Source organism: Xenopus tropicalis, chromosome 4 (assembly GCF_000004195.4).
Source record: "Xenopus tropicalis strain Nigerian chromosome 4, UCB_Xtro_10.0, whole genome shotgun sequence".
Classification (NCBI taxonomy): domain Eukaryota; kingdom Metazoa; phylum Chordata; class Amphibia; order Anura; family Pipidae; genus Xenopus; species Xenopus tropicalis.
Genome location: NC_030680.2, coordinates 46699974 through 46772062, shown reverse-complemented (window position 1 = coordinate 46772062; position 72089 = coordinate 46699974). Strand labels below are relative to the sequence as shown.

Sequence of the window (72089 nt, the reverse complement as noted above, 5' to 3'; positions counted from 1 at the left end):
TTCCGGATTTGGGAGCGGAGGAGCGGCTTTTCAAGCTGCTCCTTCACTCCCTGCTCATTCCCCAGCCCCTAGGCAACGAGCAGAGGCGGGAAACAAGTGGCCCCTGGGGCGCGATTGCCCAGGGGCCCCATAGGAAAATTCGGGCACGCTGTTTGTGCGGGGTCCTGGGTCCTTCCTCCCACCTCCAGTTGATCTTTGTGCCTGCTTGTCCCAGGTAAGTGTTAAAAAACACACATACACATATAATACACTAATACAAAATTATACTCACACTTACACACACATACATTTTTGGGGGGATTGGGGGGTTGCACACATTCACAGCACTTACAGCACTCACAATTACTTGTACACGCGCACACACATGCACACAAAACACATTTTACCTAATGTACACATGTATATTTTTTTTATCGCATCGTTTTTATTCTTGCCTAAAAAAATGTTTTATTGCCATTGCGGATAGCGTATTCGCTAACCGCACTGCGCAATACCTTTTGTGTATTATTTTGGTGTTTCTACTACATTTTCTGTGATTTTGGTGCATTTTTGGGTATTTGATTGCATTTTTAGCCATTTCATTGCATTTTCAGTTATGCATAGTTGTTGTTCACTTGACTTTGTCTGTAAAACTTATTTGCCCAAGCCAAAATACTCAAACTGTTATTCTGACCGCAGATATTATTAGGCAAAAAAGAAAATTTATTTTAGTGATTTTTTTTATTTTTATCAATTTTATTGCATTTCTCATTGTTCTTTGTTACTATTCTTTGCAAATGGACATTTTGTCTGCTGTATTTCAATTTGGCATCCGCTGTACCCCACATAGTTTGGTAAATCTATGCATATTGGGATTCAAACTGTTCAGTAGACCCCTGGCGTTCATATTTAGAGTGTTTTATGTTGGTACGTTACCAAATATGGGGTACATAATGGGGCAGCATGCAAGCTTTGTGACGATTTTCAGAAATGTTACAAAAACCGTTCTGTTTAGCAGTAGAAAGTTGTATTTACCCATTTTTGTTTTGTCAGAATGTGTACTTTCGGAAAATATATGGTTTTCTAGGGTCTCCGTACTGTTAGGGGGTCTTATGGCACATAATACACATTCCGGGTGCAAAAACTGCATGAGCTGAAGCGTCTTATGTGAGTATTCATATGCACTATTTTTACTTGGGTGCCCCTGTAGACCACATAGTTTGGTAAATCTATGCATATAGGGCATCAAACTGTTCAGTAGACCCCTGGCGTTCATATGTAGATTGTTTTATGTTGATACATTACAAAATGTGGGGGTACATAATGTGGTAAAATGCAAGTTTTGTGACGATTTTCAGAAATGTCATAAAAAACGTTCTGTTTAGCATAGCATTGTAGTCTGGTAGTTTGCAGTAGAAAGATGTATTTACCCATTTTTGTTTTGTCAGAATGTGTACTTTCGGAAAATGTATAGTTTTCTAGGGTCTCTGTACTGTTAGGTGGTGTTATGGCACATAATGCACATGCCGGTAGCTTATATTGCAGCGTATACACTTTGTATGCACTAACTTCCTTTTGGGGTCTGTACATGCCAGATACATTGGTGATCCTATGCACAATGGGCATCAAACTATTCAGTGGACCCTTGGCTTTCATATTTAGGATGTGTTTTCTTGGTACCTAATGTTATGTGGGAGATAAGGTGCTTGATATTGGAAGGTTTGATGCGATTTTCAGGTATTTCATCAAAACCGGCAATTTTGGGAAAGCATTGCTACTCTGTAGTTTGGAGTAGAAAGACATGGGTGCCCATTTTGAATTCGCCCGAATGTGTGCTTTCCGAAAATATATGGTTTTGGGGGGGTCAATGTATTTTTTTTGTTTTTACACCACAAAAATGCAGTTAATTTGTTCAATTTTCAGTAGCTAATATATTATTCAAATTGCAAGCAGGTAGTTGCTTGCCAAAGTCAATCACACATTCTTAAAAAAGGAGATGATTAATTGAATGTATTTAAAACTGTCACACAAATTAAAGTGCACTTAAATATGGAGTGTGAGGGCTGTGTGAACAGAAACCAAGTCTGGGGATACTAAGCAGAGTACTTCATTTATTGCCCACTGGTCGACAAACTCAGTTAACTGACCAGCAGACACCGCCTGGGTGTACTCCACTCATGCGGGAACGCACCAGCCCCCGAAACATTACCTCTGCTGACAGAAGGTTGCCACCTTCCAAATGCTGCTTCCTGGACTTATAAATGGCTAGTTTGGCCAAAGCCAGGAGCAAATTGGAGAGAAGGTTTTTTTCTCGATTGTCCCGGGACACATGAGGGGAAAAGTGTAACTGCAGGTGGAGTTTCCTCAAAAGAGCTAAAAGAGGTTGCAGTCTGGCACATGAAAAGTAAATATGAAACAGGGACTCCCCTTTGCCACAGAATGTACAAGCAGCCGGGGAGTCTGTAAAATGAGCCAAGTACTCTCCTGTGCTCAGTGCACCATGGAGCACTCTCCAACACATGTCTCCAGTGGGTCTGGGCACCAAGCTGGGATAAAGGGCTCGCCACTGGGGTCTCTCACCCTCTTTGAGCACCCGCCTCCAGATGGTATCATAGCGGGAGACGAGGGCAAGGAAGTGTACAGTGTGAAGCATGAGAGACTACAGTAGTTTTCTTGGCATGTCACAAGAGCGTGTCAAGGTAAAATTCTCCAACTGGCTCAGGTTGGGAGAAGGAGCAGCCTGAGGGGAATGACGGATCTTAGGTGCTATTTTTATGGCTGGAGGTGGGGCATTCCAAGGGGAATCTGGCTCTCCAGCATGTAAAACCTCATTAATAAAGGTGTGAGAGCCAGAGGAGATGGTGTCCTTGATCTCCTTGATTAAACGGTTTGGAACTCTGGTGGTGCGCAATTCCATGCGCTGCATAACTTCCTGAGTTTGCACCCAATCTATTCTCTCAAAATCCAGGAGATCCCCAACTCTAGTTAACTAAGCCCGGCAAAGGCGGCGGCGGATGCAGGTGGATTCTAACATCCTAGTCTTTAAAGACGGATTGTAAAGTAAGGGCTCAGTTAGAATGTCCTCGCCTTGAATAACTCCTTCCCTTAACACGGAGACCATGCTCCAGGTTTTAAGAGTCTCTTGGTAGTATGCTGGTAATAGTGAGAGGTTTTTTAAGAACCCTTCAGGTTCAATGACAAATAATTTTCGGTCATACCCCATGTTGCGTACCTTGTGATAAAAGCTGGATGCCAGAGTACATCACTGTGGAGCAGGGTCTGCATAAAGGTACCTTTGTATCTGTTGGAGACGGAAAGTGTGCACTTGGGAGCGTATGCACACAACTCCCTGCCCACCCTCTCTCAAAGGAAGGCTTGAAACACCTGCAGATACTCAGTGCTTTTCCAACCAGAGAAAGTCCAGTAACCTTCTCTGGATCTTAGCAATGAATTCTTGAGTTGGGCTAAGGCACACCAGCCGGTACCAGAGTTGAGAGACCACAAGCTGGTTGATCACCAATGCCCTCCCCCTCAAAGAAAGCACTTTAGCCAAGACCCTTCCATTTTCCAAGACGGATGATGACACGCTCCTCTAGTTCACTGAAATTCAGAGAGACAGGGCACTCCTCAGCTGACAGGTAGACTCCTAAATATTTGATGACCTTGGTCTCCAATGGGATGTCTTGAAAAATGTCTTCAGAAGGCCTGAACTTTTGGACCAGTTGATCCGAGCAGATGAGGCAGCAGCGTAGATCTCTTGGCACTCTTGTGCCCGCTTAAGATCAGATAGGTCTTGGGCCACAAGGATTACATCATCTGCATAGGCTGAGAGAACTACTTTCATATCTGTTTTTTTGAGCACCAACCCCGTTAGTCTTTTCCTTAGGAGACACAGGAAGGGTTCAATGGCCAGTGCATATTGTCAGGACGACGAGGTGCAGTTAGAGACCAATTGATTTTTACCAGACACTCTGCAGAGGTGTACAGCGTTTCAGGTAGCCTACAAAATGTGGACCAAAGCCATAGGCTTGCAGAGTACCTAAGAGGTATTGATGATCCACCCTGTCAAAATGCCTTCTCTTGATCTAGGGAGAGAAAGGCAAGGGATAGACCAGCCCTCCGAGCAAAATGCAACAAATCTTGGACCAGAAAAACATTATCAAAAATTGTCCGGCAGGGGACTGTGTAGGACTGGTCTGGATGAATCACCTCTGCCAGAACAGACTTGAGTCTGAGTGAGATCGCTTTGGCTACAATCTTATAGTCTGTGCTGAGCAAGGAGACTGGACGCCAGTTCTTAATAAAACGGAGATCCCCCTTCTTAGGTAGCAGTGACAACACTGCCCGACAGCATGAAAGGGGCATCTCACCTGTCTCAAGGGCTTCAGACCTTTGGAAATCAGGTCCCAGAGTATCCCATCTAGCCCCGGAGATTTATTGTGGGGCATTGAACTGAGTGCTTAAGAGAGCTCATCTAGAGTGATAGGTTTCTCCAATCTCTCTCTTCTCCTCTTGCTGACTACTGGAAGCCCTTCCCATAGTTCCTTGCAGGCATCTGGAGAGATAGGATCCAGAGAAAAAAGGTTTTGATAGAAGGACCAAGCTCTGTCCCGGATGGCCTCTGGGTCCTCAAGGGGGGTGCCATCTTCATCAAGGAGGCATGTGATTTGTTTTTGGTTCCCCTTCTTTCTTCTCCAGAGCATAGAAGAAGCACGAGCCACATCTAAGTCACAGAGTAACTGCATGCGGCTTCGTACAGGTATTCCCACTGCAGGTTTTGGTCTTCACATCCCGACAGCTTTTGCACAAGATCAAGCACCTCCTCATTCAATGCCTCAGTCTCCACATTGCACTGCCTGCTCACACTCTTGGTATACTCTTGACACAAGAGTTTTAGGTGAACCTTGCATACGTCCCACCACTGACTCAAAGTGGCAAATTCATCCTGAAAACCCCTCCAGTCCATCCATATTTCTCGGACCGACTCAAACCCCTCATCCTCCAATAAACTGTTATTAAAGTGCCAATAAGCAGCTTTGGCCAGTGATGGTGCATCTGCCACTATCACAGAGGCACAGTTGTGGTCTGTAAATGGAGCCAACCTAATGAGACCTGGCTCGTGACATGAGATGGCCCGATATATATATCCTATCAATCCGGGACTGAGAAACATGACCATTTCTCACCCTGACATATGTGAAGGTATTTGTGTCTGGGTGCTGCTCTCTCCAGATGTCAACCAATGAGAAGCGGGCAATGAGTTCCCGCAGTGCTGACTCCGATGAGTCCTTTTTCTGGGGCACATTGCGGTCTTGAGCATCCAGGGTGTGATGGAAATCACCCACATAATCAAGGCTTCATCTGAGTCAATTTTTCTCCACGTATGTTGACAAACTTTCAAAGAACCGTGTTCTCTCTGGTCCGGTAGTTGGGGCATATATGTTTATAAGGTTGTATGTGCTATTCGAGTCCTGGACCCGGAAATGTAACACACGGCCTGGGATGACAGATTTAGCACTCAGCACCTCAGGCTGGAATGATTCAGAGAATAGGGTCATCACCCCAGATGAAGTCCATGTGAGGGGGTTAAAAAGGACCCTACCCTTCCACTCCAGATGCCAGGTTGCTTCAAGCTCTGGAGTGGTATGGGTCTCTTGAAGAAAACTTACAGAGTATCTTCCTTGGTTAAGAAAGGAGAGTACCTGAAACATGCGGAAAGGCTCTCGACAGCCATTTGTAGTTAGTGTGCTTATACTCAATGCCATTATTGTGTATTAGGAAGTGCTTTAGCCCTCACAGAGGCCTGGTGAGACAAACACTTTTTGTGGAACTTAATGATACAGAGATATTCTGCTGTACCTCAATACTATCTTGACCCCGAGGAAGAAGCAGTTAAACCTGCCGTTTAAAAGAGAGGACATGTTTCAGTCTGCTCTCTTTGCATCCTAAGGGAATTTTAGAAATTTGATTTTAATTCCCCAAGGGCTTGCAGATGGGGACACAATATGGGGTCTTGTAGGAAAGGGGGCACATTGGATAAGACTACCCTAGTGCCCAACCCTTCTAGAGGTTCTACAGGGACATAACTCCCCCCCACTGTGATACCTCTATGCACCAAAGTGTGTACTGCAGCTAGTGTACGGACAAATATTATTGCTTTCCCTTACATTTTGCTGGCTGCCACTATTGCAGAGGGGCCCACTACTTCAGCTGCAGCTTTTATATAAGCCTCTATGCCATGAGCTCCTGACATTAGACATTGGACCCCATGTTTCCGTGTAAGTTGCTCTGCCCCAGTGGTGACTTGGTTTGGGCTGCTGCCAGCAGCTACCACCTGTGCAAATGTTTTAGCAGGGGTCACGTTGGCTGAAGCAGCAGATGTAGAAGCACTGGGGTTTTTTGACACAAGCTCTGACTGCTGCTTAGCTGCAGAGCTGTAGCCGGGTCTTTCAGGTCTTTTGCCTTTAGTACCCTGAGGCATTTTTTTTTATCATTTTTGTTTTTATTCCCTCCCATTTTTTTACAAAATACCCCACAAAAAAGGAAGCTTAATTCTATTAACCAACAAAAAGTAGATATAAAGGAGAGAGGCTCTGGCAAGGAGAGGGTTAATGTGAGCAGGTGCCTGGGAGTTGCACTGCTGCTGAGAAAAGATTTTAAATCCCCAAACCCTTCTCCCTTTAGCTTTCTCTCATTACAAAACTAAAAAAGCAACATGAAAATAAAAATACCCAAACAATCTGAGAAAAAAGTAATTGATTTTAGCTGAAACAGAATGAAAATGCAAATGAAACTGACACCCAGGTGTGGGGGAGGGGTAGGGGATCTATCAGTGAGTTTGTAGCCCAAAGGAAGTGATGGGAAATGGGCTAGCAATCACTCACCTTCTGGGTGAAACTAAAATTCGATTTTAAAGGAGAATGCAAGTCAAAATGTAAAAAGCATACTGCCCAATAGTCCTCCTATTGTTTAGTAAAACCGCCACACTTTTGGCTCACCTAATCAAATATTTACTCAGTCACACTTACTTCACATTTTCTAGAACAGGCAGCCATCTCTAAAAAGGTATTCTCCCTTCCTTTCCCTCCTTGCTTCATACTGCACATGTGTTTCATTCCCTCCCCCCCTCCCCTCTGCCAGATCCGCTTCTGATTGGCTGGTGGGCATGTGTAGCTCAGAACAGGAGACAGGATCAAGTTACACACATGCTCAGAGAATAGGAAGGCTGCCGCTGGCAGCCTACAGGAAGGACAGAGAGATTTCAGTGACGTCACTGTAGTCTTCACACTGCTGTAGGCTGCCAGCACCATATCTCAGAGAAGCAAGCAAGGATCTGGGAATTTAGATATGCAGTAAGTACTTACAAAGAATGCCTTTAGACTTACTTTTAATTTATATTAACCTTTCATTGTCCTTTAAATAAATTAAATCAACTCAAAGCTTCTCAAAATTCAACCAACAAATGGCCAACACCTTCACACATCAAATGAAAACAAAAAAAATCTTCCCTTAGACAGGGATTTCTCTGCTTAATTTGAGCTTAAACAGAAAGCTTGCTTTTTTGTGGCTTTACACCTTCAGTAGCTAAAGCGATCTTTGGGCAATTTGTATGCACTAACTTCCTTATGGGGTCTCTAAATGCCAGATACATTGGTGATCCTATGCACAATGGGCATCAAACTGTTCAGTGGACCCTTGGCTTTCATACTTAGGATGTATTTTCTTGGTGCCTAATGTTATGTGGAAGATATGATGCTTGAAAATGGAAGATTTGAGGCGATTTTTTTGAATTTTCATAATTTTTGATAGAAACTGCTAAATTCAGTAAAGCATTGCCGTTTGGTACTTAGGAGTTGGAAGACATAGTTACCCATTTCGGAATCGTCAGAATGTGTACTTTTCAAAAATAAATGGTTTCCTGGGGTAAACCTAATGTTCCAGGATTTTTGGCTTTGGAATCTAAAGTCTAATGCCGTATTCTGCTGTAATGCTTTGAAAATTTAGTAATTTACTGCTGGGAGTTTTTGATCTACAGAAGTCAGAAATCTCCATAAAACTATACATCAGGTATTGGCACGTTCAGGAGACATGAGGCTTTCAAAACCAGTTGAATTTTTGTCCATAAAATAAAATATGTTTCTGGTATAAATCCCTATATCATGAAAAATAGCATTTTTTCTTTTTTTTTGTATTTCAAGCTCTAAATCTTGTTTCAGAAGTGGAAACAAAAACTCATATTTGGAAAGCTCAGGTTTTCCTGAAAAAAACAATATACAGTTTGCCTTCCTAAACTTAACCCTTCCTCCATTAAAAGCCCCTAAATTGAGAGAGCACAGAATGTTTACAAAACGTCTGGCACCGAAATGTCAAATTCTGCTGGCACTTAAAGGGTTAAATGAGCTTAGCCCTGTGATTGCCAAGCCTCTTCACTTAATTTTTCTGGATTCCTTGAGGTCTGGCATGGTGCAGAGAGACTGGAGAATTGCGGGGGTGCCGTTATTTAAAAAGGGATCCCATTCTCAGCCTGAAAACTATAGGCCTGTTAGTCTGACATCAGTAGTAGGAAAGCTTTTGGAAGGGGTAATAAGGGATAGGGTACTTGAATACATTGCAGTTCTCAACACTATAAGTTTGTGTCAGCATGGTTTTATGCATAAGAGATCTTGCGAGACTAATTTAGTTGCCTTTTATGAGGAGCTAAGAAGGAACCGCGATGCTGGAATGGCAGTTGATGTCATCTACTTGGACTTTGCTAAAGCATTTGATACAGTACCTCACAGAAGGTTAATGATCAAATTGAGGAATATTGGCCTAGAACATAATATTTGTAATTGGATAGAGAACTGGCTGAAGAATAGACTACAAATAGTGGTGGTAAATGGAACTTTTTCTAATTGGACCAGTGTTGTTAGTGGAGTACCGCAGGGGTCAGTCCTTGGTCCTTTGCTTTTTAACTTCTTTATTAATGACCTGGAGGTGGGCATAGAGAGTACTGTTTTTATTTTTGCTGACGACACTATATTGTGCAAAACTATAAGTTCCATGCAGGATGCTGGCGCTTTGCAGAGTGATTTGACATAATTGGAAAACTGGGCAGCAAACTGGAAAATGAGGTTCAATGTGGACAAGTGCAAAGTTATGCACTTTGGTAGAAATAATATAAACGCGAACTATCTACTCAATGGTAGTTTGTTGGGGGTATCCTTAATGGAGAAGGATCTAGGGGTTTTTGTAGATAACAAGTTGTCTAATTCCAGGCAGTGTCATTCTGTGGCTACTAAAGCTACTAAAGCTATTAAAGTGCTGTCTTGTCTAAAAAAGGGCATTGATTCAAGGGATGAAAACATAATTTTGCCTCTTTATAGGTCCCTGTAAGGCCTCACCTTGAGTATGCGGTGCAGATTTGGGCTCTAGTCCTTAAGAAGGATATTAATGAGCTGGAGAGAGTGCAGAGATGTGCAACTAAACTGGTAAAGGGGATGGAAGATTTATGAGGTTAGATTGTCGAGGTTGGGGTTGTTTTCTCTGGAAAAGAGGCGCTTGCGAGGGGACATGATTACTCTGTACAAGTACATTAGAGGGGATTATAGGCAGATAGGGGGTGTTGTGTTTTCCCATAAAAGCGGTCAACGCACCAGAGGCCACCCTTTAGATTAGAGGAACAGAGCTTCCATTTGAAGCAGTGTAGGTGGTTTTTTTACGGTGAGGGCAGTGAGGTTGTGGAATACCCTTTCTAGTGATGTGGTAATGGCAGAATCTGTTGATGACTTTAAGAGGGGCCTAGATGAGTTCTTGAACAAGCATAGCATCAAAGGCTATTGTGATATTAATATCTACAGTTACTATTAGTGGTTGTATATAGTTGTAGTTGTGTTGCGTTGAAAACCCCAACATACTGTTCTTCAACTTTGGCTTATTCTTCCGCTTCTTCTTCATAGTAACATAGTAAGTTGGGTTGAAAAAAGACATACGTCCATCACGTTCAACCATAATGCCTATATATAACCTGCCTAACTACTAGTTGATCCAGAGGAAGGCAAAAAACCCCATCTGAAGCCTCTCTAATTTGCCGCAGAGGGGAAAAAATTCCTGACTCAAAGATGGCAATCGGACCAGTCCCTGGATTAACTTGTGGAAGATTTATGAGGTTAGATTGTCGAGGTTGGAGTTGTTTTCTCTGGAAAAGAGGCGCTTGCGAGCGGACATGATTACTCTGTGAGGGACACTTGCTAAGAAGCCATCCAGCCCCTTCTTAAAGTTATATAATGTATCAGCCAGCACAACTGATTCGGGGAGGGAATTCCATAACTTCACAGCTCTCACAGTAAAAAATTCCTTTCCGAATATTTAAACGGAACCTCCCTTCTTCTAAACAGAGTGGGTGCCCTCGTGTCCGTTGGAAAGACCTACTGGTAAATAAAACATTAGAAAGGTTATTATATGATCCCCTTATATATTTATACATAATTATCATGTCACCTCTTAAGCGCCTCTTCTCCAGTGTAAACAGACCCAACTTGGCCTGTCTTTCTTCATAACTGAGACTTTCCATACCCTTTACCAACTTAGTTGCCCTTCTCTGGACCCTCTCTAACTCAATCAAGTCCCGTTTGAGCACTGGAGACCAGAACTGAACAGCATATTCTAGATGGGGCCTTACCAGCGCTCTGTAAAGGGGAAGAATAACCCCCTCCTCCCGTGAATTTATACTCCTTTTAATACAGCTCAAAACCTTGTTTGCCCTTGCAGCTGCTGCCTGGCATTGCTTGCTACAGCCAAGTTTATTATCTACAAGGACTCCAAGGTCCTTCTCCATTATGGATTTGCCTAGTGCAGTCCCATTAAGGGTATAAGTGGCTTGCATATTTTTACATCCCAGGTGCATGACCTTACATTTATCCACATTAAATCTCATCTGCTACTTAGCCGCCCAGATTGCCAGCTGGTCAAGATCCTGCTGCAAGGATGCCACATCCTGGATAGAATTGACTGGTCTGCAGAGTTTTGTCTCATCTGCAAACACTGATACATTACTTGTAATACCCTCCCCTAAGTCATTTATGAACAAGTTAAACAAAAGTGGACCCAGTACAGAACCCTAAGGGACCCCACTGAGAACCTTATTCCAAGTAGAGAATGTACCATTAACAACCACCCTCTCTACCTGATCCTGTAGCCAGTTTTCTATCCATGTGCAAACGACTTCACTAAGACCAATAGACCTTAGTTTAGAAAGCAGTCGTTTGTGGGGAATGGTATCAAATGCTTTGGCAAAATCCAAATAGATTATATCTACTGCATCCCCACTGTCCAGTTTCTTACTTACCTCATCATAAAAAGCAATTAAATTGGTCTGACATGACCTGTCCTTCATAAAGCCATGCTGATTACTGCTCATAATGGCATTCTCCAGTACATAATTTTGTATGTGATCCCTTAACAAGCTTTCAAATAACTTGCCCACCATGGATGTCAAACTTACAGGCCTATAATTGCCAGGCTGAGATCTTACTCCCTTTTTAAATATAGGAATGACATTCGCCTTCTTCCAATCCATAGGTACCATACCTGATGAAAGCGAGTCTGAGAATATCAGAAACAAGGGCCACTGTAAATCTGACCCTAGCTCTCTCAGTACCCGAGGGTGTATTCCATCTGGCCCAGGTGCCTTGTTTACATTTATCTTGTGTAACCCTTTAAGCACCATATCCTGTGTCAACCACTGTGTAGTTGGAGCTGAGGCAACAGTGCAGCTATTGGGTGGGACTTGGCACTCTGGCTCCTCTACTGTATACACAGAAGAAAAGAACTGGTTAAGCACATCTGCCTTTTCTGTATCCGCTGTAACCATATTGTTACTATAACTCAGTGGGGCCACACCCTCAACCTGCATCTTTTTACTATTAATATACTTAAAAAACTTTTTGGGGTTAGTCTTGGCCTCTGCCGCGATGCGCTCCTCATTATCCTATCTTTGCCTTCCAGATTGCTGTTTTACAACACTTGTTATAGTGTTTATATTCATTAAACGCAGCTTGTTTTAACAGACTCAGAGCAGTTTACACTCACTGCATCAGTCACACCTGCTAGGGACACATTTACATTGGGGGGCACCCCTACTCCCTTTACCTCAGGCATTACAGTAGTAGATTTTTTACTTAAGAAATCCTCTTGCAGATACTCCTCTGCTTTCAGGTGTTTCCCAATGTGAATTACCTCATTCACACTCTCTAGGGGAACATTAATACCAGGGGTCACCCCTAAACTTTGTACCATGGGTGTTACCTCCCACCCCACAGTCACACTTTTCACATTTGGACATTTTTCAGCAAAATTACAATTAACATTTTGCATAGAACAAACAGTATTAATCCACTGGTTTGATTGCTCCTCAACCAAAACTTTGTCATTCCCCCATAACTCCCAGAATAGGGGAAAGTCTGTTTCCAGAACCAACTCCTCATTACGGTTACTGGAAACCACAAGGGAGTGACTAACTGTCCCTTGTGTGGTTTCAAAAGTCAGACATACAGTTCTCTTCTTGCAGTCCTCTTGCATCTCGGGGACCTCCTGCTGTGAAAGAACATAAAGCAGCAGTTCTTGCCACACCACAGACACAGTGAAGTTGGCATCCAGTGTAACCCACAATGGAATCCCATTCACTTTAACTTCCACCAATTTTTCAACCGTCCCTTTAAGAGACACAGTGCACTCTGGCCATGCACTTAACTCTTGCTGTACCTCAGCTCTCAGGACCTTGCCTTTAATTAAAGAGTCCCATTCTTTTACCCCACTAGCATTCTGTTCCCTTTCCACCACCCCTTTAAGAACAGTCTTACCATTCCTGTAGGGTATAGACTCTGAAACTGCTGTGGATAAACTCTGGCCAACCTTTGCAGACCAGACTGTGAAACCAGCACTGCCTTTCTCCTTGGCATGCTGCACTTGCTCCAACTCCATGGGCTCCAACCTTGGGGCACCATCTCTTTGGCCTTTTCCAAAACCTCTTTGGAATGCTTTTCCTGGCTTGCATCCAGATGAAGCGACCACCTTTGCCACTCGCGAAGTCTCTGTCACTTCCTTTGCTGTCTGTTGCAAGTCCACACACCGCTGTTGCAGAAACTTGGCATTAAACTGCTGCTGCCAGTCTCGCAGCTCCTGTAGCACTCTGCTGCGCTCACTTTTTGGCTGTGGGTGTCTCAACACACTTCCCCACATACTTTTGCCTTCAGCAAACCAGTCACTCACTGGCGCCATTTTGTCTCAGTCTCTTAGGGAAATGCTCACTAGCCCTTTAAACGTGTATGTCTCTTTAACAGCTCCTTAGTGCCCGCATTCTCCACCATATGTGACATGCTGACTGCCTGTACACGCAATTTTGGGGGAATTAGCAATGGTAGGCAGGCAGGCAGGCATGCAGAGGATCTGGAGCATAGAGACAGGGACACCACGTCTTCAGGCAAATTCTTCCCAACAGAAACATAAGACAGTTCATCAACATACAGTTCAGGGTTGTGATTTGTCCCTTCTTCAGGGTTCTCACCTTTAGGGTTAGTTCCACACTCTGGAACACTCAGGCTTCACATTAAGCCTTGCTGAGCCCTCTCAGCACTCATCCGTCTGGTCATAACTCCCTCTGCTCCCTGCAGTGGCAGGTGGCACCCCCAGCTCCTCTGGGAGTTCCTGACACAGACAGCCCTCCTGCTCTGTGCCCTGCTCTGAGAGTGACCTTCACTCAGTTAAGGTTCCAACCTCCAAGTCTCTCTCTGTGTAAAACATACAGCCCTTTTATTTGCTGCTTACCTGCAGCCTAATCAGGCAGCTCCCTACAGCTGGCCAAATCAACCTTAAAGGGAGTTTGGAATGGAGGACCTAACCCATTAACCCTCCATTTACTCCAGGGACCTATTCATTTGGCTTTTCCTAAGCCATTAACATAAACCCAGCATCACCTGCTGCAAAACAAGGCATTTTACCTGGTGCCATTTGTATCCCACCTTAAACACTGGTGGAAATACACCAAATAATGACCTTTCCCATTGCATCTCTCACACTATATACAAGCATTTACCTTTTTAAACTTTATACACTATCTTTTCATTGACTATCTTTATAAACTTTGATCAGCTATTGTCCGGAGAAAATATTTTTACGAATATTTAATATACGTGTTTGAAGTTATACACTATACAGTCTTCAGATAGACTTTGTTTATCTCTTGGATTTTTTATAGATACTATATAGACACTACCTTTCTCACTAAAGGCTATATTGGCCTCACTTTGAATTGTCTGTTACATACAATTTATCTACTTATTACAGATTGGTTTTCTTGTCCATAATATTAATTATGGAAGTCAACACTAGACAACAAAAATTTTTAAAAAAAATTTCCCAAGAAAGTACTGAATCTACTCCCAATATACGTGAATACTTTTCATCCCTAGAAACACTTTCACGTAAAGAACTACATCTTTGGTGGGAGATAGCTACCATCGAAAAGTACATTACACTAGAAATGATTCTGATTAGAGGTTTAAGAATCAAAAAATTTCCAACCTCACTTACTGATGATACTCAATTTATGGAGCAATGGAACAGAATACTGTCGGATTGCTCCCTAAAACTTATGAACCTATTGGTAAATAAAAAACAACAACTATATGATAAACTTAAAATAGATATTCTTGAATTGAAACAAACTCATAATCACCTTATAAACCATTCTGAACATACTAAGTTGTTAGACAATCTAAACAAAAAATTAGAAAACTTAGAAACAGACATCATGGTCAATAAAACCAACAAATTCAGACGTGACAAAAAAGATTATGAAATGAATTTAATATATAATAGGTCGTAACAGACAAAAAAGACCTTTTTCTAGAAAAGGAAGAACATACACATGAAAACCTATTCTTAAAACTACTAAAGATAAGAGGGTCTCTCCTTCTCCTTTATCTCCTCAGATGACTAGAGACTTTAGAACGAAGAATGTTTTCTCCGACGATGTGCCCAGATCAAGAAGCTTCCTACCTAAAAAAACAATCAGGACAGCAGATCAAAATGGAAGAACAAAAAGACATTTCAATGAAGCGAGTCAGGAGAGGAAGAACACATACCCAGGACTTCGAAATACCCGCTGAGGAACAAGGAGAGGAGAAGATTCTGAACCTTTCAGATAGGACTTTGAGCCTTGCAGAAAAAACTGTTCTAGAAAAGGGACTTACCTTCTGTCCAACGAAGAATTTCGACCTATTTGACACTATAAAGGACATAAATCGATTCATACGTAAGCTTTTGCTAAGAAAACATTTTTTTTCTGATGATTTTGCCAGTAACAATGGTTTGAAACATGATGTGACTTTGAGTAAGCCTGTATCCCTTCAATCACATACTTCTAGCTTTAAAGAAATGACTTCTATTCTACATTTAGAAAGTCTACAGAAAGAAAGTGACCCTATGATAGGAGGAGTAGGAGTTAATCCTGTACATGCAAAAGAAAAATTTAGATCCAAATCAAATTATTATCCAGTTCACCTTAGGGATCACATTGTCAATTTATTCCAAAAAAATGTAGAATTAGAACTAACTTTACTGCATGACAATTTGAATAAAGAAGAAAAATCTTCACATTTAGTGAATAACTTATCGTTAAAAGAAAAAAGAGCCCTGACTAACTTAGAGAAAGATAACACGATTGTAATAAGAAGAGCTGACAAAGGGGGTCTTATTGTAATCCTCAATAAAGAGGATTATTTAAGTGAAGCCCTTAGACAACTATCTGATAGGGAAACCTACAAAGTTTTAGAAAAAAAACCTTTGACCCTCTTTGAAATAGAACTAGATGCTCTTCTGTCAGAAGCTCTAGATTTCAAAATTATAGACGAAAGATTATTCTCTTTTTTGAAACCTGATAAACCCCAAACAGCAATTTTCCACTATCTACCTAAGACACATAAGAATGAGAGACCACCACCCGGTAGACCAGGGGTGGGCAAATTTTTGGCTCACGGGCCACATTTACTTACCCCCGGGCCAGGGCGGGCAGGACCAGGCCAGTGTTACGCCCCCTTCGTCTGTTTAATTCCAGCCCACCAATGACACCAAGTCTCGCGTGATGAGACTTGGCGTCATCGGCGGGCCGGATTAAAAAGGCCAAGGGGCCGGATGTGGCCCGTGGGCCGTAGTTTGCCCATCCCTGCGGTAGACCCAATATAGCGGGCATAGGCTCATTAGGTGAAAACTTATGCGAATACATCGACTTCTATTTACAACCATTAGTCCTTAGGCTACCGAGCTATCTGAAAGACAGTAGCCATTTAATACATACACTTAAAACCTTTCACTGGAAACAAGGCATTTACAAATGGGCCTCACTAGATGTTGTTTCCCTGTATTCATGTATCCCTCACTCTTTAGGCCTAGAGGCAGTCAAATATCAAAAATGAACTAACTAGTACCTGGGTCTGTGCCCTTTTTATCCTCCTGCTGGAACCCACCCTCATTACCATATGCATGAGGAGGGAGTGTCCAGGAAACATGTCACATGACCTTCCCAGTTGAGGGCTGCAATTCTCAGGCCAGTTTCTTGTCATATAATATTGGTACTTGCCAGTATCCAATATTATTATGAAAATAGGGGTGTGTTTTAACCCATATGTGGGTGATAAAAATGATACCAGACGTGAGGGGTGTCTTATGTACCAGTCCCCCAGAAACTATCCCTCCTAACTGGTGGGTATAGGCAGTCCCTGTCTGGTATCATTGGGAAGCATGGGACCTCCTCATAATGAATATATGATTTATGAGGATGTGAACCTTAAAGCAAAGGAGATGTGGATCCCTTTCTATAATCCATATTTTCTGTATAGCTGTTCTCTCCTGCTGTTCTTAATTAAGGGTCTCTGTGGGAGCCTGCAACCAGATGTTGATAGGGTTTAACCCTTTACAATGCCAGGGCAATACTGCTGACATGACACCTCCCCCTTCAAGAATGTGCAAGGTTGTAAGGCCCACAGGCCACTACCAGTAATGCATTAACCTTTGTACCAAATCCGGATTATCAAAATTCATTGTTATTGGACAATTGTAGCAATTATTTTACCTCTCAGGCCTAAACTCTCTTTCCTTAGGATCTTTATCCACATGATCCATGGCACTGGAGAAGAAAAATATAGGCGCAATGTTCACTTCATCCTTGTTTTTACCCTTACTGCATGGGCTGCCAGTGTGGGTGCTAGGCCACAAACTGTAACTGCCTACCGTAGGCACCTGGCCTCCTGCTCCCACCTGGTTCTCTTCTGTCCCTGCAGTTACGTGAGTGCATGTGGGGCCCTCCTGCCGGTCCCTAGTCCCCCATTTCCTGGGCCTGAACTCGGACACTGCTTGGCCGCCTTCCACCCAGTCTATGCCCACCTGGTCGGCACTGACCTGCTCAGTCCTAGACCGACATAAACTACTGGGTTCTACCCACATACCCTACCCCTCTGGGCACACCCTCTGTTTAGTAGCTGCCTTAGGGGCAACCGGTACTGTCAGCAATCCCTCCTTGACTCTGACTACCCGCCCCCCTCCCAGTACTTGTTCTGGCACTGCAGCTATACCTGGCTCCCAGCTACCATCCTTGACCCCAGTCTGAGTGGCACTACTTACTAGGACCCTACTCTGAGTCCTAACCACCTGTCCCCCACACTCCTGCACTGACTCCTGAGTCTGGCCTATCTACTGACCCCCACTCAAGACCTCAGGCAGTTTGGGTACAGGATCAGGGATCCCATGCTGGTTATCCCTCACTGCAGGTAAACTACCTGACTGCACCAGGGAGACTCCTAGGGGAAACCTCTCCTCCCCCTCTCCCTCCTTACCCCCACTTTGGGACACTGCTGTTTCAGGCACTGTTTGACACTCTCTCCTGTCTTCCAGTCCTCACTCCCAACTATCCCTCCGTACCTTACCAGTGGCAGTTACTGATTGAGTTGAGTGGTCACACTCCAGCGCGGCTGGACCTAGTGAGACCTGGTCATTGGGCACAAAAGCAGAGAACATATTCCCCAAATCATTCCCTAACAATACATCGACAGGAATCTCATTGGACACTCCCACTTCCCTTAGACCTCTCCTCACACCCCAATCCAAGTACACCTTGGCCACAGGCACCTTTGGGTGGTCGCCACCCACCCCCTTTACAGACAAAGTCTTCCCAGGAATAATGTCCCTAGTGTTGATAATCTCTGGACGCACCAGAGAAAAATTGGACCCTGAGTCTCTTAGGCTTAGGTTTTTGCTAGTTCAACACCAGGTGGATTCACGGCCTCTGGACAGTCGACATCTGAGGCTCTGCCCCTATGCTCCTAACTGCTTCCTAATGTGCCTGCACCTGGGGGTACTCTTTCGGCCTGGGTGCAGGCATATGGATCAGGTTTCACTGAGAAACTGCATACTTCATGCCAAAATCAGCAGCCCCGTGTAGCCTGATGCAATGACTCCGGGTGCAGGCATATCAGTAAGATCAAACCTCCCAACATTTGAAAAATGAAAAGTGGGACAAAAAGATTTGGCGCGCACAGCGCGGCAAATTTCTTTGACCACGCCCACTTTTGTGGCCATGCCCCAATTGCCCCATTTTTTTTAAAAAAAAATACTTATTTTATATAGTTGAAATGGTGGGATTAGACACAAAATGTGCTTTACCCTCATACAGTACTACCTAAGGAAAACAATATAGCAACTCCTACATATAAAATACAAATATAGAGAGAAGGCAGTCAGTTATACATGAGTTATAACTATGTACCAGTTTTGCACCCCCCCTTAAATAGTTCCCCCAATGGCCCAATAGACAGTACCCCCCATACACAGTGCCCCCATAGACAGTACCCCCCATAGAAAGTGCCCCCAATTGCCCCATGGACAGTACCCCCAAAGAAAGTGCCCCCATACACAGTATCCCCATAGGAAGTACCCCCCATACACAACCCCCATAGTAAGTTCCCCCAATTGAGACAGTACCCCCCATACAAAGTGCCCCCAATTGAGACAGTACCCCTCATACACAGTGCCCCCCCATAGACAGTACCCCCCATACACAGTGCCTCCTTCTTCTTCAGCGGCTCCTCTCCTTATGCGGCTTCTTATACGGCGGCGACAGGCCCTTTTATAAGGTTGTGCCCCGTGCGTATGTGTGACGTTAATACGCACGAGGCGCAACCTTATAAAAGGGCCAGTCACCACCGCACAAGAGGCCGCATAAGGAGAGGAACCGCTGAAGAAGGAGCACCTCCCACTGAAATAAAGTGCCCCCATAGACAGTACCCCCCATACACAGTACCCCCCATACACAGTACCCCCATAGGAAGTACCCCCCATACACAACCCCCCATAGTACATACACAGTGCCCCCATAGGAAGTACCCCCCATACACAACCCCCCATAGTAAGTTCCCCCAATTGAGACAGTACCCCCCATACACATTGCCCCCAATTGAGACAGTACCCCCATACACAGTGCCCCCAATTGAGACAGTACCCCACATACACAGTGCCCCCCCATAGACAGTACCCCCCATACAGTGCCTCCTTCTTCTTCAGCGGCTCCTCTCCTTATGCGGCTTCTTATACGGCGGTGACAGGCCCTTTTATAAGGTTGTGCCCCGTGCGTATGTGTGACGTTAATACGCACGAGGCGCAACCTTATAAAAGGGCCTGTCACCACCGCACAAGAGGCCGCATAAGGAGAGGAACCGCTGAAGAAGGAGCACCTCCCGCTGTCACGGATACTTCAATGAATGTCCAGCATTTCCGTAATCTATTACGGAAATGCGGGACATTCATTGACCTATCCGGGACAGCGGGATGCGCTATTAAAACCGGGACAGTCCCGTGGAAAGCGGGACAGTTCGGGGGTATGGTAAGATCTTTACCCCCATATGTAATGAAAGGCACTAAGTTTACCCATTAGCAGTAACCCATAGCAACGAATAAGATGTTTGCTTTTAAACAGGTGACCAGTACATTTTATTTGCTGGTTGGTTGCTATGGGTTACTGCTCCTGGGCAAACATAGTGCAATTAACTACATAATCCCTTTACAGAGCTGTCAGCTATGTTAGCAGGGGGAATTGGAGCCTGAAAATTTGTTCCTGCGCCCTAAATTCATCACTGAACTTTGTTTGACTTCCTCAAAATCGGGAGAATCCTGCTGGGGGACAAGTGACCAGGGAAGAATCTTCAAAATCAGGTAACTCTTGAAGAAATGGGGGGGGGGGGGGGAGGTTGACAGAGCATAGGGGTGGATTTGTGTGGCACTAGCCTTATATAGGCCCTCTACCGTTTATATTCTATTATCTCTTCAACATAGCTTTCTGATTGGTATGGGGGGAAAAAATTCAACAACCACAATGAATAAAACATGCAAACCAATTACAAATTGTCTTTTAATTTTACTGTCTGCATCTTAAAAATATAAAAATTAAAGTTAAAACCCCACTAAACAAACTTTTAAACATGCAAATATATAGAAGCCACATTTATGCAGAGAATACTATAGAAATCTTTGAGTGTATTGTATCCAAACGTGGAGAAAAACGTGTCTGTAGTTTTGCAACTGCCTTCCCCTTTCACAACGATTCATGATATCAAAGCCGTTAGTAAAAGGGCGGGGAGCTTTACAGGTCTTCAGCCAATGGGAAGACAACTTTGTGTTTAAAAGCCGCAGGACTGGGTGCTGCACGGTCAAGTCTTTGAGAAGTATTTTCAGGTGACGGCTACTAGACGCGGCTTCTCTGTTTTGTGGGTGGCTACTGATTCTGATTTCTAGCTGGCCTTGTTTGGTAACCGCAAGAAGTTACAGGTAGTTGTGGATGCTTGATTAAATTTCACTTTCCCAGCCTGGTGCTTTGATGTTCTTTACTCTTACCGTAAGTCACGAGGCGAACCGGCGTTACTTTCTTGGTCCGTGAGCAAGCGTAACGTTGTGTCGTGTGTTGCCTTTGCGCTGGCGGGTAAAGGCCGTTTGTGTGTGTGTTTTTTTTTGTTTTTTTGTTTTAACTTGCAGTTCTGTGTAGTGGCGTATATCTAGCCAAATCTATTGTCTGTAAGTTTAACTGTACTGCTTATGACTCTTGTCCCTAGAGACATCCAGTGACTGAAGTGGGGATGCAGTAAACGAGGGTTTTTTTTCTCTCCCACCCTACACCCAATCCCATATTTTATTGATTACAGCACAGCTTTGAATTATGTATTCCGATTGAGTGTTCTTAAAGGGCAAGAAACCATAGACTCAGGGGGCACTAATGTTATGTACCCCATGAATTGTAGTTGTTTGTTCATTGCCCTGTTCTTCATTTACGTGAAAATAGCTCTGTGCCACATTATACCTTTTCCAAATGGCTCCCTAGACTTTCATAAAATGAATTTTTTTTAATTTTTTTTTTTGCGCTTATGGTACATGGCTAGACAAACATCTAGCTTTTTGACCTCTTACAAGACACAAAGCTGAATATTTTCTACTTTGCACTTTCTTGCATTTTGTCTCTTATGGTACAGGTATAGGACCCATTATCCAGAATGCTCGGGACCAAGGGTATTCCGGATAAGGGGTCTTTCCGGAATTTGGATCTCAACACCTTAAGTCTACTAAAAAATCAATAAAACATTAATTAAACCCAATAGGGTTGTTTTGCATCCAATAAGGATTATTTATATCTTAGTTGGGATCAATTACAAGGTACAGTTTTATTTCTACATAGAAAAAGGAAATCCGTTTTACAATTCTGAATTATTTGATTATAATGGAGTCTATGGGAGATGGGCTTTCCGTAATTCGGAGCTTTCTGGATAACGGGTTTCCGGATAAGGGGTCCGATACCTGTACTAATGTCTAGCTTTGTATTGTGTTCTAGAGATTATTCCCACTGCAATCCACCTTGTCCTACACAAGGGGGAATTCACAAAAGTGGTGATAATGAGACAAAATAAAAGTGGAGGGAGATTTGTTGGATTTTCCACCTAACTCTCAAATCTCTATCTCCACTTTTGTGAATTTGTTTTTTAAACAGGCAGCTTTCAGATTTTGTCCTTTTGCCAACATTTTATAAATTTGCTTTTAGCTCTTCGTAAATCTGTCGTCATCAAACCCAGTCCCACAGCTACATGAACCATGGAATAAGGATTTTGCCAGCAGTATTTGTCATTTCATTTTGGGGGTATTTCCTGAAGGGAAACTATACATCATTTTCAAGACAAGCTGGGCTTTCTAATGTGTTCTATATTTGTGTAATTCCACTTCTGTAACAAGATTTAAGGGTCTAAATAGCTTCTTCTCTAGCCCCTACTGACCAGCAGCAACATGCTTGGTAAAAAGGGGCCCAACTGGACTAAGACCCACCAGGTTTTTATCCAGGGCCAGTCCAACCCCAATGTCCCAGTTTGGGTGCCAGTGTGTATGTGCTATTTTCTGATCACCAAGATGGCAGCTGGGAACAGAAGGGGCACAGCTAAAGGTGGGGGCCAATGCAGCTCTGTAGTTCTGGACATGCTATGAGGGCTCAAGTTAGTTGCAACAAGTGTCAGTGAAGTGATTAAAGAGGGGGGCACTGCTGCTAAAAATTTGCCTGGAGGCTTTACTTTTCCTTTAAATAAAAATGTATACAATGTTATTATTGCCTCATTGATTAAGCTAAAACAAGCATAATCATGCAAATGCGAGGGGGGGGGGAATGAAACATATGTGCAGTATGAAGCAAGGAGGGAAAGGAAGGGAGAATACCTTTTTTAAAGATGGCTGCCTGTTCAAGAAAACAATGTGAAGTAAGTGTGACTCAGTAAATATTTGATTAGGTGAGCCAAAAGTGTGGCGGTTTTACTAAACAATAGGAGGACTATTGGGCAGTATGCTTTTTATATTTTGACTTGCATTCTCCTTTAAAGTTTGGTGCATCCTCTTCAATTATTTCCTTTTTAAAATGGGTTTTTCATGAAATTTCTCTGAATTCTCTGGTTCCTCCTAAGGCTAATGCCACATGAGCATTTTCTCGGCAAGCCGAAGAATGCTTGCTGAGAATACGCCCCGCTACTGTAAATTTAGCCTACCTTGTGCCTGCACCCAAATGAATGGAATGGCCTCTGGTGCAGGCACATGTGGCAGATATCCGCGTAAAAATGTGAGCCTTCGTATTTTCGTCGGATATCGGCTACATGTGCCTGCACATTCATTCGGATTGGGGCGCAGGTAGCAGCGTATGGCTTTATTTTTGGCAAGCGTTTTTTGTCTTGTCAAAAATATACGCCATAAGCGAAGTGCCATTGTCCTAAACCATTGGGGAGGGGTTGGTCTTTTTAATTTGGAAAGCAAATGCATTATTTATTTTTTAAATAATTATCCCAATGAAAGCAAAAAATTCATAGGTTGTCCTGGGTTACTGCCCAGGTGCACATTTGCCCACTCTTTACAAATGAGCCTCTAATTATATTGACCTAAACATGAGTGGAACACCATTATGCAGGACAGTTATTGGTGCACTGGTAACTGTTTTTGCAAGAACCTAACCTGAAACAGCTTTGGTTTTCCTGTTTAAGTGAGGAAATGTTTTAATGTGATTAAAGTAGGCAAGTGTGTTCAGCACAAGCCTTGTTGTTTAAACTGTTTGAGTAAAGGCATATACTTCTCAAATTTTGTAAAGTAATATAATGTGGATCATAATGTTTTATCTAGACCTTGTGGACCTCTGTGTGACTGTTTGCATGCTAAAACCTTTGTATTATGACTAGGTTTCATGCTTGGCAAGTGTAATTCCTACAGCCCAATTGGAACTTTAATGGCAGGTCACATGGTTTGGTAGCTTATTGTTTATATAGCTACTACAGTACTGTTTTTATTGGTGCCAGACTAACTGTACAGACTGTAAATCGTAAGTCACTGAAGTAACTTGATAAAGAAATTGTAGCTTATAACTTGCTATAGAATTAAACAATTTTTTAATTGGTATTGAGTTATTTACCATTTGCCAGTTATCTGATGGGGGTCACTTGCACCAGTAACCAAATGTTCTGCTATTTTATACAGTCTTATTACCCTAGCAACCATAAACTTGTTTAGAAATTCCTTGAATATTCCTGTCTCAGTCTGTCTATGTAAAGGTGAACTGCTCCTTTAGTAGTAATGACCACTTTGCCATCTGTCATTTCTAGCTTGTTGGCTAAATTCTAAATACCCTGACTAGCCCCTAGTGGTGATTGCACTAATACTGCAGGTGTATTCCTGATTGCTTGACCTGCAACTGCACCAACAGCAATTACCAGTCTAGGATATGCAAGGGGTAATTTGAACATTTTTCCACCTGTGAGCTGTAAATCATGTGGGTGGCAAAACAGACACCAATAAAAAAAAAAATAAAAACATTTTTTTGGCAGACTAAGTGAGAATTTTATTCAGAGCTATACTGTGTTCTTAGAATCATAATGTCTGTAAAGCTTAATCTTTAAGATTGGATGGCAACTGACTGTAGTTTTTATGCTTTTAGCAAAATGGCAACTATAGTTTTTGTCGATCAAGAGAATGGTGATATTCGCAGCATGTTGCCTAAAGATCATGGAACATTCTTGAGCTGTAAGTATCTTGCCAGAACTGTAGCACACTTGGACTTGCATGGTTCAATTAATGGGGGGGGGGGACATAATCCATGGTAATAAGCTTGCTGAACATGTGGAGATATATATATATATATATATATATATATTAAAACAAAGGGTATAGCCGCAGTGACTTTACAGTTTGCAGGCCTTTTGGCATTCAGATACAGGATGTACTCATGGTTTAAACTTGCATGTTACTGGTCTAAATGCACAATTGCTGTCAGATATTGTCCAAAGGATTGACAGTCCTTTTGGCTCTTGTTTCATTTAAGGGAGACATATTGGGCTAAACATTAATCCTATCTCTAAAAATGGCCCCTTTATTGGAGCTCCCTATAGATCAATATGTTCTTCGTCCTTGTTTCAAATGAAGGGTGGGTGTGTTCTGTCCTAAAAGTCCCTGCCAAAAGCAGAGTCGGAGGGGGATAGCCAATTTCAGCCCTGCAGTCAAGCAAAGACTTATGTGCCAATTTCTTTGGTGTGAGATATTTATCCAAACACTAGTGAGAATTGCTTTAGGGGATGCTCTATACCAGGGAATATACATGTCCACAAGCAACTAGATATTGGATATGGGTATATAACAGGGGTGGGCAAACTTTTTGGCTCACGGGCCACATTTACTCACCCCAGGGCGGGCAGGGCCAGCGTTATGCCCCCTTCGTCTCTTTAATTCCGGCCCGCCAATGACACCAAGTCTCGCGTGATGAGACTTGGCGTTGTCGGCGGGCCGGATTAAAAAGGCCAAGGGGCCGGATGTGGCCCGCGGGCCGTAGTTTGCCCACCCCTGGTATATAACATATTTGCAATTTTAAATGTCAATCTGCGAAAAGACCTATATGTTGCATTAATGGGAGCACCAGCTCAAGGGATGACAAACCTACAAAGGAGACTAATCGGATATTTCTGGCAGCAAGACAAGTCCTAGCGAGATCTTGGAAATCCCCTTCTATAAACTATAATTTACTTAACCCCAAAATTGACTGGATTTTTTTAAATGAAAAGCTAACATGTATCGCACTAGATAAATACCGTAGTATAAACTGATCCGAATATAAGCTGAGGTACCTAATTTTACCTAAGAAAACTGGGAAAAACTTATTGACTCGAGTATAAGCCTAGGGTGGGAAATGCAGCCGCTACTGCTAAGTTTCAATAATCAAATAAATAATAGATAACTGATCACTGTCATTGTACTGGGGGTCAATGTCTGGGGTTACTGTGTCATATATTGCTGGGCTACTGGATCATATATTGCCATATACCATGTCATTGAGGGCCACTGTATAAGTAAATGCTTCAGTATCTGTTTGATACCTTGTTTCACCTTGTCAACATCTTGAAAAGCTGGGGCAATTGTGTCAGTTTGCTGGTGCAATAATATCACAATGTTGGGGTCAATGTGATGTGTTTCTAGGCCACTGTAAAGGAGAGTTACATTGCTGGTCTGTGCAGTGAGTGACAGTGCTTTCCAATGTGGGACATGCTTAACTAAAAGTTAACTAAAAGGTTGCCTTTTTCTTTAAGGGCATGTACATGTACAAAAAAATCTAGATTTTGTTGCATAATGTTGTGCTATGAATTGGTGCAGATGTAATTAACCACTTTACATTTAAGTGAATGAAGGTAGTAAAGTTCATAAAATGTTTTTTTTAGTTAATGTAATAAGCCACCTTTTTATAAGATATATCAGTCAATCACATATCTTACTTCAATGCTCTAATTACCTGTCATTGTGGCGTGGTAAGGGCCTGTCTGATAATTCAAATTGAAAAAATGAATGTTTATTGCCATTATGCTGAGGGCAGATTGTATCTTAAAGGGGAACTATCATGAAAATTTTTTTTTGATATAAGGTAGATCTCATTACAACAGTCAACTTTGTAAATATGATTGATTAAAAGTTATGAATCGTTTCATTGCTATAGTATGCTTTTCTGTATGTGACTGGCTGCACACATTCTTTGACTCTGTATCTCACTGAGCTCTAAGTCGGGGTCGGGTTTTGATTGACAGGTGAAGCTCAAATTCTTATTGGTTGCTAGCATCTGCACAGGTCCTTTACCTTTAACGTTTTTTCTCAGGACACCAGGACTGGTGAACAACACTTGGCTCCCTTTTAAACCACAAAGGTAAAAGCACAGTAGCACATGCGTTCATTTTGCAAAGGACCCCCCCCCACAAGCGCCGGTAGACATGCTATGCTCGACGCGATGGGACACATGCGATCAGCAATGCCCGATCATCGGCAGCGCCCCCCCACCCCCGTCGAGCGCCTGTGCTACCTCTGACAGCAATGCCGAGCATCGGCAGCACCCCCCCCCCCTGTTTGTTGTGCACTTACTGAGATCAGCAATGCCCGATCATCGGTAGACAGCTACCCCCCCCCACTTGCAAAAATGCTACCTGTTTGTTGTGCACTTACCGAGATCAGCAATGCCCGATCATCGCAGCACTAACCCCCCCCCCCCCCCGCCCAAAGCGCCTGTGCTATCTCTGACATAAATGCCCATCGGCAGCATCCCTCCCACGGGACGAGCGCCTGTGCTGGTATCCTGTGCGATACCCGATCATCGGCAGCACCGCCCACCCCCCGTCGAGTGCCCGTGCTACCTCTGATCATCGGCAGCACCTCCCCCACATACAAAAATGCTACCTGTTTGTGCACTTACTAGCCTGGAAATGTGTCAGTTTAATTGCTAAATTATCATGAAGAATAGAACTGTTTGCTTTATAGAACCTAGTTAGAATAAACCACAATGTGTGACGTGTGACAGTGTCTTTCACTTAACATCTATTGAAAATATACATTTATATAAAGTATATGCAACCCTCTATTTAACACATATGACTTTTAGGTAGAGTTTAAGGGAAAATTTTGGGAAATGTACAGGGTGAGTAACAGAGGGATATCTGGCACTGTTTAGCTCTTGTTTGTTCGGGGCAGTGTAAAATAAGTCATTTACAGCAGTTATGTGTGGCTAAAACCCACCAACCAAGTACAGTCTGCCAGTTAGGTGTGGACTTGCATTCAGCTTCCATGTTTAATATTTTGTTGTGCAGGCATGAAATGTACACATCATGCCCGATCATCGGAGATTATGTCCATAGCATATTACCCACACTCCATGGTGATTGTCGATTGGTGTACGTGATCTGCGTTTTGGGGGGGTTAGTATTGGGGGGGTGCTGTGCGATGGTGGTTTGGGTGCAACCACACAATGTTGTGCCTGTCCGCTGCTTACTATTATCAACTCCAGAAAGACCTTGAATGTGCTGGTATCCATGTATAAGATTGTAATGATTTCTAACAATTACATGGCACTTGACTGATTCAATACAATCAGTGTTTTCATATAGAGACTGGCACAGTAAATTATGTATTGTTTGCTACAAAAGTATGTATCACTTTGCTACAAAGGTATGTATGCTTGCTTGCTACAAAAGTATGTATCACTTGCTACAAATGTATGTATATATGCTACAAAAGTATGTATTGTTTGCTACAAATACTGTTTCCCATTCTTATTGTTTGTATATAAACTCGTATGGAGTATACATTTTATTCTAAGACTTCCAAACAAGAAAAAGATCACAATTTTGCAGACTATTTCTACCCATAACGTAGTGCCTTGTGACAATATGCACTAGGTTATTGGGGAAAGCTTGTTTAGTTTTGTATACATTTACTTTATCATTTATAAAGTGAGAAGAGGTATTTAGGTAATTTCAAGATAAAATAAATCCTTGCAAAATATATTAAAATAATTGTTATAGGGAAAAATAACTGTCCTTTCTGCAAAGAAAAATGGCACAAAATGTAATTTAATGCTTACAAATTAGGCTTTTCACTCTTGAAAATTTACTTAGGAAAAAATCACTCAGGGACCAATCATGGTTAATTTGAATAACAATTAGTAAGTGAGTCAAAACCCACTTGTATAGGTGCCACTTGTATAGGTCAAAAACTACCAAATTTCCTAAGCACTGCTCCAGAAAGCTGCATACTTTAGATTTCAAGGCCAAAAAATCCACTAACAGAAGGTTTATACCAGAAAATTGTACGTTTTTAACAGGGAAAAGATTCTGGGGAATCCAGAATAGGTAGAACTGACTGTCTACTCCAAACTATCAAGTGATTTTTTTAAAGAAATCTCTTCAAAGCTTCCAGTCTAAAGTATCTTATCTCCTACAGGCCATAAAGTAACCAAATAAACTACCCTAAATATGAACGCCAGGGGCCAACTGAACAGTTTGATGCCCAATATGTATAGGTTTAGCTAAGTATGTGGTATGTAGGGGCCCCAATGTGAACCCCCATATGTACTGTCATTTCTGCCATTTCAGCTCCAGCAAAATCAACACATTTACATAATTTTATGTGGGATAAAGCTACAAAAAAGTACCCTCACCCCAGAAAGCCATATATTTTTGGATAGTACACATACCCCAGATTTCAAAATGGGTACCCGTGTCTTTCTACTCCAAAGTACAAAGCTGCAAAGCTTTCCTAACTTAGCCAATTTTTATGACATTTTAAAAAAATCACCTCAAAACTTCCACTATGCAGCATCTTATTTTCTACAGGTCATTAGGTACTTAGATAAAACTCCCTAAATATGAACCCCATAGGTCTACTGTTATAACTGAACAGTTTGATGCACATGTCACTTAGAGACCCCAAAATATACCTTGTGCACAATAATTTCATTGCTAAACTTTACCTAATTCATAAACACATGGCAGTTTTATCTGGGGTAAAAGCTGCAGAAATGTAGGAAGTCCCCTGAAAACCATATATTTTTGGAAAGTACAGATTATGACAAATCCAAAATTGGTAAAAAGTCCTTTCTACACAAATATGCAAAGCTTTCCTAAAGTTAGTGGTTTTTTATGACTTTTCTGTAAAACGCCTAAAATTGTTGCGATTTATCTCTGTATTTGACTGAGTGTGCAGACATAACTCTGCCAATAAAATCAGAAGGTTCATGTATATGAAGAGAACCGCCTTACATTTCTCAGAAGGAGCTTTCAAAATAACAGTTGATGTGAGGGTGCTATTCAGTATGGAGGAGGGAGGGTGGGACTTTGCTAGTTGCTAAGTGACATCACAGCAAGGGTGTAGCCACTCCCATTCAGCAATTGCTTGAACTGTCTCTCAGAGAAAGAAACCTAACTCTATGTAATAATATCTAATTTTTTTTAAAAAGTAAGCATTTCTTAAAAAGAGATATATTTGAAGATTTTAATATTTTCATCTGCACTATCCATTTGGACAATTTGATTTTCATGATAGATCCCCTTTAAAAGGAGGAGTAAAGCCAGTGATAGACCACAGGCTCCAGAAAGGCTCATGGTCAAAACACCCATATCTGCTTCCCATGAGATTTAGTGCAACACTGATACCACATTGCAGAATTCTTAGAACCTATGGCATAGTCTGACTTACATTCGCCAGCTCCTTCACTGTCCTTGTATGCTCTGTGCTCTCGGCCTCTATCGTCATAAGCACTCAGCAAGCCAAAGGAAAGGGGGGTTGGTGCGACCAAGGAGCAGTGACTTGGGACAAATGCAAACTAACTGTTGCTGTATATACTTTTTGAGCACATTTTTAGTGCTGAAAAACTCTGCTTATACTCGCGTATATGCGGTACCCATTGTTTCTTAAAATCTGGCAACCATGGATAGACTATAGATTTGGAGGGACTCTTTTTATACCCAGTAACTATCTATCTAACGAAGTAGTATTAAAGTGTTCTTAAATTGAATTATGTGACTAACCTTTTCTTTTTGATTTACTTTTCTTTTCTCTTTTACTATGGAAATATATTTGTCGTTCCAGCAAATAAGTTGACCGGCACAACGAGTGTAATGCAAGCGGGGCTTGGCCCTCTGCGTGTTTTTTCAAAAAAAAAAATAGCTGCTATTTGCGAAGTTGCCTTGAATGGAGATTTCCGTGACTTTGGCAAATCGCAGTGCCGTGAATGCCATCCCACCGGCGATTTACATCCTAGCTGGTGGGATGGCATTTCAGGGATTTTTAGTCGCCAACGACAAGGGAGATTAGTCGCATGGTGACTCTCTCCCCGTGTGTCACAGCCCTTAACTGGGAAGCAGTGGCCCTCCCTTAGTTGCTGTTCGAACAAATGTGTGAATACAATGAAGTGATACTTTTGCATAGTGCTGGATTTTTCAGTCTCTCAAATATCATGGTCACTACTATCATGATCACTATCTCCTACCTTCATTTTATGTACAAATTTTTTTTTTTGTATGTTTTTGTTTTGTTTTTTGTAACTGTATATTGAAGAAATCTTAAGATAATGTTTCAACAGCAAAACCTCAATCCAGAAAGGGTGTGGTGTCTTTCCCAGGTAAAGTATTTGGTGATTCTGAAATCGTGTCCAAGCCTTCCAGAAAAGCCCTGGGAAATGTAAATAAGCAGATCTTGCAAAACAAAGCAGTGATGGCGCAGAAAATCAACTTTAAACAGAACACTGGATCCATTGGCAAAAAGGTAAACAATTGAAATGCCTTTATTTACAGATGAGCTATGAAATTGCTTTTAACAAAGGCTTTACCTTGCTGCTCTACTAAATTTCAGTAAACCACTTGGTAGCATATAATACCTCTGTTTCCACATTATATAGACACTCCGTGATGAATATTTTCCTTTTTGCTTTGCAGAAAATGCAATGTTAGATAACTTATTGACCAAGTAAGCATAAGGAAAGATCAATAAACCTACTGTCATGTGAAATGGCTTACTATAGGATGTTAAACCCTCTTTAATCACCTTAAATCATTTTCGTGCAGCAGAAGCTTCAGGGGGGGGGTACAGTAGTACCACTACTGTACTCTCTAAATACCAGGTTTTTGATTAACTGGTCAGGTTTTTCCTAATAACACATGTTATCACAGTTTGATAGAATATATAAAATCTATCTCTATCATCTATCATATATATTAGTGGTACAGTGAGGGAAACTAAGTGACTGAGTACAGCAGAGGTCCCCAACCTTTCTTACTTGTGACTTACTTTTACAAATGTAAAAAGACTTGGAGAGCAACACAAGCATGGAGGTGCCCAATAAGAGCTAAGATTGGCTATTGGCTATGCAAACTAACTGCTTTCAGGAGGCTTTATTTGGTAAATAAGTAAATCTTGTTTTTACTCAAAACTTGCCACCAAGAAAGGAATTCAAAAATAACTACCTGGTTTGGGGCACTGAGCAACATCCAAGGGGTTGGTGCGTAACATTTTACTTATGAGCCACTTGTTGGGGATCTCTGGAGTACATTGACATGGAGAATCTATGAAAAAAGGTTTTCCTTGTTCTTTAAAGGAGAAAGAGAGGTTGAATCACTGGTGCATGTTTAAGCCTTAAGAAAAACTTATCTCAAGCTTACCTTTTATTGACTAACTCGGTAAAAATTGCATCGCCTAACAACTAAAGAAAATGTAAACACAGTATTACGCCTTACTACCCTCTTTACTTTGTCAAAGCATGCAAATGAGTTACTGGCTCAGTTTTGCACTTGGACTTCAGAGCTGCCCTTGTTCCTTTAGTGTGCTGGGCAAAAGATTTATCACTTCTGATTTGCCTAATGGTCGATTGACAGTCGAAGTGAAGGTGACACTTTAATCCTGTGAAGTGGGCTAATACAATTGATAAAGGAACAGTAACACCAAAATATGAAAGTGTTTTAAAGTAATTAAAATGTAATGTACTGTTGCCCTGCACTGGTAAAACTGGTGTATTTGCTACAGAACACTCCTATAGTTTATATAAATAAGCTGCTGTGTAGCAATGGGGGCGGCCATTCAAGCTGGAGAAAAGGCACAGGTTACATAGCAGATAACAAATACTCTGTAGAATACAATGGCATTTTATCTGTTATCTGCTAAGTAACCTGTGCCTTTTCTCATACAAATGGCTGCCCCCGGGGCTACACAGCAGCTTTGCTTATATAAACTATAATAGTCTTTCTGAGGCAAACACACCAGTGCAATGCATTATATTGTAATTACTTTAATACACTTTCATATTTTTTGTTACTGTTCCTTTAACTTCTCAGTGCTCTCTTCTGAACTTTTGCAAACTTAACCAACTCTGTATGTTTAATAATGGCAGTTCTATATGGTTTTTAAGTCACTAACACTGTCAAAGTCTAGATGAGATGCTTCTCTGCATTTTTTTTTTTGTTTTACGGTTTCTCACTAATGCAGGGAGGAAGGTTTCATAGCCTGAAAGTCATAGTTGTGCTGTTTTATTTAAAAAAAAAAAAATAATAAAATAAAAATCCTCTTTGAAGGTGACTTCTTCAAACCTGCAACCTGTGAAAGACTTGTATCCTGAAATTGAGCACTACTTTCCTTATAATCCTTTAGGTAAGTCTCCCTTGCAGAACTTTGAAATTTTTTCCCTAGTTTGGCTGTTATTGCAAAGTAAATAAGGTTTGTATTATACATATTGCAGACACAGCCCTCTAGTGACCAAAAGAGGGAAATAATGCAGTATATAAAGATAAAGTCCGCAAAAAATAAAGTTAAAATATTGATCTTTATGTACCAATAAAAAAAAATCATACCCCATGTATGCAGCTTACGTGTTTCATGCTTATCTAACACTTAAACATAAGCTCACCAAAGTTTTGTTTACACATCTATATATACATGGTAAAACATACACACTTAAGCTTAAAACCAATCAATGTAGCCTTCAGCACCCACTACAAACATTTCATCCAATTAACTCCAGGTCCAAAATCAGTTATAAAGAGCATTAGAAAATACATATCACAGGGTTAAATAGTAAAAATACATAGGTTTCAGAATAATTTTCACAAAGCAAGTAACATCAAAAGTAAAATTCAAACCTAAAGGACACTGTTTAAGGCAAGCTGTACATCCTGCCAATCTTGTTTCTGTGCCATTTTGGGGGAAGCAGATACCCATACCCATATCCATGCACTGGTTACACAATGAGATGGTAAGGAGGGAGGGGGAATGTGAGGAGTACAGTGACATCTAAAGTTCTGAATTGAAAGTGAAAGTAACTGTCCACCCCACACCCTATGCCTAAGGCAGAGGCAGGTTAGGCAATATATGATTGACAGCTGGGACTTTTAAACGCTTACCATATATACTCGCGTATAAGCCAATCTGAATATAAGGCAAGGTACCTAATTTTACCTAAGAAAACTGGAAAAACGTATTTATTTAAATATAAGCCTAGAGCGGGAAATGCAGCCGCTACTGCTAAGTTCAATAATCAAATAAATAACAAGATAAAAAAATAATAAATAACTTAAGGGAAAGAAAATGCTACAGCAGCAGACAAAAGCAAGTTTGGGAAGGCTAAGGAAGCTGCCATACTAATTATCAAGTACTTGCCATCCTGCTGTGTGCACTCCCGTCCTGCTGTGTGCGCTCCCCTGTGTACATTCCCCAAGCTGACTAGCAACCACTAAGTTACTGTACCACTTACTTACTCTGGCTCGTTGTGCAGATGGATGTTCAGATGTTGCGCGCACCCACTCTCCTACCCTCCTCCCTGTGGACGGACGTGTGTCCGTGCATACCTGCCGACTCTGACTCTGGATGTACAGATGTAACGCTCATTGTGCACATGGATGTGCTGACTCTGGCATTCAACGAGCCAGAGTCAGCACATCCATATACTCGAGTATAAGCCGAGGGTTACCTTTTCAGAACATTTTTAGTGCTGAAATAGGAAGTTTTATTAATTGTAATAGTACAGCAGTAATATATTTGGGGACTTGCCAAAACTGCAAAAACAATGTGGGGTGTTCAATGCGAGCCCTGAAAGACAAAGTTAGAGAACACATTGGTCAAATTTGTAATAAGTTATGCATTCAAGAGCAATGTCACTAGACATTGCAGAGTGCAATAATAGCGATAAATTTCGGTACAGGTGATGGAACTGGTAAAAAGGCAGGAGAGGAGGAGATACCCTTACCCTTCTCCATAAGCGAAGTATATTGGATCTTTTATTTAACACACATGGTTTGAATTTTACTTTTGATGTTACTTGCTTTTTGTGAAAAAATATTATTCTGAAACATATGTATTTTTACTATATAGCCCTGTGATATGTATTTTCTAATCCTGTGTGTGTAAATGCGTTATCCCTTGCATAACTGACTTATTATGTGGTTCACTGTGTAGATATGCATTTGGCTTCCATAAGGGAAGTAAAATGGTGACCAATATTGCAGTACACTAAATGCATTTGTTTATAAATGGCATTCCTTGTAAAGCAAGTGCTGCAGCATGTACTCATGCACGGAGTTGAACAGGAAACGAAAATGCTAGCTAAGGATGAGGACTTCAAGGCATCAACCACTTCTTTCCAAAATCAGATCTGCAGAGATGACTTTCTCTAAATATGTAGTGCTTTGCAAATAACTTTTGGATATTGTTTCCTTGCAGACTTTGAGAGTTTTGATATTCCAGAAGACCATAAACTCAGTCACTTTTGCTTAGCAGGTGTGTCACTCCTGGTTCAGGATAATGAAGTTGTAAGGTTTGATGCCTTAACAAATATTCAGCTGTGTCCATTAGAGATGCCATTATTTAACACGGATTCAGGTCAGTTTATAGCGAGGTCTTTGGCATTTTGTGATCTATGCTTGATCAGACTTCTGAAACTAGTCGGTGAAAGGGGAAATGGCTCTTTGAAGTTCATAAACATTGTTTAATCTTTTCTAACATTCAATATTCTGGAATGGTTATGTGGAAGCTGGGTCCATTAGTCATTGTCCCACTGGTCTTCACTTTAACGGTTCGGTGCTGGGTGTATTAATCAGGAGTAAAGAGTATACAGTAGGTGTAAAGAGAAACTAATGGCTAATCATCCGAATCAATTGTTTGATGTCTTAGAACCCAACCCCCCACAATAACATACCTTAGACTCTGCATTCAGTCTGATCTGGTTTCTAAATTATAAATCTCCAGCCTCTCCTTTCATCTACTTCCTGGTACAGTGCAAGGCCTGCCCCCTCCTGCTGAGTGCTCATCTCTTTGACTACATAATAGTTAAGACTACATAATACTTAATAGAAAGCCTTCTGGGCATGCCTGACTGAGAAGAAGCTTTGCACACTTGCTCCTGCTCCACTGTGCAGCAGTGTGTCTTTTTTTTTTTTTTTTTGTTCTGTTTTCACTGATGTCTGACACTGAATACACATAAATGCGAAAGTGCTTCACAAATGGTCTGTGTAACCAAATCACAATTCATATTTGTTGAAAACCTCATAGCAGCATTCTGTTAAGATACCTATAAATTGTTCTAAAAATGTGCAATTTGACAGTGTAGTGAGTTCAACACCACAGTTGAATCAATTAAAGGTGCAAGCAATCGAAAACAATAAAAGGAATCTTAATTAATGTGATTTAATCCCATTCTAAAACATTGATTTTACCACTATCAGCAAATATTAAAAGCTTGTGATTATATATTTCAATAGTACTATAGTGCAGAACTTAGTGTTTAAAAGAATCCAAAGTCAACTTATGCTGCAAGTTTTCAACAATCTGTGCTCGTGCATAATTTTTTTAGAACTGGATTAAATCACTGTTAATGGATTGTGCTTGCACTTGCATCTTTGATTCAACTGTGGTGGGTAACTATAAAGGTCCCCATACACGAGCCGACTATAGCTGCCGATATCGGTCCCTTGGACCGATTTCGGCAGCTAATCGGCCCATGTATGGGCACAACAGAGCTGCCTGGCCGACTGATATCTGGCCTGAAATTGGCCAGATCTCGATCGGCCAGGTTAGAAAATCCGGTTGGATCGGGGACCGCATCGGCTCGTTGATGCGGTCCCCGAACCGACTGCCCCATAAGCTCAAATGTAATCCGATCGTTTGGCCCCAGGGCCAAATGATCGGATTTTTTTTTTTTAAGTCCCTTGCTACCCAATATCACCCACCCGTAGGTGGGGATATCGGGTGAAGATCCGCTCGCTTGGCGACATCGCCAAGCGAGCAGGTCTTATAGTGTATGGGCACCTTTACTCACTGAACGGTCATATTGCAATTTTTTTTGTACATTTTAGAACAATTTAGGTATCTTCAAACGGGGAATGCTGGTATGAGACTTTCAACAGATATGAATTGTGATTTATATAGGGATGCACCGAATCCAGGGTTCAGGATTTGGCCAAGATTCAGTTTTTTTGTTTTTTGCAGGATTCGGATTCAGCCGAATCCATGCTCCTGGCCGAACCGAATCCGTTTATGTGACAAAGTTGAGTGGTTTTGAAAATGTAACCCTTCCATAACCTAATAGCATATGCTAATTAGGATTCTGTTTGGTATTTGATCGACTCCTTTACAAGGGATTCTGGGTTTGGCCAAATCCAAAAAAGTGTATTTGGTGCATCCCTGGATTTAGGTACATTGGCTTTCAGCTTGTGAAGCACTTTCATAAGTACATGTTTTGTTTGTTTTCAGTGAGTTATGCAGTCAAGGTGCTGGAGATTTGAACTAAGGGATTTTATTCTGCGGGTTTTTTTAAAGAGGGAAAAAAATGTACTATAACAAACCCCTTAATAGCTGATCAGCTATTATCCTGGCTTCTGCTTTAAACCCAGTGGGTGAGCTTTAGCCTGTAGGACAAGCCCATGTAAATGGGACTTTTCTAGGAGCCTTAAGGAATTTCTTCCCAGAATTCTGTTATGACTTAAAGGAACAGTAACACCAAAATTTATTGTTTCAAATATCCCTTCTAGACACTTTATTTAACACATACCATATAGAAACTGCAATATTATAACTAGGCATAGAATAAATAACATTACCAGTGATGCATAGGACATAGTGAAAACGGCAATACGGCGGCTGCTTGACTTCCGCTTTAAACCAGAAGTTAATTTCCCCGCTTCGCTTTCAGAATCTGTCTTGCCAGTGATTAATGGCTTTATTTTCTTGCTGGATCAGGGAGAGGGAAGGGTGACGGAGGACTTATCTCCTGCTGTGTTTTGTAGCCTGTGTGATCTGAGCACTCTGGCTGAGCTTGCACAGGGAGGGGGAGGAGGGGGGAGCTGCCCAGAAAGACATCAGTTGGAAGAGACCTGCTGCCTGAGTCTGGTAATGCTATTTATTTTAAATCTGTTTATTCCTATTTCTATAATATAGATATGTTTTTATTAATGTATAGAAGTGATATTTATAATGTAAATTGTTACTATGCCTTTAAGGAATTGGCAAATAGCTTTACTGTAAAAGCTGGCTCAAAAGATCTAAACACGGTGAATATTTTAAATGAAGAGCATTTGGTTTTACCAAGCTGTTTAACTTTTTTTTTGAGTCCGTTTTACTTTTGCTGTGACCCAAGAACAGTAGGAATTTGTCTACAATGTAGTCCTTGTGTGCTTTAAATACATTAAAGGGATTTGTTCATGATTTTATGGTATGTATGTATGTATATCTTTATTTATAAAGCGCTACTTATGTACACAGCGCTGTACAGAAGAATACATTAATACAAACGGGATTATTAAGGTAATAGATAAATACAAAGTATAATAAATACAGTTGCAATAAGGTAAGAGTCAAAGACACAAGAGGATGGAGGTCCCTGCCCCGTTGAGCTTACAATCTATATATGGTGTAGTTTCTACACTACGGGGCACATTTACTAAAAATCCAATTTTTTTGGGAGGGGGGGCTTAAAACACGATATGGTGTAAATTCAGAGTAACCACAATTTCTGTTCTAAAATGTCACAAATGCTTTTGTTGTCCGGAAATTGCTTTCAACTCGAAAAATTTGGGATTTTTGGGATGTAAATTGTTAAAACTCGAAAAATTATAGTTTAAACAGACATTCGTTTCCATGAATTCTTTTTTTCATTTTTTCCAAACAGGAATTGCTCCAGCAGCCATTTTAGGAGCATTGGCACTCATTCTTGGGGAAAACAATGTTTAAAGGAGAAGGAAAAGCAAGTCACTTGGGGGTGCCAAAATGTTAGGCACCCCCAAGTGACTTGAATCGCTTACCTTGTACCCCGGGCCGGTGCCCCTGTACGGAGAGAACAGCACCAGCCCAGGGTACCTGCAGAGCTTCCTTCTTCGCCACATGCGCAGTAGAGTGAAAAGCCGAACTTTAACAGTCGGCTTTTCCACTCTACTGCGCATGCGCCTGACTCCGTCAAGGCTTAACAAAGGCGGAAGCGCATTGCCTCAGGTGCTCCGAGCTGGTGTGGTTTTCTCCTAATTAGGGGCACTAGCCCGGGGTAAGCGATTCAAGTCACTTGGGGGTGCTTAACATTTTAGCAACCCCAAGTGACTTAGCCTTTCCTTCCCCTTTAAGTTTCAGTTGAAACTGAGTGAAACTAAGAACAATGATGGGATTAATAAAAGGTGTTAAACCAAAAAACAGGGGATTAATTTGTCCTTTTAAAGGAACAGTAACACCAAAGAATGTGTTAATTTCAAAGAAATTAAACTCTAAGGTACTGCTGCCCTGCACTGGTATAAGTTTTGTGTTTGCTTCAGAAACATTACTAGAGTTTATATAAACCCTGGTGTGTAGCCATGGGGGCAGCCATTCAAAAGAAGAAAAGGCACAGGTTATATAGCAGCTAACAGATGAACCCTGTAGAATACAATGGTGTCTGTTATCTGCTATGTAACCTGTGCCTTTTTTTTCCAGCTTGAATGGCTGCCCCCATGGCTACACAGCAGCTTATTTATATAAACTATAGTAGTGGTCCTGAAGCAAACATGCCAGTTTTACCAGTGCAGGGCCAAAGTCCATTATATTTCAATTACTTTAGAACACTTTTTTTTCTTTTTTTGGTGTTACTGTTCCTTTAAGGACAGGCTGCCACTGACTATTCTATTCCTCTGCAATTCTAAGTCTCCATAAGACTCAATGGTACTGGACAGATCAAACTTGTAGAATTTTTATTTTACAAAGTTAACTAAACATTAATAAAGCACAAATTATGGGAGTTTTGAAAAAACTCAAATTTTTCTGGGAATAATGAAAGAATAGAGTTCTGGTTAAAACCCACTTGTAAATATCAGTTATCTAGAAGTAAGTAATCCGACTCTTATCTCATAATTGTAAATGTGCCCCTATGTTACAAATAATTCATTATACCATTTAAAATGCTTTTCTTGAACCCAAAAATATTTTAGCTGTAATTGATGTGTAGGCAGCCATCTCAGGTCGTAGCTGATTCTGAGCTTTCAGAAGGAGCCAGCACAACACAGAGCTGCTTTCAGATAAGCTGTCGTTTCTCCTACTCTAACTGGAGTCCTTAATTGCGTGAGCCGGACTTCGATTTTGCTGTTGAGTGTTATAGCTACCGTTATAGAAATAGATAGCAGGAGCATATATATATATATATATATATATATAATATTCCATTTCTATAAGTGTTTGGGACCCAGTCAAAGAGGTTGATCTGAGGAGGAGCTGCAAGACTACGAATATTTGTTTTAATTCACTGACCTCTCATCTCATGGAACACTACTCGCCTCGAGCGCTGAGGATTGGGTATTGTATATACCACACCCTATATACATAGCTACCGTTATGTAGGACATTGTAGCATTTTAAGCAATAGGGGAACCATTTTCTTGCTACTTTTCTATTCTGCTGGTGGGGGGTGGGTGATATCACTTTAGTTTGCAGTGCAACATGGGAATGTTAGAACATGCTTTAAGAATGTCAAATATCTCATCTGAAAAATGGCTTACAATGCAAGGTTCTGCTGGAGGAGTGTTATAAACTAATGCATTTTGTAACCACATTTTTTTTTTTTTTTTTTTTTTTTTTTTCCTGTGACAGAATCCCTTTTAACCTTCCATAGCAGTGTTGCTCAATGCTATATTCTGCAGAAAACTTTCATACCAGAGTAAACGGCCCATCAAGTTCAACCCTTCCAAGTAAACTCAGCACACACAACCTATACTTACCAATCTATACACTCGCATACATAGCTCCATTCATCTAATCTAAAGGGGTGATCTCTGCTGCGTTGATCGTTTTTATGGGAAAAAAAACACCCCCCCCCCATCTGCCTATAATCCCCCTCCCCGCTTAAATCTTCCATCCCCTTTACCAGTTTAGTTGCTCGTCTCTGCACTCTCTCCAGCACATTAATATCCGTCTTAAGGACTGTACCCCAAAACTGCACTGCATACTCAAGGTGAGGCCTTACCAGGGACCTATAAAGAGGCAAAATTATGTTTTCATCCCTTGAGTCAATGTCTTTTATATAAGACAGCACTTTATTTGCTTTAATAGCCACAAAATGACACTGTCTGGAACAAGACCACTTATCTACAAAAACCCCTAGATCCTTCTCCATTAAGGATACCCCCCAACAAACTACCATTGAGTAGATAGTTTGTGTTTATTTCTTCCAAAGTGCATAACTTTGCACTTGTCCACATTGAACCTTATTTTCCAGTTTGCTGCCCAGTTTTCCAGTTTTGTCAAATTGCTCTGCATGGAACTTATAGTTTTGCACAATTTAGTGCCGTCAGCAAAAATAGAAACTGTACTCTTATGCCCACCATAATTAAATTCATTAATAAATCATTAATAAACAAGTTAAAAAGCAAAGGACCAAAGACTGACCCCTGCGGTACTCCACTAACACTGGTCCAATTAGAAAATATTCCATTTACCATGACTCTTTGTAACCTATCCTTCAGCCAATTCTCTATCCAAATACAAATATGTTCAAGGCCAATATTCCTCAATGTGATCATTAACTTTCTGTGAGGTTAATGTTCTCTATGATGTAAAGCACACAAGAACTACATTGTGGACAAATTCTTACTGCTGTTTTTTGTAACAAAGTAGTGATGTGCAGATCAGGAAATACTCAACCTGCAAAGTGTTTCCATTTGAAAGACCCACACCCTACCAGTATAAGTGTTCCACTGTATATGCTACTTTTGCGTGCCATCTAGTTCCAAGGTACTCTTTGGGCAACCTTTCAGGTCAGACTAGTAAGTACATTTCTCACATTTGAACCTGCACACTGCTACATTAAATTGATTTCTAACCGTATTATTGGCATGTTAGACAAGGTTGGATGTTCCATTCTCTGCCAGCAGATAAGATACTCATACCATGCCTCCATGTAGCAACCATATTAATGGCACCCACATGCAGTGACCGATTCATCTCTGCTACTACACAGGCTGTATCGGCAGTTTCTCCTTCTAGCCCCCACAGAAGACTCTCTAATGGTGTGGTGGTTTTTTTTTTTTTTTTTATTTTAAAATTCAATTAAGCAACTTACACAGGGTCTAAAGTGGTATGAAACCTCAAATCTGGTGTTTGAATGGCCTAAAATAAAATCCCTTGACTTGCCTGCATCTTGGATCATAAGATTACATATTTATCATGCAGTTGAAGCTGGACTCTTGGCTGTAGGTAGTCCTGCAAAGGTGTAAACCCCTCTTAATGCTTTGGGCAAGTGTTGCCTCAAACAGGAGTCTGGTTTACCACGGTAGAATTACCACTGGAGGATTCACTTGCCTTAATGGAGAACTAAACCCTAAAAATGAATATATCTAGACATGCCATATTTTATATGGTGAATTTATCGAACCAGCATAAAGGTTCAACATCTTTATAGTAGTAGTCCAGTCCTTTTTAAAGGACACGTAAACCCCATGCACAAATTGAATCCGTGAACAGCCTTTCAATACTTGCCGCACTGGATGTCCAGAGGTGGTTAAGGCTGCAACATCCCCTTTATCACTTAGATTTCCTTCTCCTGTAACCCACTCATCCCCCTCCCTTGTGATTTTGCTTTGACTGTTGGCTTGTGGGCATGCTCAGTTCTAAGCTCGGATTACTAAATTCACCCTCCAGTCTAGCAGCCAGGGAAGAGGTGGCATTGCTGGTTCCCACAGAAACTCAGCTCTAGCTGTCTGCTTCAATTTTTTTTTTCTCCTGAGCTCAGCTTTACCATTACAGTGCTCAAACAAAGCAGAACTTTATCAAAGACGGTTCTGGTTGTGTGAGCCTGTATTCTTAATGAAATGTATGCTGAATAAGGGTCTTTGTGTGTATGCTGCTTGCAGATTTAAATGTATCCAATTATGTATCAGAAGAAAAATGGCCACCAGGTGAAAGCAACTATTTGCTTTAGGAAAATGTGATGGTGCTAGCAAGCAGAGGGGATATATGCAGTACTAATGATGCCGTTTGAGTGGGGGACTTACATTGTAGGCTTTACATGTCCTTTAAAGTTGTCTTGGGGGGACACAATATTGGACACTTCTGTTAGAGGTGTCTGACACTCACATGCTCGGTGTGCTCTGAGCAGCTTGTTGAAAAGCTAGGCTTAGGGGTTGTCTGAAATTATCAAGCAAAGAAATTGTTTGTCATATAAGCTGATCCTAATAGGCTGATTATTAAAGGACAAGGCAACTCAAAATATAATTTTTTGCCTAATAAAAGAAACCAAAATTCTAAGCAGCTTTGCAATATACATTTATTACAATGGTATTGTAATGGTTTTTGAGTTATTTGTATTTATAATTGCTATTAGAAGCAGTGCTTGCCAGTCCTTTTCTATTCTCTGCCCTGGTGGCTCAGACTGTCGAAACATTGTAAACCAAGCAGCAGACTGACAGACCTGTATTGCTGGAGAAGCAAGACCTTTGCAACATTGTTTAAAATGTAACAACCAGGAGTTCAGCAAATGCTGCTTTCAATAGCAATTACATTTACAAATAAACATTTAAGGCACTACAAATTTTTAATTATTTCATATTGGAAAGTTGCTTAGAATTGTTTTCTTTCATTATGCAAAACATTATTTTTGGGGTTGACATGCCCTTTTAAAGTCTGATGCTAATAGCACTGGTTTCTGAGCTGCCAAGCAGATTACGGCTTGTCTGTGTGAATTACTAATCGGCCATATATTATGACATATATGCAGTATATTGTGAGTTGGTCCCTAAACTCGGCAACTGACAGCAGCATAGAGCATGTGCAGTGAATCTGCAAAAAAGATGAGAAGCTACTGGGGCATCTTTTGGGGGCACAGATCTTCATTGCTAAAGGGCCATGGTTGACTTGGGCTGGTTCAGAAGCACAAAGCCTAATTTACAACATTTCTACCCTATATCTTTAGTTAAGTTCTCCTTTTAAATGAGCATCTGAATTGGAATGCTCTTTACCAATCGGTCTTAAAAGCATTCTCTAGAAGAAATGCCCAAAATGACCTCTTCAATACTGTTCGATGTTGCTATCTCTAACATTTAGAAATTGTTTTCCTGTAGTGCGGGCTGACCCAAAAATGTGCAGGCCTGGTGGGTGTGCATGCAGGACAGACTAAGTTAGTACACTGCCCCTTCTCCCAAACGTTTCATGTCTCTGAAACAGAGGCACATGCAGAAGTAGCATAACTACAACAGGTGTATGGGTCTTAAACAGCAGGTAAGTTTTTCCTAATGATGACCCCCCCCCCCATCACTACTTCCTTGTTTTAGACTTGTGGTGCATAGGTTTTAGTTTTTTATTGCATGCAGTTTGTGTAAAACTCTAAAAATGAACAGTCATGCTGTTTTGCAGTGGCATGCTACACATCTAACCCATGATACTGTTTGAGGCTGACTATGTGCTTTGTTTGTAAGATATACACTTGAACAATGTCTGTAGGTTCATTTTATAGATCACTTGTTGGCAAGAATGCTTGTTATATCCCATTTTATGTTCCACAGATTGCCTGCCGTCTCTTATCTCTCCATTATATGAAGTTACAGTGGACTTGCCTCCTTTTGAAGACTATTGATTTGTTTGACTTCAATTTGTGTCAATCTGTTTCAATTTGTCTTAAGTCTCTAATAAAAGTTTTTTTTAATAACTGCCATTCTGTCATGTCTGACTAAATTAAGTATATATCTTGTTTCAACCGAAATTATGACAGACGGTAACCTAAAGGAAAACTAAAACCAAAATGTTTGTTTTTTTTTTTTGTTTTTTTTCTTCGTTCTAAACTCAATGTATAATCTTACAGATTCTGCAGCCCTATAAGTGATCATCCATGCCCAGTAAAAGTAGTCCACAGCATCTCCACCGTCTCACTTTTTTTTGGGCCATACTTTAGTCTTGTTGGACATCTGACAATGCAAATATTGAGAATCTGTTAAAGGGGTGGTTCACCTCTAAGTTTAGTATGTTATAGAATGTCCAGTTCTTTGCAACTTGCTGCTGGTCTTCATTATCCATAGTTTTTTAATTCTTTGCCTTGTGCTACAGCTTTCAAATCCCTGCCCCCAGCAACCAAAAAACTGACCTTAGTTTTAATAGCAACCAGATAGCTGATCAGATTTCAAACTGGAATTCCAACTAAACCATAAATGCAGACCAATAACAAATTGCCTCAATATCCATGTCCTAGTAAGTTAATTTAAAGGTCAAAAACCCCTTAACTATATAGCCAGAAATATAAAGAAATTGAGCAATTAACAGTAGCAGTTTTGTACACAAGTATTCTACACTTTATGCTAAACAGTCTGCATTGGAATGCTGGAAGGGGGCCATCTGATGGGGGGGGCGGGGAATACTTTTGCCGTCTTCTAACATAGATGAACATTGATATGACAACAATACATCTTCATAGAAGGCATTCTTATGATTGATTTAAACCCACGTTTAGACTGTAGCTCATGGAAATAGTTGAGCACAATTATTTTTTTATTTTATGAATTTAAGTCTTCAACTGGTTAATCCTTCGTATACAAGAATACTTTGCACAACATTCTGTGATATTCTAGAGTGAATTCATAACTAATCGGTTACTCCTGCAAAAACAATGGGGGGGGAATTCACAAAAGTGTCGGTGAGACGAAAATGTTGGCGTAATGTCGGTAAAATGTCGGATGAAAGTTCCGACTAATTCACAGAACAAGTTTCCGCCAATATTCCGACCTTTCCGACATTTTTACATTTTGTCGTTAAAAAATGGGCGTGGCGTCCGAAATTCTTTCATTTTGACTTTTTTATGAATTTGTCGTAATACCGCCTCATTTTCCCAACGTCAACTTTTAAAAGCTGCCAAAGCACAATGTTTGATCTCTAATCTATTGTTTTTTGTTTCATGAAAGTTTTAAAAGCAGAACAGTGTTGACAATTTATGTCACCAATATGCTAGAGTTGAAGATGGGATTGTGTACATATCTCACTAATAGGAAAGGCCTGCATAAAATCATAATACTATTCTGTAAGTGGTTTTAAAGTAGTCGTGTGAAATGTTCACATAAATCTATAGTTTGTTGAATACCCAAATAACCTCCTTAATTGAACAAACAACTCTGCATTGCACAAGGGCATATAGTGCAGTGCCATTATTAGGACACAGAGTTGGTGCAGCCTTCAAGTGATCTTTAGGTTGTTTGGGGGGGGGGGGGGGGGGTGCATACATTCTTCTCCACCTTGCCATACCCTGTAGCCATTTATCAACCATGTGGTATGAAATTGGCCAGTTCACAATTGGGCAGTTTTGATTTTTCTTTCTTGACCAAGATTTTGAGTTTTATTTAAAAAAAAAATTTAACAAAGTATGTTTGTCAAGATATAGGGATTTAGACCAGAAACATAATTTACTTGATGTGCATAAATTCTAGCGTTTTTGAAAGTTTCATGTCCCCTGAATGTGCCAGGTATAGTTTTAAGGACATTTTTGACTTTGTGCTTAAAGGGTTACACAAGATAAATGTAAACAAGGCACCGGGGCCAGATGGAATACACCCTCGGGTACTGAGAGAGCTAGGGGCAGAATTACAGTGGCCCTTGTTTCCGATATTCTCAGACTTGCTTTCATCAGGTATGGTACCTACGGATTGGAAGAAGGCGAATGTCATTCCTATATTTAAAAAGGGAGTAAGATCTCAGCCTGGCAATTATAGGCCTGTAAGTTTGACATCCGTGGTAGGCAAATTATTTGAAGGCTCGTTAAGGGATCACATACAAAATTATGTACTGGAGAATGCCATTAAGAGCAGTAATCAGCATGGTTTTATGAATGGCAGCTCATGTCAGACCAATTTAATTGCTTTTTATGATGAGGTAAGTAAGAAGCTGTACAGTGGGGATGCAGTAGATATAATCTATTTGGATTTTGCCAAAGCATTTGATACCATTCCCCACAAACGACTGCTTTCTAAGCTAAGGTCTATTGGTCTTGGTGAAGTCATTTGCACATGGTTAGAAAACTTGCTACAGGATCGGGTACAGAGGGTGGTTGTTAATGGTACATTCTCTACTTGGAGTAAGGTTCTCAGTGGGGTCCCTTAGGGTTCTGTACTGGGTCCACTTTTGTTTAATTTGTTCATAAATGACTTAGGGGAGGGTATTATAAGTAATGTATCAGTGTTTGCAGATGAGACAAAACTCTGCAGACAAGTCAATTTTATCCAGGATGCAGGATCCTCCTTGCAGCAGGATCTTGGCCAACTGGCAATCTGGGTGGCTAAGTAGCAGATGAGATTTAATGTGGATAAATGTAAGGTCATGCACCTGGGATGTAAAAATATGCCCCCACTTATACCCTTAATGGGACTGCACTAGGCAAATCCATAATGGAGAAGGACCTTGGAGTCCTTGTAGATAATAAACTTGGCTGTAGCAAACTATGCCAGGCAGCCGCTGCAAGGGCAAACAGGGTATTGAGCTGGATTAAAAGGGGTATAGATTCACGGGAGGAGGGGGGTTATTCTTCCCCTTTACAGAACACTGGTAAGGCCCCATCTAGAATATGCTGTTCAGTTCTGTTCTCCAGTGCTCAAATGACACATGATTGAGTTAGAGAGGGTCCAGAGAAGGGCAACTAAGCTGGTAAAGGGTATGGAAAGTCTCGGTTATGAAGAAAGACTGGCCAAATTGGATTTGTTTACACTGGAGTAGAGGCACTTCAGAGGTGACATGATAAATATGTATAAATATATAAGGGGATCATATAATAACCTTTCTAATGTGTTATTTACCAGTAGGTCCTTCCAACGGACACGAGGGCACCCACTCCATTTAGAAGAAGGGAGGTTCCATTTAAATATTCGGAAAGGTTTTTTTTTTAACTGAGAGCTGTGAGGTTGTGGAATTCCCTCCCCAAATCAGTTGTACTGGCTGATACATTATATAGCTTTATAATAGGGGCTGGATGGATTCTTAGCAAGTGAGGGAATACAGGGGTAGGGGAGATAGCTCTCGGTACAAGTGAGGGAATACAGGGGTAGGGGAGATAGCTCTCAGTACAAGTTGATCCAGGGACCGGTCCGATTGCCATCTTGGAGTCGGGAAGGAATTTTTTCTGCGCTGCGGCAAATTAGAGAGGCTTCAGATGGGGTTTTTTTTTTTTATCTTCCTCTGGAACAACTAGCAGTTAGGCAGGTTATATATAGGCATTATGGTTGAATGTGATGGACGTATGTCTTTTTTCAACCCAACTTACTATGTTACTATGTAATAGATCACAAACTCCCAGCAGTAAATTACCAAATTTTCCCGGCATTACAGCACAATATTGCATACTTTATATTGTAAAGGCAGGAACAATAGGTTCACCCCTGGAACCCATATATGTTTGAAAAGTACACATTCTGCCGATTCAGAAATGGGTAAGTATGTCTTTCTACTCCTAAGTACCAAACAGCATTGCTTTTGTAAATGTGGAAGTTTTTTTTAAAAAAATGATATTTCTAAAAAAATTGCTTCGAAGCTTTCACTTTCTGCATCATATCTGCCACATAACATTAGTTGTAATGAAAAAAAAAACATCCTAAATATGAATGCCAGGGGTCCCCTGAACAGTTTGGGGTTGTTATGCACAATGGGCATCAAACTATCTGTCTGGAATGTAGAGATACCCATAAGGAAGTTTGTGCATACAAATTATCCCGGAAATCCCTTTTGCTACAGTAGCAAAAACACTATTCCCATGAGCAATTTTAAAAATGTCTGCAAAAATGTACAGAAAAAGAAAAGCGTGTAGTGTGCATGTGTGTGCTGTTAATGTCAACCCCCCCTAAGATGTAGGTGTGTGGTTTTTTTATTTGCCCACACCTACCTGGGGTTTGGCAGGCAGCTGGATGGTCCTAGAGGAGGCCGGAGAGTCAGGAACTGGAGGAGGTGACTCTTCTGCAAATCTGGTGTGTGGCCGGTGTAGTGGGGGGGAGGGAAGATGACCAGGAAACATCAGTTACATAGGGTTGAAAAAAGACCAGAGTCCATCAAGTTCAACCCATCCAAGTAAACCCAGCACATACAACCCACACCCACCAATCCATACACCCACATACACAAACCACACATACAACCACCAACACTAACTGTAGCTATTAGTATCACAATAGCCTTGGATATTCTGACTGTTCAAGAACTCATCCGGGCCCCTCTTAAAGGCATTAACAGAATCTGCCATTACCACTTCTCAAGGAAGGGCATCCCACAACCTCACTGCCCTCACCGTGAAAAACCACCTACGCTGCTTCAAATGGAAGCTCCGTTCCTCTAATCTAAAGGGGTGACCTCTGGTGCGTTGATTGTTTTTATGGGAAAAAAGAACATCCCCCATCTGCCTATAATCCCCTCTAATGTACTTGTACAGAGTAATCATGTCCCCTCAGAGTGCTTCTTCTTCCCCTCTTTTCCAGAGAAAACAACCCCAACCTCGACAGTCTAACCTCATAGTTTAAATCTTCCAACCCCTTAACCAGTTTAGTTGCACGTCTCTGCACTGTCTCCAGCTCATTAATATCCTTCTTAAGGACTGGAGCCCAAAACTGCACTGCATACTCAAGGTGAGGCCTTACCAGGGACCTATAAAGAGGCAAAAATATGTTCTCATCCCTTGAGTCAATGCCCTTTTTTATACAAGACAGCACTTTATTTGCTTTAGTAGCCACAGAATGACACTGCCTGGAATTAGACAACTTGTTATCAACAAAAACCCTTAGATCCTTCTCCATTAAGGAAACCCCCAACACACTACCATTCAGTAGATAGTTCGCGTTTATATTATTTCTACCAAAATGCATAACTTTGCACTTATCAACATTGAACCTCATTCTCCAGTTTGCTGCCCAGTTTTCCAATTTTGTCAAATCGCTCTGCAAAGCGGCAACATCCTGCATGGAACTTATAGTTTTGCATAATTGTGTCATCAGCAAAAATAGAAACAGTACTGTCTATGCCCACCTCCAGGTCATTAATAAACAAGTTAAAAAGCAAAGGACCAAGGACTGACCCCTGCGGTACTCCACTAACCACACTGGTCCAATTAGAAAATGTTCCATTTACCACCACTCTTTGTAATCTATCCTTCAGCCAGTTCTCTATCCAATTACAAATATTATGTTCTAGGCCAATATTCCTTAATTTGATCATTAACCTTCTGTGAGGTACTGTATCAAACGCTTTAGCATCGAGGTTCCTACTCACCTCATAAAAGGTGACTAAATTAGTCTGGCAAGATCTGTTACGCATAAAACCATGCTGGCACAAACTAATAGTATTGTGAACTGCAATGTATTTAAGTACCCTATCCCTTATTACCCCTTCCAAAAGTTTTCCTACTACCGATGTCAGACTAACAGGCCTATAGTTTTCAGGCTGAGAACGGGATCCCTTTTTAAATAACGGCACTACATTAGCAATCCGCCAATCTCTCGGCACCATGCCAGACCTTAACGAATCCTGAAAAATTAAGTGAAGAGGTTTGGCAATCAAAGCGCTCAGCTCATTTAATACCCTGGGATGAATCCCATCCGTTCCTGGACCTTTGTTTACTTTTACATGTTCAAGTCTCTTTTGAATTTCCTCCCGAATGACCCATGCGTCAGTAGCTAAATTACTAGAACTGGGCATATTAAAAGGGAAGCCCTCATTAGCTGGCTCCTCAGATGTATAGACAGATGAAAAATGAGAGTTCAAAATTTCTGCTTTTTTCCCTGTTCTCATCAACCAACTTACCCCCCCCCCCCCCCCCCCCCCCGTGATAATAAGGTTCCCACCCCTTCTTGCTTCATTTTTTTACTATTCACATAATTAAAAAATAATTTTGGATTCTTTTTACTCCTAGCTGCAATATCCCTTTCCATCTCTATTTTAGCTTGCCTGATAGCTTTTTTTGTGTTTTATTTGCTTCCTTGTACCTGATGAAAAGTTTCTGCTGTCCCAGCTAACTTTAATGCTTTAAAAGCACATTTTTTCTTACCAACCTCGACACTAACACTTTTATTCAGCCATAAAGGTTTTGCTTTGCGATGCCTCTCCTTGCTTACAAGGGGAATATACTGTTGTGTATACCTGCAAAGCAATGTTTTAAAGATGTTCCATTTTCCCTCTGTGTCTAACCCCATGAAAAGCATTTCCCAGTTGACACATTGCAGAGATGCCCTTATACTGGCAAAGTCTGCACGTCTAAAATTGAGCGTTTTAGTTACCCCCTTATATCGCTGTCTCTGCAGCATTATCTCAAAGGAGACCATGTTGTGATCATTGTTCCCCAAATGCTCACCCACACAAATGTTAGAGATGAGTTCAGTGTTATTAGATATTACCAGGTCCAAAATAGAGTCATTCCTAGTAGGTTCTTGAACCGCCTGAAATAAAAAGTTGTCATTTAGCATATTTACAAACCTACTAGCTTTTTCTGACTTAGCCACCCCATTACTTCAGTCAATGTCCGGATAATTAAAGTCCCCCATAATAACAACTTGACCCAGTTTTGAAGCCTCCTCCATTTGCAACAATAGCTGGGCCTCATCCCCCTCATCTATACGGGGTGGTTTATAGCATACACCAATGATCATTTTCTTTGTGACCTTCAGCCCTACTGAAATTTCTACCCAAAGAGATTCAACTTTTTTATTGGTAATGTCTATATTACATGGCTTTAAATCTGACTTTACATAAAGAAGAAGAATATTTTTCAAATGGAGAACTAATTTACACCCATTGAATAATCTGTTTCAAAAAATCCAAAAGGAATGGGAAACGTGGTTGAGTTTGTATATATTAAGCTAAAAACTCACATTTTCAAAAATCTGCCCCTAGTATTACAACAGAGTTTAATTTTTACTAATAAAAAAAATAAATTTGTTCTTTGAAAGGAATAGTTTAGTTATAATGTGAAACTGGCTTAAATAGACAGACTGGGCAAAAAAAAAATATTTCTTTCATAGTTAATCAGGTTACATTGTGATCTATAAAGGCTGGAGTAGGCAAATGTCCAACATAATAGCCAGAACTACTTTTTGTCTGCTCTCTAGCCTCCTTAGTTAATTACTTTACAGGGGGAGGGGGGCACATGGGACATATCTGTTGAGCATGCAGGTCTGAATCTAAAATAAACTAACTGAACAGTTAAATTCTATATAAGCCCCCAAAAGTCACTCTTTGTTTACTGACTGCTAACAGCTTAGAAAGCTGAAAGCATGAAGTAGTGTTGTGGCCATGCCCATAATGAAAGACAATGGGCCCCTCCTGCCTTTATAGATTACATTTTTCCCTAAATAAGTATGTCACCAATAAGTAATTATTGTAATCATTCTCTCTATTTAACAAAGTTAAATATTTTAGACAGAGCTTTCCCTTTAAGTCTTGTACTATCTATTGTTTTTTAATCCTTTTTTTATTCTTATTCTTAGGGCCCCCCATTTTCTAAACGTTACTCCTCCTGCTGTTTTAGGGGTACAACACCAAAACTCTTCACACTTTTTCGCCCTATAGCGGAGCAGGTTGCTTGTGCTTTTGACAGGGAAGATTTTCAAACTGCTGTCAATCTTCTAGCTTTCCGACTACTCCCCCAAAACTTGAATAACAGTCATGGGCTCAGCCTGAATGTAAATATGACGATTGTTGAATGCCCAAAAGTGGCCGGAGGCCACAACAAATCATATGTCAATCACTGACTACACATTTTTCCACAGTACATGAAATTTGGTTTCAAACTTCCCTTTCTATTTCCTTTGGATCTTACTTCTCTTATTTATGACTGCTTTTAAGTGTGTTTACATTGCACTTTTATTAATTTATTTATAATAAATTATTAATTTACACCTTTCTCACGTTTTAAATTCATTCTTTTTAAAGTAGCTAGAAAGTCATGGCCTTGTTTGTACATAATCTTCTAAGAACCTGTGCCTTGGGTAGCAGCTTTAAGGCTGATGCCAGATGAGGCCTAGGGCGAATTTTTTCAGCAAGCAGAAAAACAAAAATTCCGGCCTACGCCTCCTACATGTGCCTGCATCCGAATGAATGAGACACGCTCTGGTGCAGGCACATGTAGTGAAAATACGCTTAAAAACACGAGAGAATGCAAAGTCTTCTGTTTTTATGCGTATTTTGGCTACATGTGCCTGCACCAGAGCGTATCACATTAATTTGTGTGCAGGCACATGTAGGAGGCATAGGCCGGAATTTTCTGAAAGCGTTTTTCAGCTTGCTGAAAAAATCCACCCTACGCCTTGTCCGGCATCAGCCTAAGGGGCTTGGCCCTTGGGTGCTTATATAATAGCTGGTGTGTGAGGGGTTCCCAGGTGCATGCTGTAAGGGGCATATCGATTTGTGTGTGTCCTTTTACCTTACTAGTGATGTTGGCCACAGCAACCATGCAGATCTTGACTTTTCATTTCTAACTTCATACACACTCGAATATATATGTCTCTTAAAATGCCATTTTGCATGCTTAGGGGTGCTGCTAGGTAAGGTGTCTAGGGTGTCAGTGGCCCAAAATACAATTCTGTGACAGCATTATTGGGGTTTGTAAGGGAATGGTGTTTATGTGTTAACATCACACAAAATGACTTCATTGCTAGGAATCTGTATACATTATCTTTATTCAGAAAAATAATTTAAATGCATTACCATAGTAATAGATGAACACTAACCTTTATCATCATTAATAAAGCTATTTATCTACAATTGACAATGTTTAAGGCTTTATATAACAAACCCTGATTAAAAATTTTTCCAATAGTACAGAATGCAGATTAATTTAGAGGAGGGTGAATTTGAGATGTGGAAACAATTTCGCCAACAGCAAAGGCAACATACAACACATTCTTCAAATCGGTCTGCTAGTAGCAAAAAGCATTCTGGTTCTGAAAACATATTTTCCAAATATGGGGAGGATTTAGTCACGCTAAATCTAGATCATCTAACACCTTGGCAAAGTGGAGATTCACAAAGTAAAAGTGATGATAAAAAATAAAAAAAAAAAGAAAAACCATGGCTCAACATCCCAATCAACAACTAGACCTACTGAAACAAGTGTGGATGGTAACTTACGTGATAAAAATGACTGTACATTTCATGATGAGCAGCCAACTATATCACAACAACAAACTCACATGGATATCAATATTGCGTCAAGTAAAAGCAAACAGGAAAGATTTGCTTTTGAAGAACTGGTTATTCTAACAGAAGAGGTAAACAATACTTTTATATTTTTACAATTCCACTAAACGTTTGGAAACACTCTCAAACATCCAGTTAGACTATGACTGTACACAGAGTTGGCAAAAGATAGCACATAAGCCTCCCCTTCATGCAACAACCCAAATGCAATATTTTTAACCTTTAGGTAAGAGCGATACACACTTCAAGGTATATAATTGAAACGGTGTTTTTATTATATCTTGCATAATTTGCACACTTGAGTGTGTTTGTTTTTGGTGTCCTTCTACTCTTTTGTAAAAATTAGGGCGCATTTACTAAGCAATTATGAGATATGGTTGTCTTTTTGTTCTTAGTTCTAGCTAATTTTGATATTAACAACTGGGGTTTCTTAATTTTTATCATAAACATTTGAGCTTTTTCAAAATGACTCCCATAATTTTTTTATTATTAATGCTTATTTTTTTAAAATTTCAAAAAAATAACTCAACAGGTTTGATCTGTTGACTACCATTGAGTCCTATGGAGGCTTAGAATAGCAGAGAAATAGCATATGTAATCCTCACATTGTTTTCTGTTAGACCCATTTTCAACTAGAATTTAAACACATTGTTTTACAAGAATGAGTGCCAATGCTCCTAAAATGGCTGCTTGAGCAATTTCTTGATAGGAAAAATGAAAAGGATTCCTGGAAACAAATGTCATCTTAAAATACAATTGTTTCCAGTGTCAACTCTTAAAACCCACTTAAAACCACACCAGTGTTATCACATGAGCTTACCCATATTAATGGTGGTGACACAATGATGGTAATGCTCATACAGTCAGCACAATAACTATATATTTTTTAAAAATTTGTAATGCAGTACCACCTCAGTATATTCTTAAATATATTATTTTTATAGTGTGCAGGGTTTATTTGTGGGTTTCTACTGCTCCTACACTCTTTGGTGGACAATGTGGGTGATTACAGCCTGAGGTGTGAACAATGCAGGGGATGAACAATGCAGAGATTATAAGGTGTTAACAACACAGGGGAATTTATGTTTAAACAATACAGGGGGTTTAAAACCTTAAATCTGAGGTGTGAAACATGCAGGGGGCCAGTTATTTTCTCTAATTATACCATTTTAAGTTTTCACAAAGGTAAGCCATCAAAGCAGCCAGACAGGTGGGGGCCAAACAGAGGGGGTCACAGGCCACATGTGGCCTGCGGGCCGCCAGTTGGACAGCACTGTTTTAGAACATTAGAAATTAACAGGGTTTTTTTTTTTTTAAATACCGTGTTTTAAGCCCCCTAAAAATCCAATTCTAGTAAATGTGGCCTATAGGTTTCCAGGAAATAATTCAAGTCTGCAAGATAATTGCCCATTTCTACAAGTAATATAATTGTTTATTGTAAAATAATAGGGAAAAAGGGTTATTTTTTGATTCATGCTAATCTAAACATGGTTTCCAGCTTAATGAATTAAGGTATTCAATTTCATTTTGTTTTGATAATAGGTGAAAAAAATTACAAACTGCTTTTTGGTCCCAGCTCCAAAAAAACATTGCTGAGTGTTAAAACAAATATTTGGCGAAACATTCAAAAAAAAGTTAATGCAGTTGGAATTGCACAACGCACTTTAAAAGAACTGAAAAAGCGTTGGTATGATGTAAGAAGGAATACAAAGTCCAAACTTGACACAATTTCTGATGTAAATAAAGAGAACGAAAAACAACAAACAAAAGAACTAAACAGATATGAGCAAGTGGTCCATGATACATTTCACCCACACATGATAAATGGTATTGTTGACGTTGATAGCAGCAAGCCAAAATCGAAAGTTAAGTGTATTGGTATTAAAAACTAACAATGTTACAATGTTTAAGAGAATTGATTAAAAAATGTATTACAATAGATATCTGTGTAATAAGTTTCCAACTTGACCATGACCATTTATATAAGATTAAGTGCTGATTCGCAAAAAGGCGACAAAAAGTGATTCATGGCATGCTTTAAAATTATTATTACTTCTTACATTTAAAAAAATAACGATCGATTCTCAAAAAGCCCACTTGTCTGATGTAAGAAGCAATTATATTGTCGTTAGTTCACATGGGCTGCCACATTTTAAGCAAAATTATATATATGTTTATGCATTAGTTTACACAGGTAACCATTACTTACTGGAAAATGCCGTTTGGAAAATGACAGTCTCACTAAAAACTCAAGGATGCATCACTCTGGGACAATCATATACTTGATTCTCTTGTACACATTCAAGATAAAATCATACTGCAAACTTCACCTTATCAACACAATCACAAACTGCAATGTTGTTTAGTAACGCCCACTCCTAGGAGAGCAGCATAACTTTAGAGGCGGCATGCACAGAGGTTTTAATCCAATACAGAGCAATGAGGACCTCTCCCCACTGCTCCGTATGAGTTTCAACCGTAGTCTGTGCGAATGCACTTGCATGCACTCTTGGGGGGGGGGGGGGGTGATTCATAAATGCACATGTGCGGGGGGGGGGGGGAGGTGGGGGAGTGAAGTGGGTTGGCCTCGGGACCCACAGATCAGAAATATGGCAATGAAGCCCATGGTAGATGTAAGCAAGACTTAGCTTAGAAACAAAATTCTTCAAAATTAGGGGGGGGTCTGTGGGTGAATGTGCACATAGAGATTTTAGTCTTTATCAATGTTAAAAAATTAAATGATAATGATATCATTTGCTTTTCAGCTACTTGTAAAATAAATCTGTCACATTCACAATTGGATGAGAATTTGCTGGATGCCAATCTCCCCTCACCAGATTTAAATGACAGCAGCAATCTCCCACTGTCCAGCTCTGAAAGTGAGGATGAAGAAGAGGAAGTGTACACTACTAACACGCAAGCTGAATGAAGGTGGCTATTTAGCTGAAGCAGAGCAGGATTATATAAAGTTCATCAGAGATTTTCATAAAACATATTTCCCCTTTACAATGAATTTAAGCAACAATTTAGTTAGCACAGTGTCTAATTTATCAAATTCCATCATGTTATTAAACAAAACCATTGACACAAGGCTGGGCAATTTGTAGCAAATTTTTCAAAAAATGGTAGAAAAAGACCAACATTGTACGTGCTGTGCTAAAAGGCGGCTAGATACAACCACAAACCCCAACATTTCAACAGATTTAGTTGACTTGACCATTGAGAGCAGCAGCAGTACTAATACTAGTACTACTGCACTGTGTCAAAAGTCAAAATTTCAGCCACCATCAAAAATCTTGCATACTTCTACTATTCCTCAAGAAAATCTACATTCACAAACAAACGAGCAAGTAGAATCACATTTCAAAAGAATTAAGTTAACACCATGTAAGGGTTAATCTTATAACTCCGTCTGTGCTTCTTTGCACTATATCTAAGCAGTCACGAACCGGTTCGATTTAATCTGTGCGTCGGCGAAACATCTGATATCGTCTGCGCATGTGCGCTGATCAGGGTACTTGTACAAACGATACAACCAGTATGTGTATTGCAAACAAGTACGACTTTATTTTGTTTTGATATTACTTATATAGTAGATAGAAAAACACATCCCATTATGCTTACGTATCATGGGTGGGTGCAATTATTAGTAGAAATACAGAAATTATTTAATTAGCTGCTGAAGCTTTATTATGATCTCTTAGCCTTGAATATTAGCTGAGATAATCAAGGCCAAAAGCAACTTGGACAAAGACAAAATAGTGAGGATAATCATAACAATTGAAGTAACACATTCACAGGCCTTCATGATTGAAAACAAAATTGTGTAAATTCAGCATTAAGCAATTTAAACCCCTATCAATCCCCCTTTTAGTCACCAAAGTGACTACATATGTGAAGCATAAATAAGCTTAAGTTGTTCAGACTGAGCATGTGAAATCATTTTTTGAATACGTTTACGAAAAATACATGAGAGATATAAATTGAAAAATACAAGTAAAACAAACACAGTAATAACAGCAAAAAGTGAATAAAAAGACTTTGCATAATAGCAGAACCTGTTGGAGACGAGCCAGTGAAGACATCATACCAATGGGGTTGCAGATCATCTTGTATTTTAGAGCCCAGAGAGAGCAATTTGTTCTTGGGAGCAATGTCATGCAATTGGGTATCATGCTTACGATAAGCAGCAATCATGTTAGTGTAATGGATAATAAGTTATTGATGTACAGTATTGGGAATCTGATCCTACAGGTAAGGTAGGTGGGAAATACAGAAAGGAACGATGGCAGTGGGGATAGGAGAAAAATAATAGGTATAATTATATCAACGTAAAAGGGTGACGTTAGTGAGGCAACCACTGAAAGGTAGTGAGGAATCTATAGCAGGAATTAATTTGAGTTGTTCTAGTTGAGAAATGGAAATCAGCTTTTGTATGTGTTTGAAAAAGGTACATGACAAATACAAGTTGAACAAAAAATAAGCAAAACAAATATAACTACAACAATGATAAGTGGATAGAAGAAGCTTTGAACAATAGAATAGCCAATGTGTGACCAACCTGAGAATATATCATACCAATGATGCTGTAAATTGTCCTGTATTTGAGATCCTAGGGATATTAACTTGTTCTAAGTTGCTACTGTTTTAATAGCTGTGTCATACAGTTATTGGTCATGTGACAAGCGTCTATAGCATTAGTGTTATCAGTGATTAAGGAACAGTACACTGATAAAGGGATCTGATACTGATCTAAGGTAAAGCAGATGGGAAATACATGAATGACTTATGAACAGAAAGAAATGGGAGAAAAATAGTAAGTACAATTGAAACATCGTAGCAGAGTGACATTGGCAAAGCAGCCAGTAAAATGTAGAGAAGAATCAACAGCATAAACACCGACAGGAAAGTCTGTAGCTAGGCAAACATACTGTGGGACAACTGTAATCATTACAGAATAGTCAGATAAACATTCTAATGAATGTAGTACATTCAAATCTTTGTGTAAAAAATAAGGTTCAGCTGTGGTTTACTTGGTATTCAGCCTTGAGCATTTTAACCTTGATGGTATTGGCAAAAAGAAAAACAAAAAACAGCTTGTCCAATAACAGGATGGCTAAGATTATTTAAGAAGGACAGGGACAAAAAGAAAAAAAAAAAAAAAAAACATGTATACAGATTTTTAGCACTAAGTTCATAATTATATTAACCTTTCAATCCCCTCTTAGATCATGAAATGATCAACTATACATATGATTATCTAGTTTCTTTAGATGTGATTGCTTAGAAAATTGAAGCACAGAGTCCGCTGACTAGAAGAAGAATGTATATTTCTTATTCAGGGGCCCAATAGATAAACCTCTTCTCATTGGTATTCGTATATCATCCCCTGATCCTGTATTTGCTACAACAAAATATCAAACTAACACAAGGTCTACAGGAAGAGAAAAATTAGTGACATATGTCCAGGTATAAGTAGTGGACACAATGTTATTCAAAAAGGTTAAATTATAAACAACAGAAAAGTAAAGAATAATAGATTGGAATGCAGTGATATTAGATATGGAACAGTTACAGGTGGTGTTAGAAAACATAAAATAACCTTTTAACAGATCTGGAACCTTATAGATAGAGAAAGTTGCAGACATATTCCATATAGTACAGTGATTATTAGCAGAGCAAGTTAAATTATCTTTAAGTGTGAATAGTAATAGCATTGAACCAACCTCATTGCATTATCACAATTCCATTAAAACCTTGAAACAAAGAAACTAATAAGGTAAGGTGATTAAACTTCATGTTTAACCCTAGATACTATAGATAAATTGGTTGTAGAAATAGAAAAAAATGTCATTAATGGGAGGCTTATAACAGAGACTGAAAAGTTTCTGTAAATGAAAAAGAGTAAATGCAGTTAAGTAATATTCACAATGGGATAAACATCAAAAGGAAAATAAGAGGCTGCACCAAAGTGCATATTTTGTCTATTTCCTGTTCATTACAGGTAGTTATCAGTTCTTGAGTTTCTCTCTGATCATCCTCCTGGTCATCCTGGTCATTCTGTCTGTCCTGATGTCTTGGGGCGGTGTTATCAGGCAAGAAGAGGTCATCTTTGGTAGTGTTATAATCTTTAGAAGGTACTGGTGGTGGTAGCAACTCGGGCAAATTTCACTCTTGAAGCGTGAATCCACTGGTCACTGGAGTCTGCTAGAATGGAGGTTGGTGTGATGGCAATAACTGTGGCTTTGGGTCCAAATGGAAATCCCCCATTTCGATAACGATGCATCTGTAGAACAACAAGAGAGTCTTCAGGGCAGAAGGTATATGTAGGTTCCTGTGTGGGTAAACGAAAAGATAAAGAGACATCACCATAGTTGCCATTCAAAGTAATGATAAAGTTATGTACATATTCTTATTTGAATAGTTCTAAATCACTGGGAATAATAAGTGGACTTCTAACCCAAGGAGTTAATAGTTAATGGACCTGACTAAATGACTATATCAGGGAGTTACACAACTGCGTAGTCTGCCTGGTACTCGTGATCTGAGGTCCTGGTACAAGAACTCTCAACGAAAATGTTAATAGTATTCTCTAAGGGATATCCTATAAATCCCCTCTTGGTGTAGTACTATTATGAATTTCAGTAACACACAGAGCTTGTAACAATGGATTGCTATCAGGATTAGAAAAATGTAATAATGTATTGAAAACTGCTGCGGGACTTTGTGTTGTAGAAGCATATTCAATAGTTAAAATTTTGCGTGTCAAGTAAGATGTCTCCACTAAGGCATTGGGAAGTCTTATGTTGGGTGGTAATGTTTTATAGCAAATGTGTGACTTGGTGTGAAGTATGCAAGATAGTATTGTGACCATTCGTGACTGACTATGACATTTCTACAGACATAGCACTAGCTGCTAAAGCTTTGAGACACGCCGGCATCCCCTGTACCAGAACAAGCATTACTTTGGAAAAAAGGGCTACCGGACGCAAATTGCCTCCAGACTCCTGAGCACAGACTGCAGTCATGGTTTTACAGGTGTCCTTAACATACAAAAGAAAAGGTTTACAATAATTTGGTAGTCCTAAAGCAGGGGCTTGAACCAGAGATTTATTAAGCTGATAAAACACATTTTGCATAGCTGGTGACCATATAATTAACACATATTGATCTTTCTTTGTGCACTGCCCAAGAATATTGTATTAGTATTCAACAGACTCAGCCCTCATCTGAGTTTTGTGTTTAGCAATTTTGTGACCTTCAAGTGCAAAGTGTTGTAAAAAACAAACCATGTGAGCAACATTAGCAGCCTGATTAGGACTACACAACAGTAGGTCATTGATGTACTGAAGCAGGACAGAACCATGGCTAGGAGTCCATGATTTCAAGGAATTTTGGAGCATCAGGGAATGGCCACTGATGAAATCCAATAACCTTAGGGATGATGGGTCTAGGTAATATTAGGCCCCATCAAAAATAAAAGCCAATAGTAACTGTGTCTCAAGGTCAACTGGGACCGAGGAAAAAACATTACTTTAAATCAAAACTGTGAATACAAACACATCACAGGGTATAGATGTAAGTAGAACTGTCACATCAGGAATAATGAACACAATAAGTGTAATTAAAGTGTTAATGGCCCTTAGGTCTTGGATTAAACAATATTCAGACCCTTTTTTTTTTTTTTAGGCACTGGGTTGTAAGTGTTGTAAGGGGAGAACAATCAGGCGTGAAATGCCTTGCTGTAGGAAGGAGTTAACAAGGGGACAAATACCATTTACTGATAGGATACTGTTTGAGAAAACAGGGTGAGAATGCGGGTGTATAGAAGCTTTGTATGGTGTACAGTCAACAAGTTACGTTTGAAATCTACTGATATCCCGTTTCTCTTTCTTTGTACTCTCAAAACAACATGCTGCTTTTTTCTCTAACACTTTCTTATCTTTCTTATAAAAATAGCAGTGAGGCTAGGCCATTCAGAAATTAACTAAAACAAGTTTATAACTTTAATTGTGCCATATGTCCTCTAATATACTCTGAAACCTTTTGTTTATAGGCTAAGGCAACTGCCATAGACTATCAGTCCATAATCTTTCCATTTCTACATGCATTGACCCTGATACATACATACAAGATAGATAAGGCAGGCACCAGGATTTTTCTAGGATCTGGAGCATTTATTAAAATGTTCCTAAAATCTGAAGGAGTTAGGGGTTTCACAATTAATGAATCTCCTACAGTGAGAAAGGGCATAGCTTTGTTAGGCTGTGCATTAAAGGAGTTGTACTAGAACTACGTAACCCCATTTTTCTATCTAATTGCTACCTCTTGGGCTAGTAAGATGCTTGTAAACACACAGAAAAGCTCTTTTAGGCAGAGCCCTCCTCACCTCTTGTATCGGTTATTGATTGCTTTATAAATAAATGTTAACAATAATAATAATAATATAAAAGGATATAAGTTATCATTGCACGGATGTAAGTGTTCCTTCCAGGGCTGGGGTCTTTTTGCAGTGGGAGGTGTAGTTCCAAACAGATTTCTTTAGCATCACTTAGTCCTCGGGCTGCAGTTCCCTCAGTGAAGATGGGATCTGTTACAAAAGAGAACACCTGGCCATGCACTTTAGTTAGTTCATAAGTTAATTGAGATACAAAATTATTTTTTTATTATATTAGACAAGTACAATAATCATTGGGAAACAAACAATCCCAAACGGGATTAATAAGGTACATAAGTAGATCAATACAATGAGCAATTCAAACAATTTTACAAGTGACTATGGATGAAAAGGTAATGGCAGAAAAACATGGATAATTGTGATACAATTGGATAAGATTAATACTACATTAAACAATTCTTATTGATACAATTAAACAGGCTAGTAGAGTTTGGAAATATTCATGGAACTATGGATAGTAAGGAAATGAGTCCAAATGAGAACTATCATTGGGAGAAAGGGTATGCATGAGGAATCTACATTTAGATAAGAATCTTGTGCGGTTTTTTGTATTACTAAATTTGAAAGCAATGGCTTCATTTGTACAGAGAATTTGTAACTCCGAAATGACCTCCAATAATAATGGGGAGTTTGGATCGATCCACTTTTTTTTAAAAATAATCCTCTTTGCTGCTGCCAAAATAAGGTTCAGATAATTTATGGAGTAGGAAATGTTCCCAAATTTAGGCTGAATTAGGCGAGACACTTGTATAATGTCTTCTGAAAAATTTTAATAAGGCAGATTTTGGAGTCAGATTATGTTTAAAGTCCAATATAGATTTTAAATGGCTCTCAATGACTTGCCAAAAACTTTTAATATGAGGGCAATCCCAAAGTAGATGAATAATGTTTGGAAGCGGTGTATTACATTTGGGACAATTTTTTAAGGAATTTTTTTTTTTTTTTTGCAATCAAAGTTAAAACCTTTATAGGCTAGATGGATTAGTCTAAAGTTTTGCTCCCTCCAGATTTCTGTATGGATGAGTTTATCAAAACGCTTTATGCAATTTGTTAAGGTTTCTGGGGAAATTTCTGTATGTAGATAGATGGACCATTTTTAGAGATACAAAATTAGTTAAAGCATCAGAGTGTAATTGTAACTGTTGGGGAGACAAACATTCAGCGCTGCGGAATATGTTGGCGCTTTATAAATAAATGTTAATAATAATAATAATAGTAACACCTTAATCTGGGAACCGACCCAAACAAAATTTTAAAGAAAAACAGTTTACAATTTCTTTCTTTCCTTTTTATCTGATATTCCTTCCCCTCTCTGACTGCCATCAGCTCACATACTGAGATCCCTTCCTCCACCATACTATTGGTTTGATCCCTGGAACCCAGTAGAGAGAGATATCCAGGGTCCTAAATTTCTAACTCGGTTTTGCTCATTTTATTCACACTCTAACATCCCTTCTGTAATACCAAAGAAAAGTTCAAATACACAATTTTGACACAACATAGCTTTCCCGCACACTGTACTAGGTTAACCCACCAAAGCTATGACACCCCACACACACACAATCGCAGTGACTATCCCCTTTCCAACATGTACACCTCTCAGCTGGAATGTAACCATTAACCCCTCTTATCCCTGCACATAAGAATCCTCCTGCTACTGAACTTCATAGACACAACCTTAGACTGTTAACAGAGACCAATTATAGGGAGGCAAAAGAAAACATAGAAAAACAGAATACATCAGGCAATATATACCATGTGCAGGTTCCGTTAAAATGAGCTGCAAGCCTAAGGAACCTGTCTTTGCTGGCTGCCAGGAAGCCACTGGAGAATTACAAACTAATTCACAATAGGATATGGGGATGACACGGTAAAGAAACTAAAACCTAGGTTCTTATCGTGTCCCGGAGGTGATCAGTCTCCGTCCCATTCCGTGTAAACTGTCTGGAATTCTCATATTTGGCTTAAAGACAGACAAAACCTGCAGTCTCACATTGGGCTCAAATTGTTAAAGACATAATCAGTCCTCACGGTATTTATTCCTGTCCGAATTAGTTCAACAAAGCGTGTGGGTGCGCACCGATAGAATCATACTGACACCAGGTTCAGTATTCCTTGCAAGTTTATCACGAATGAGTAATAGTAATTTCTTAGCATTATTATTTCCTTTATTTTCAATTTCGTATAATGAAAATTAATTGCAACAATTCCAAAAAAGCAAACAGGCTGTACTGGGATCAAGGTCCCTACAAAACCTTATTAGCTCAGTCAGAGGTATTCCTTAATGTTGTAATAAATTTTAGATGACCAGTTTAAAAATATAAGTGTTACGATATTAAAAACATTTACTTTTAAAGAAAATAACAAAGACACAACACAGGCAAACAGTAATTCATCCAACAGTACCTTTGATTTTCTCTCGCGATCAAATCTTAATACCATAAATTTCCAAAATTGAAAATATAAACACATTTGGCAAAGCAAAGTCATTAGGGCTGAACTGAGATCAAGGTCCCAACAAGACCCACAATGACTTGCGATCACTCTTAATACCAGGTGTGCTTATATGAGCAGATACATAAAATACAGTTACAGGTACATATAACAAAGACAGGACAACACAGGAATACACATGCAGAGACGAATCAGTCTGTAAATAATGTTTCCCACACACGTCCTGAGAATCCCTAATTCTCTTATTATCTCTGTATCTCTGTATCTTGTATCTCTGTATCTCTTTTTATCTCTTTTTATCTCTGTATCTTTGTATCTCTTTTTATCTCTGTATCTTGTATCTCTGTATCTCTGTATCTCTATTAGACTGCTAACTGTACTCTTTTTAGATCGGCCTGTAGGGAAGAGCCAGAGGTAAGAGGAAAACCATCAATTAAGATGTAAATTCTACTTACCGCTGGATTCTCCCGCCGACCCCACTTCTTGACACCAAACTGTAAGGGTTAATCTTATAACTCCGTCTGTGCTTCTTTGCACTATATCTAAGCAGTCACGAACCGGTTCGATTTAATCTGTGCGTCGGCGAAACATCTGATATCGTCTGCGCATGTGCGCTGATCAGGGTACTTGTACAAACGATACAACCAGTATGTGTATTGCAAACAAGTACGACTTTATTTTGTTTTGATATTACTTATATAGTAGATAGAAAAACACATCCCATTATGCTTACGTATCATGGGTGGGTACATTGCAATTATTAGTAGAAATACAGAAATTATTTAATTAGCTGCTGAAGCTTTATTATGATCTCTTAGCCTTGAATATTAGCTGAGATAATCAAGGCCAAAAGCAACTTGGACAAAGACAAAATAGTGAGAATAATCATAACAATTGAAGTAACACATTCACAGGCCTTCATGATTGAAAACAAAATTGTGTAAATTCAGCATTAAGCAATTTAAACCCCTATCACACCACACAATAGTGCTGACTCAAATATACACAGTATGAAGCCCATGGCATTCTTTCCAAAAAACTTTTGTCATTTTTTTTTGCAGTTAAATTTGCTAAAATGCTCGGAAAATGGTGAAATGATTTAAAATGTACAAAATATGATATTTTCAAACATAATTAAAGTAAATGTTATTGCATTACCAGTTATGCATAGGTGTTGTTTCTTTGACTTTATCTGTGTTACTAATTTAATCTGTGTTACTAATTTAACCTATCTAAAATACTCAAACTCAGTTTGTGACTGCAGATTTCACTTGGCATAATAAAAAAAAAAGCAATTTTATTGCATTTCTCATTGTTGTTTGTTTCTTGTCTTTGCCCATAGACATTTTGTCTGCAATATATATATGTGTATATAATATATATGTGCCCCTGTACACCACATAGTTTGGAGAATTTGATGCATGTTGGCCATCAAACTGTTTAGTGGACCCCTGTCTTTCATGTTTTTTCTTGGAAACTAATGTTATGTGGGAGATCTGGTGCTTGAAAGTGTTTTTTTTAGAGGAATTATTAGATTATTAATATATAATCTGTTAAATTCAAGAAAACAATGCTGTTTGGTACTTAGGAGAAGAAAGTTATGCTTACCCATTTCAGACTCAGCAGAATGAGTCCTTTTCAAACATATATGGTTTCCTTGGGTAAACCTATTGTTTGAGGATTCTTGCCTTTAGAAACTAAAGTATGCCATATTCTACTGTAATGCTTTTGTAAATTTGGTAATTAAAATCAGGGAGTGACCTTTGTGACCTTTCTGGTAAAGCTTACCTAGTTCTTACGTTTTTAGTTAAGATAAGGCAGAAATCCACATACTACTATACATATTGGGTATTAGCACGTTTGGAAGACCTGAAGCTTTTCCAATCTGTTTTTTTTTTGGTTCAAAAAAATTTGCCCAATATAAATCACTATATCATGTAAATTAAAAATGTGTTGTTTTAATTTAAAAACTCTAAATCTTTTCCAGAACTGGAAATACAGCAAAATTCATCCAGATTTGGAAAGCTCACATTATCCAGATAAAAAAAAATGTTGTTTAACTTATAACAAACCTCCATCCAGTAAAAGCCCCTAAAATAAGAGAGCACAGAATGTTTACAAAATGTCTGGCACTAGGGGGAACTGAAATCTGAAAATCTACTGTCAGTGAAAAGGGCTAAGGGCTGTGACAGACTGGGAGATTAGTTGCCCGCGACAAAACTCCCTATTTGCAGACAGGTAATCTCCCCGAAATGCCATCCCACTAGCGAAAATGTAAATTGCCGGTGGGATGGCATACGCAACGCTGTGATTTTGGCAAAATTGCGGAAGTTTCCTTTCACGGCAACTTCCACAATTTCGGGGAAATCACGCCGCCGCATATGCTAACCTAACCTGTGCACCAGAGCCTAAAAAATGAGAAAAAAACATGTGATAACAAGTGTAAATAATGCAAGGACTTACAGTCTCAAACAAAGGAGTGAACAAAGCGTGGGGCCAGCTGATCTAGGATCACAGAACTGTATTTATACAATTAAAAAAATTAAACAACACAGCAGCCAAACAGGTGGGAGGCCACAAAGGTGAAAGGGCCGATAGTCTAAATGCAGACCCTAGGCTGCCAATGGTACAATAATGTTTTTTTTTTATTTCAGTTTTCTACAAAAAAGCCAAAACAACATGGATCTTAATGCAATGGTGTCTGTCAGTACCTAAACCCCATGAAGAAAGACACAAAACAATCTGTGAATTGAATCAATAAATTTAATACATTCAATAGTATAATTTTTGAAGTTATGTACGGAATACAAAGTCATGCAAGAGTGAATCAATATAGAAAACTAAAGCAGCAAAAACAGTACCAGTAAACATAAACAAACTTTTTAATCACAAAGTAAATGCAATTACTTTACCACCCCTCAAGAAAAAGACAACAAATACAAATTTTAGAAATAATTAGTAATAATTGATTGGCGACGTGCGTTTCCTCCAGCATTGTCAGGTTCATGAACATACTCAGGTTCCTGCTCATTAGAATTTATACCTTCAAATTATTCATTCTGGCAGCGCTTTATTATTATGTTGTGAAGCACAACGCAAGCAACAACTATTTTACAAACATTTTCAGGAGAATACAATAATGAGCCACCAGTTATATCTAAGCATCTAAATTTGCTTTTAAGAATACCGAAAGCACGCTCAATAATTGATCGTGTTGCTGAATGAGCCCTGTTGAATTTCTTCTCATGAAGTTTTAGGATTCCATACAGGTGTCATTAGCCATGATTTGAGGGGGTAACCACAATCACCTAAAGTTAAAAGAACACATTACAAGTTAGTTAACGAACATATTTTAAAAATAAATTACAACTGTTCAATACAGTGCACAAGCTCAGTGGGCTCTGGCTAGATGTTGATAATCTAAACTTTGTGGTTGCAGCCAATTATTAAAAAGTAATTGAGGTTTGTCTGTCATATAAAGTTATTTTAAAGAGATGATTATTGCATTTTGATGCTAATTACACTTCCATTTACTACAATTATTTTGTAAGCAGCCTTATATTGTTACATATATATTTTATATATATATATATATATATATATATATATATATATAGTATAAAAAAGACCAGCAACTCCGGGATTTCTTGTGAAAAATCAAAACATGTATTCAAAGTAGCATAAACAGCCGACGTAACGTTTCGGTCCCCATCGGGACCTTTCTCAGGGCCCAGCAACCAGTTGCTAAGCACTGGGCTGAGGCAAAGCACGATGCCTGCTCCTTTCGGTGCATGCCGATAGAGCAGATTGAGCTACATCCGAGAGGCGACAGTGGTAAAAAGCTTCTCAAGAGGGAGGCCTTTTGGATCAGTGAATTAAATTGCGTGTATCCGCAAGGGTTAAATGGAAGTTTAAATTTGAGTTGTTTTCTTACATAGATTAGCAAGTCTCAAAATATTGATCAGAGATGTGTTCTGTATATAACTTTGTAGTATTTCTTGAATGTGTCATATATGATTTTATTGATATACATTTTTTGAGATGGTATTATAAAAAGATTTTTTTCTACAGGTATCTCATGAATGAACTTTTTAACATGGACACTATTTGAGCTCATTGATGCACTAGTGACACTGTATGGTGAGAATGTACACTGCACTTTATAATTGTATTTTATGGCATTACACTTTGATTATTTATAACAAATTATTTGTAACAAATATTTTATATCATGCAATTATTTATGATATGCGATTATTGCACTTTGTTTGATATTTTATAGAATCACTTAGGTCATGATATAATAAGAGATATATATATATTTTTTTTTTAGAATGGATATACACATGCACAAATAATGGCCACACATTGGACTATTCAAATTTGTACACAAGTAACCACATTGGTTAATTACATAATGGTCAGAGAATGGGGATTGGGCACCTAATTTCACATGCTAGGGTACACAGGTATTTAGATGTGATGTGATGCACTATTGTTTTTTGAGAAAGGTCCTAACAAGGACCGAAACGTTGGTTTTAACAATATATCTGCAATAAAAATTTTTTTGATGAAACATTGAAGGGTGTGCTGGCCACAGGATTATTTTATATATATATATATATATACAGTGGTGTGAAAAACTATTTGCCCCCTTCCTGATTTCTTATTCTTTTGCATGTTTGTCACACTTAAATGTTTCTGCTCATCAAAAACCGTTAACTATTAGTCAAAGATAACATAATTGAACACAAAATGCAGTTTTTAAATGAAGGTTTACGTTATTAAGGGAGAAAAAAAACTCCAAATCTACATGGCCCTGTGTGAAAAAGTGATTGCCCCCCTTGTTAAAAAATAACTTAACTGTGGTTTATCAATTTCAATTTTCAATTTCAATATCAATTTCTGTAGTCACCCCCAGGCCTGATTACTGCCACACCTGTTTCAATCAAGAAATCACTTAAATAGGAGCTACCTGACACAGAGAAGTAGACCAAAAGCACCTCAAAAGCTAGACATCATGCCAAGATCCAAAGAAATTCAGGAACAAATGAGAACAAAAGTAATTGAGATCTATCAGTCTGGTAAAGGTTATAAAGCCATTTCTAAAGCTTTGGGACTCCAGCGAACCACAGTGAGAGCCATTATCCACAAATGGCAAAAACATGGAACAGTGGTGAACCTTCCCAGGAGTGGCCGGCCGACCAAAATTACCCCAAGAGCACAGAGACAACTCATCCGAGAGGCCACAAAAGACCCCAGGACATCTAAAGAACTGCAGGCCTCACTTGCCTCAATTAAGGTCAGTGTTCACGACTCCACCATAAGAAAGAGACTGGGCAAAAACGGCCTGCATGGCAGATTTCCAAGGCGCAAACCACTTTTAAGCAAAAAGAACATTATGACTCGTCTCAATTTTGCTAAAAAACATCTCAATGATTGCCAAGACTTTTGGGAAAATATCTTGTGGACCGACGAGACAAAAGTTGAACTTTTTGGAAGGTGCGTGTCCCGTTACATCTGGCGTAAAAGTAACACAGCATTTCAGAAAAAGAACATCATACCAACAGTAAAATATGGTGGTGGTAGTGTGATGGTCTGGGGTTGTTTTGCTGCTTCAGGACCTGGAAGGCTTGCTGTGATAGGTGGAACCATGAATTCTACTGTCTACCAAAAAATCCTGAAGGAGAATGTCCGGCCATCTGTTCGTCAACTCAAGCTGAAGCGATCTTGGGTGCTGCAGCAGGACAATGACCCAAAACACAGCAGCAAATCCACCTCTGAATGGCTAAAGAAAAACAAAATGAAGACTTTGGAGTGGCCTAGTCAAAGTCCTGACCTGAATCCTATTGAGATGTTGTGGCATGACCTTAAAAAGGCGGTTCATGCTAGAAAACCCTCAAATAAAGCTGAATTACAACAATTCTGCAAAGATGAGTGGGCCAAAATTCCTCCAGAGCGCTGTAAAAGACTCGTTGCAAGTTATCGCAAACGCTTGATTGCAGTTATTGCTGCTAAGGGTGGCCCAACCAGTTATTAGGTTCAGGGGGCAATTACTTTTTCACACAGGGCCATGTAGGTTTGGATTTTTTTTCTCCCTAAATAATAAAAACCCTCATTTAAAAACTGCATTTTGTGTTTACTTGTGTTATCTTTGACTAATAGTTAAATGTGTTTGATGATCAGAAACATTTTGTGTGACAAACATGCAAAAGAATAAGAAATCAGGAAGGGGGCAAATAGTTTTTCACACCACTGTATATATAATATATAATATAGTATATTGTGCATCTTTGCCTAAGCTCAAGTAAGTTACAGCATGCCAGAGCATGTGGGCATGTTTTTGAGAACACATCTTCCCTACTAAAGGCCTGTGGTTGCCTTGGCCTGTGGTTGCCTTGGCCTGGTACAGAAGTCCTTAAAATAATGTACAATATTACTAGTTAAACTTTAGTTGGAGAACTAAAGGAGTTTAACATCTACCATTTTGCCCTATGTTTTAAAGTTTTTTTGGTAAATTATACTGTTTGCTAAAATATTAATACTTTTATTGCATTATTTTTAATCAATGTATAACTGGTTTTCTCCAACCAAACATTCCATCTTTTATTGCTAGTCAGTGTAACAAATTCTATTCTAGAACAGACACCTATGCTAAAATTTTATTTATGAACAAAACTAACAGAATTATATGAAATTGTGAAAATACTATGAAAATATTAGACCTGATTAAGGATTGCCTCCAAGCTCATGCAATCACTTACCAAAAGCACACAGGAGTTTGCTCACTACTTTAGGGTTTTATTATCCCATAACCACAGGGATAATATATAAATAAAAATATATTTTACCCTAACAGGGTTTGTAAAAACTGATGTGAAGGTGAAATGCACTGATAATTATATTAATGAGAACCCAAAAAACCCACTCCTGAAAAATGGTTTGTGAAACTAACGTTATTTCTGTAAACAATTAATCAAGGCCACAGACTCAACCATAAATCGTCCCCATGACACCTCTAAAACCTTACATCAATTAAAAAAATTATTAACTAAACTATGTTAAAGCATGTGTTAAATCAACATTTTTAAAACAATATCTAATACATATTATTCATTTAACTGCCAATGATGTATGGGAAACGTCATGGCCCAAAAAGGGTTTTACTGCCAACGATGAGTCCCACTGACTT

The 72089-nt window shown here is 39.6% G+C and overlaps 1 protein-coding gene, 1 long non-coding RNA gene and 1 pseudogene across 7 annotated transcripts in view; 1 reads left to right on the top strand and 2 right to left on the bottom strand.

The window, feature by feature from the left end:
- Positions 1–17046: 17046 nt before the first annotated feature.
- LOC116410497 lies at positions 17047–18427 on the bottom strand (annotated as a pseudogene).
- Positions 18428–20694: 2267 nt separating this feature from the next.
- LOC100498440 (securin-like) lies at positions 20695–44495 on the top strand. Of its 6 annotated transcripts, none has more exons than XM_004913492.2 (6): positions 20695–20829; positions 24500–24585; positions 30986–31128; positions 32928–33003; positions 35068–35226; positions 44349–44495. In XM_004913492.2, exons 2-6 carry the CDS (start codon positions 24504–24506, stop codon positions 44417–44419), a joined length of 531 nt encoding a protein of 176 aa, XP_004913549.1. In that variant the 5' UTR covers positions 20695–20829; positions 24500–24503; the 3' UTR covers positions 44420–44495. The 6 variants fall into 6 exon arrangements, with proteins under 6 accessions (XP_004913549.1, XP_004913552.1, XP_004913547.1 ...); XM_004913495.4 differs by having other exon boundaries at positions 20696–20829; positions 30947–31128; positions 35125–35226; XM_004913490.4 differs by having other exon boundaries at positions 20696–20829; positions 30947–31128.
- A 23145-nt stretch (positions 44496–67640) lies between these two features.
- LOC116410383 overlaps positions 67641–72089 on the bottom strand; it is a 7184-nt gene continuing 2735 nt past the window's right edge. The window contains exon 2 of the long non-coding RNA XR_004222348.1: positions 67641–68205. This is a non-coding gene — a long non-coding RNA (uncharacterized LOC116410383). The remainder of the gene's footprint in view (positions 68206–72089) is intronic.

Excerpts from the sequence above, each read along its gene's own strand:
- LOC100498440 (XM_004913488.4), top strand. The coding sequence starts at position 24,504 with ATGGCAACTATAGTTTTTGTCGATCAAGAGAATGGTGATATTCGCAGC. Across the intron at positions 31,129-32,927 it reads CTGGATCCATTGGCAAAAAG|GTGACTTCTTCAAACCTGCA; the intron begins GTAAACAATTGA and ends TCCTCTTTGAAG. Across the intron at positions 35,227-44,348 it reads ATTATTTAACACGGATTCAG|ATTGCCTGCCGTCTCTTATC; the intron begins GTCAGTTTATAG and ends TATGTTCCACAG.